General features: G+C 39.4%; 1 protein-coding gene across 2 annotated transcripts; it reads left to right on the top strand.

The window, feature by feature from the left end:
* Positions 1 to 18067: 18067 nt before the first annotated feature.
* On the top strand, positions 18068 to 48847 carry LOC149166930 (uncharacterized). 2 transcript variants are annotated; one of them, XM_089432828.1, is made up of 5 exons: positions 18068 to 18775; positions 46497 to 46804; positions 47302 to 47754; positions 47884 to 48110; positions 48200 to 48388. In XM_089432828.1, the coding sequence occupies exons 1-5, from the start codon at positions 18464 to 18466 to the stop codon at positions 48223 to 48225; spliced, it is 1326 nt and encodes a 441-aa protein (XP_089288954.1). In that variant the 5' UTR covers positions 18068 to 18463; the 3' UTR covers positions 48226 to 48388. The 2 variants fall into 2 exon arrangements, with proteins under 2 accessions (XP_089288954.1, XP_089288953.1); XM_089432827.1 differs by having other exon boundaries at positions 18069 to 18775; positions 47884 to 48847.
* Positions 48848 to 72089: the final 23242 nt, after the last annotated feature.

Here is a 72089-nt window from a genome sequence, read left to right as displayed (position 1 = left end):
CATACTCCTCTTATTGTGAATGGCCATCGCTTGAAGATCTACCAGAAGCAACTCTCAAAAGAGGAATTTGTCAAGTTGTTTAAAGAAGATTCTGCAATCAGGTTGGTGGAGAAGGATTCTTCTCCTCCATCAGCCTAATCTTTGGTTTTTGAAAAAAAAAAAAATAATAATAATAATACAAATGTATAGGCCTGAAAACCAGTCTCTGATTGGCAGTCCTATGCAGAAAATCTGAGGTGAAAATCAAGGTCACCTGACACCTCACATTTTCCAAAAAACAAAAATCTCTCTCTCCTCCCTGTTCCATCTCATTTCGCCCACTTCATTCACCATCTCATTCATCCAATCACTCTCACTCCACCTCATTTCTTTCCATCCATCCATCCATTACATTCTATCTCACCAATAAAGTCATTGCCAGATTTATTTCACACAGCTAAAGTTGTTTTGTGCAGACAGAGGGTATCACTGCAGTTTCCACAGCTGAGGAGCAATTCCGCAGCCAACATCCCAATTCCGCAGCCGATACACTTTCTGCACCTGCATAAAAAAAAAAACACAGTCTATTTTAAGAAGGAATCTGCAGTCCAAAAGTCATCAGCAATAATTGAAAAAAGGTCATGTAGCAACAATAAACAATGAAAGGTTAGTGTCATATGAGCAAAAGGAATCAAAGCGCGGATACATAAGGTATGATCTAATTTCTAAACCTACGGTTATAACATTTTGCATGGTTTCCGGATTGTGTTTTTAGCCATTTAATGTAATGATTACCAATCCTTTCCATTACTCGACCGGAAATCCACGTATCTCTCAGCCTTAACGGTCCCTACTCATTACAGTTTCAAACCCAAACACGGCTGCTCTTTCATTAAAACTCTCGTACCAGAGTGACGTATACAACTGTACTACGGCACTCTGAGTTATAATTCCGCAGCCAGATGTACACTAATGACCGACGTCTATGGGATTTAACCGTTTTCACCCATTAATCGTAACCCTCCTACGCATACATAATTCCATTCCCGCTGTTGATTCACTCCCTCATTTCCATTGTTCTTCACTGCTCTGTCTTATTCACTATTCTGTCCACCGTAAGCACTCTCTGTTTCATTTTCTTCTCATTTCTCCACTAAAACCTTGACCACTGTTGTAAGTGCATCACGGCTATTTTGCTGTAGCCGTAAACCCACTGTCCAAACACTTTTCTCCCGTATAACTCTTTCACCAAGTGTTAAAACAGTGCTGTTAAGGCAGCCAGAGAGCTGATGGGTAAGCTATTGAGGGCAGAGCCTGAGGGCTCTAAATTTTTAGAAGGCTATCCCCAAACTAAAGATGCTTTGCAAAAGGCCAAATGGCTCCAGTTCATTCAAAAATTCAAGGGATACCATAAGGAAGTCACAAAGGCTTTTGCGCGTTCTTTCAAAGACAACAAAGTGGAGATTGGAGATCTGAAATTTACAGTTACAGAAGGCAGTTTAGCACAAGCAACTTCATTACCTCAAACTGGGGAAAGGTGGTTCAAGAATCGATCAGTGAAAGACCAGGAATGGATGCAATTATTGAAAAATCCAGGTATGAACACTAGTATTTTTACAAAGGGAATCCCTGTTAGTCTTGTCAAAGAAGAATGGACAGCTTTGCTTCTGTTAGTACAGAAATTCTTTACATGTGAAGGAAGATTCGGAATTTTGTATGTTTACCATGCTAAAATTATGATGCATTTCATGGGTGAGCATGACATTAATCTTCCTTATTTTCTACTATCTAGCCTTAGAAAAATGTGCTCAACAGTCCAAAGAAACATAAATAATATTGAGCCACATTTATACCATCACGGGCTTGTCAAAATGCTAATTGAAGAACAGTTAAAGGCCAAAAGGGATACATGGGAAAGATTTCTTGTGAGGAACCACTTCCAAGAGGTAGGAGAAGCCTCTGGTAGTTCACCTAAAGTGCCCAGAAAGAGTAGAAGAAGAAGAAGAGAAGAGGTTACCCCAGAAATTGCTGTCTAAGTAGAAATTGTCCCTGAAATTGTTGTCCAAGAAGAAACTGTCCAAGACCTTGTTGAAGAAGAAACTGCTGCCCATAACTCTGAGGAAGAAATTGACCCTGAGCTTGCTGTAGATATTGACCAAACAGCCCAAGAAATCATTACAGAAACCCTGCAAGAAATTGTACAAGAGGCTGCTCAAAAGAAAAAGGAGAGTAGGAAGAGACAAAAGAAGGATAAAGGAAAAGCTATAGCCCAAGAAACCTACCTTACTCCTGAAAATTCCAGTGAAGAGGACACTCAGCCATTGGCACATAGATTGGCCCAATTTCATGAGGCTGCCCTTTCCAAGAAGATGCAAAAACAAAAGCAAAAGCAACAAAAGGAAAAACAGAGCATCACCACCGTGAGGAGGAGTAGCAGGCTACAAGACAAAGTGGGGGACAACAAAGGACAAAGAGTCACTCTTTATTGACTTGAGCACACTTGAATAGGTTGCTACAAGACTTGACTTTGAGGCAAGGCCACCACATGTTGAGGTTACTCCTCCACGAGAGGAAAGCCCTTTTCAACAGGAGCATGAAATCGAATTTGAGCATGAGCCTAGTCCAAAGAGGTCACCAGAGATTGACCCAGATCAACAGAGAGTATATAACTACTTGGAGACATTAGAACAAGCTGCTGCTGGTCCAAGCACTGTTCTACCTCTTGAACAGCAAGTTCACTCACTTAAACAAGAAATTTTTGAGCTTGAAGTTTTAAACCGCCACATCACACAAGAGAATGAAGCATTAAAGGAACAAGGTAAAGTGGACAAAATGGTCCATAATAATACCATGCTTCATCTGGGCCTTTGGCAAAGGAAAAACAGAAAGCTAAAGAAAAAATGCAGGAAGCTACGCAGAGCTTTGGTCAATTTAAAATTCAGATGCTTGGTGAGGAAACCAAGAGTCAATGTGGCTACACAGAGGAAGAGGAGAAGACTAGATGTCCTAGCAGAGGCATCTCAGCAGGTGGATTAAACAATGTTTTCGTTGCATGAGGACATGCAACACCCTCGTAGTGGGGGTATGTAGAGCCTCTAACTTGCACTTAATTATCTATCATTACCTACAGCTTTTCCTCACTTATCCCTCTCTTTTGCCCTATTTTCCTCATAAACCTATCCAGATCATTACATTTGATGTCTTTAAGCATGATTGGTTAACTTTGCTAATGTTTGACTGTTTGTCTAGATTTTTGACATATGCACAAAGATTCCGCAGCTGTTTGGCAATTCCGCAGCTATCTAGTCATTCCGCAGCCTTTTCATTGATCTCTATGTTCCACGTGTCATTTTGAAAAACGAATCACATGGGCACGTGGGAATGAAGGTGTTAAAGGTTCCTATGCTATTGGTTCGGTCAGCAACGCCACGCACACCTCCGGTCAACGTGGATCAAACTTCGGTCAACAAAGCCAGCTCAAACGGTGCTGCGTGAGCTGATAGGTTACGTCACTCCAGATGGCGATTCCTCCACGCTATGCAGGTTATGGGAGACAGGATCCAACCTTGGATTCAACCTCCATGACGACCGTACCCTCCAGATAACACACGGACCTGTTTACGTGTTGTTGTACCATTTAATTAGCATGACTGTCAGTTAATTTCTAGTTTCATGTTTTACGCAGTAGGCAGTTGTTCATACGCCTATAAAATCCAGCGTCTGCGCACGCTTAAGGATTAGTTTTTAGTTGCTTTGTTTATGTAATTGCTACAATTTTAGTGTGTACAGACTCTCTGTTTTGAAGCTGCTGTTTCAGCACTTTTTACTGTAATTTCTGCATATGAGTTAATAGAAGACTGTGTTGTTTTGACTCCTTCAAGTAGCTGATCTTTCCTTGGGTTTTGTGGATGGAGGGCCCCCATTCATAACAGCCTTTGTACAGTAAATTTACCTTTATGTTCTTGCCATTTCCTTCTTTTGAATTCAGCAATTTTCCTTTTCTTTAATACATGTACAGTTTTGATTTACTTTCACTGTCATCTCATTTCCAGCATTTACTTTAACTGATCAGGATTGTTTTCTGCAGGTGTTAGCCCGGGATTGTGTGTCTTTGTTGTATTTGCTTTATCTCTAATGGTATTTTCAGTTGTCATATTCATAGTTGCTGCCTTTATTCTGTTTTTCTAGCTTGATTTCTAGTTTAGTTTCTCAAGTTGTATGCTAACATATTGATGGTCTCCTTATCATAAGTTGTTCATCTTTAAGAGATCAGAATACTAATAAATCACAGCTTGCTTTGAGTAGTTTTTGACTTATATCACTAACTCTTTCTTCACTTGTTACACATTACAATGTATGTTGGAAGCAGAATGTTGGAGAGAGGCAAAGTGGTGTTATAATTTGTCATCTTAGAGCTTGATTACTTTTTAGACTTATTTCTAACTACTTCTTAATCGTGTTTCACATAGTACTATATGTTGGAAGCAGAGTGTTAGGAAGAGATGAACATTATAATTGGTCTTTAAAGTGGTTTTTCTTACCTTTTTATTGCAGCAGCATGAGTAGTGACTAGTGCCATTAGAAAGTGGTTTTTTATGCTTTGCTTTCAGTTTCATTTCAAGTTATTTCTTTCAAGCTCTTTCTTTGCAAGTTTAGAAGGTAGTTAGAAACCACCAGTTACACACACTCACTCATTTAGAAACCACCATACACACACAAATCACTCATTTGTTTATAAAATCATCACTCCATCTTAGGAAGTTAAATTGACCACAACACCCCCAAACGACAAAAAGATCTAAGAGGTTACTTAAGTATATACTGTACACCTTCACTTCATCAGCTTACGAGCCCCGGGTTGACAATTTATGATAGCAATTTAGACAACACTAAATTGACTAAACAATAAGCTCATCCCTCCACCATTCAAGGAGACTCCTTCTCCTATTTAAGCCTCTACCATTGGCATGAGCAGCTAGTTTTTGATATTTTGGATTGTGGGGAGTTTATAGTGCTCAGATTGCTGCTGCTATAGGTAGTTGGTGTGATAAGTGTGGAAGTGCTAGATAGCTTAAGGAAGGCTGTGGAGTGTTGCTTGTGTGAAAGAGAGAGTTTTCTTGTCTTGGGAGATCTCTTTCTAAAGGTGAATGCTTAAGAGACTTGCTGGCTGGACCCTCTTGAGAAGGATTCGACGTCAGAACATTGGTTGTACTCTTCTCTGTTATTGATTAATAATAGATGACTACTATTATGGTTCCATTCTCATTTGTCTCTGTAATGGTTAATGTGAATTACATCCTTTCTGACTGATGTATAATTGCTTTTATTAGATTTCACGCTTGTGTTTGTCTTTCTCTTCGTGTGTGCAGGTATCTATTCGCGGAGATCGCGAAGGATTGTGACCGGCCAGAGCGAAGGAGCGAGAGCGGCATCTCTTCATCAAACTATAGCGTTGGAATCCAAGTAGGTGTCCATTGCCTATCTTTTAATTGCAATTAGGAACTTGCATAGTAGCATTGACTGATTGTTGCTAGACCCGTTCTGGGCTAGTAGGGATCGCCTCTATCCGTAGAGGGGATTTACCTCTCCAACAACGACCTTTTGAGATTGAAACAAATAACAATGGATATGCCATGGGTGTTGTATTGATGCAACAAAGAAAGCATGTATGTTACAATTCAGAGACTTTCTCCTAGGGTGTTTTGAATCATCACACATATGACAAGGAGTTGTACGCCTTGGTCTGGAGTGTACAAAAGTGGAAACACTATCTGATCGGCAAGGAGACCATCATCCATACGGATCAACAACCCTTGCAGTACCTTCAGTCGCAGACCAAGCTTTAGTAAGCCCGTCATTTCAGATGGATGGGATTCCTCCAACAATTTCATCTGGTAATAAATACAAGAAGGGCGCTAGCAACAAAATAGAAAATATGCTTTCTCGCCCTCCTATTTATGCATCTGTAGTTTTGTAGAATGGTTCTTTATTGTTAGGAAGTTATGCTGAACAATATGTTAACGATGATGATTTTAAAGACATCTATGCAAAACTGACTCATGGATCGTAGGTGGACAATTATTATTTGCAGGGAAAACTATTGTACCACCTTGGCAAGCTATGCATACCCATTGGTTAAAGGGTACATGTAATTCGAGAGGCTCATACCTCTCTGGTGTCTGGTCATTTTGGGATTGAAAATTTTTTATGTCATTTACAGAGGTTTTGTTTTTGGCCCCATATGAAAAACATTGTGACTTTCTTTGTAAAGGGTTGTGTGTTGTGTTTTGTTTCAAAGCCCTCTAATAGAAAACTTGGGCTCTACACACCACTCCCTATTCTGAGTCGACCATGGGAAAGTGGGTCCATGGACTTTGTAGGTGGTTTGCCTATGTCTAGAAATGGTCACGACTATTTGTATGTTGCCGTAGATCGTTTTAGTAAAATGTGTATTTTAATGCCTTGTAAAAAGAAGGTCACTGCTGAGAAGACTACTTATCTTTTCTTTCAACATGTTTGGGTCCATTTTGGGTTGCCCACATCTATTGTGTCAAATTGAGACTCTCGCTTTCTTGGAGAGTTTTGGACCAGATTGTGGAGAATGATGGACACTAAGCTGAAAAGAAGTACGACATTTCATCCACAGATCGATGGGTAGATAGAGGTCATCAACCGCACCGTGGTACACTTGTTACGAGGCTATTATGGAAAACATCCCAAGTTGTGGGATGAAAAACTTCCTTATGTGCAACATGCATACAATCGAGCAACACATTCATCTACACAGAGCTCACCATTTGAGACATGTTTTGGCTATCTACCAAGGGATCCCTTAGTCATGGTATTTGGGAAAGATGAGGATGGCAATGAATAAGATGACAAGTACAAAGCACCGAAGTTTATTCAACGGATACAGGTGATTCATCAGGTAGTACAGGAGCATTTGGAGAAGAGTCAGGCTCGATATAAATCTCAACATGATAAGCACCGAGTTTACCATCAGTTTCAAGTTGGGGACAAGGTATGGCTCCACATCTGCAAGGATATAATGAAGGGAGAAGGGAAGAAATTGAGACCCATTCGATAAGGTCCCTTCACCATATTGGGCAAAGATTGGAGACAGTGATTTTCATCTTGACTTGCTCGCTTATATGCAAATGTACTTAGTGGTAAACGTTGAAAAACTAAAGCTTTATGAACTTCCATTGATTATGGATATCGAAGAGGTTGCACATATTCCTACAGTGGACAATTTTGCACCATAGTATCTAGACAAGTTGCCTGAAGATATCATTCTCGACAGGAAAACCAGAACTTCACAACGGAGAGATGTGGAGTACATTCATGTTGGCTTCAAAGGAATGCATCCAAGTAAATCTCAATGGATGGATAAAGAGAAAGTGAGGGAGAAATTTCCTCACTTGCCAATTGACTGAAAAGGATTTTGGCAGTCCAAAATCTCTTAGTGGGGAGGATTGATCCAGATGGATCTTCAGAAAGTACTAGTGGCATGGTAAAAGGCTTAAAACTCAAAGTGGCAGAATCTGGATAAACTTAGCATCAGATCGAAGTGATCGTCATCCTGATTCCAATGGTGTGAATGATTCAAATTTAAATAGGAACATAACAAATTACAGATATAACTATAAATACAAAGATGCATCAGAAATAACACTTCCTTTGATTAATATCAAATAATGAAATATGCTTACAAACAATATGGAAATGAGACTAGCTCGACGATGGTAGCTTATCTCTAAGAAGAGATGTGGTAGCTACTTGTCTATGAACTCTGTTACAATGAGGCTCAAGGGCCTTTTTATTATTGAACAATAAGAGCAAACCCTAAACAACCAAAACCCTAACCCGAGGAGATGTAACATCAAGAGTTTATCGGCCCCGTTGCGCTTAGTTGGACAACCAACTTCTCAAGGTCGTGACTTGGTCATATTATCTCCATTTGACATGCATGATACCCCGTTGGAAAGATCTCTTTGAGGACTATGACGGAAAAGATGATTTTAACAAAAAATTACTAGTGGTAGATTGCCAAAAAAATGTCATTTAGGGCCTCAAAACGGCTACGGAAGTTTATGACCAGAAAAACTGCTAAAAATAGTAAATTGTGCTACAATTAAGGAAACTGAAAAATTGAAAGAAACAATGGTGGTGGTCCAAGTGGAAATGGTGGGTGACCACCAATATCCACTTGGATCAGTGAACAACACTCAAATCCGAGTTCATATAAAGGAGTTAGAGCAAGTCAAAGTTTATGTTTGACTTGTCCAGGTGGCAGGAGGAGATGACGTGGAAAAAGTCTCAGCGAATGGGGAAGCGCCAAGTGGCAGGCTTCCATTGGTCCCACATATCGCATATCGCAGCAAGGAGAAGAAGTAGCTTAAGGAAAATCAGCCCTAGGCAAGTTGCGATGCGATAATCGCATATCGCAAAAAGACAAAGTGTTTAAGAATCGGCCCTGGCAGGATCCTAGTTGCAATTGTGATATCGCATATCACGGATTGGAGGGGAACAAGTGTTAAGAATCGACCCCCGGTAGAGCCAGTTGCGATGCGATAAAATCACAATCACAGATTGCAGTAGGAGCAGTCGAATGGGGTATCACCCGGCCTCCGCCAATTGTGATTTGCGATGGGCTTCAGACCCAATATTTTAAACACTATATTTCATAACCCCAACAGGTCCACTATTATCGCAGTTATATGGAATTTGATATCCGCTAAAGGAAAGTGTCAAATGCAATTTGCGATGGGGTTCCTGGATACGATACTTTATATGTTATATTTCGTAATCCTGATGGGTCCACTGCATCGCAAAACGCCTGTTGTATGGGTTTTGGTTCATCGCCGATTGGAAATGCTAATGGATTATTAGCACTGATAAAGCCGTCAGGGCAAGGTAAATGCTCGGTCAACACAGTTAAAGAGTTTCTCCATGTTTGTAAGTTTGTTGCCGCATACTATTCAGGGGCTCGAGAATCTATGTTGGTAAATGCTCGCCTGCTTAACTTGGTCTATGGTTGGAAATTGCCTGGGTATTGAGGGATTTGCCACCATGCTTATATAAAAGGCCATTTGTGTCGAAAGAAGGCAGAGGGGATCAACAGAATAGTTCAGAAGCATTGCACGTAACAGACCCTGACTTGGCAGTAGGCCGGGAGCTCGCCTTAAGTAGCAGGGAGGTTCCAAGAAGTGCAGAAGGCCCGATGATCCAAATTGGGTGTTTGGATAGGTGTTTTGCACGATTTTTTGTCAGGATTTCAGTGGTATTGTCTGTTTTGAAGCTGGGCTCTCCATTTTTCATTCATCTTCCAGCTTGGAGATAAGGATTGTAAAGAATGTTGCTTGTACTTTTATCTCTTTGTATGTCACTTAATGAATGAAGGCCTCCCCATTATTAAGCAGGGCCCTGAGACGTAGTCCAAATTGGACGAACTTCGTAATCAAATCATTGTGTCATGGTTTTCTTGCTTATCGTGTTATTTCTGCATTGTTTTCTGTGTCTTTAAGTTCCATGGTTAATAAACTCTGTTATATGTAATTCTGATGCATCTATAAGTAAAAGATCTTGGATCACATACCCATATGCAATATTGTTTCATTGGAAACCACAAACCATCATCGAATGCTAACATTATCTAATTGTGATTTGAGGTCAAATATGAAGAATGTACAAAGATGAAAGCATTTATATTAATTCATCATTAAGGCTACATAAACCATTAATATCTGATAGAGCCATCTCCTTTTCCAGTTTCTAGTGGATGGTATTGTGTACCATTAAATTGGACGTGTATGTGTTGGTTGAATTAACATCGATAAGTATCCCTTTTGGATGAGTAGGAAACAATTATTGAACTTGTCCTCAACATTCAATCATGTGTGGTACCTCTCTAGCAATGCTTATTCAGATTAATAGGTACAAATGCATAACCATTATCAACAATTATTGAACTTGTCCTCAACATTCAATTATGTGTGATACCTCTCTAGCAATGCTTACTCACATTAATAGGTACAAATACATAACCATTGATAATAAAAAAGTTTAAATTTATATAACATGGAATTCATATCCTAAAACTTAATCACACTCTTCATAATGATGATGGATGAAACCTTATCTTCAAATTGTTTTTTCCACATGGAATTCATATGCTTTAATGGTGGCATAATTATTGAATTCAATGGTGAAATTTATTACTAGGTTTTGTTGTTCTTAGCTTCTTCCATTCAAGAACTTACTAATGTAGACATTGATCCTTCAACCTTGATTCACTATATTGAGGGTTCTCATTTATCTAGTCTTGTGTTAGTGGGCACCGTTAATACACACACAACCTATTGTGGCACTTGGGACTTCAAACAAAAAAGCATTATAAAGGACATCTAAATGGAATTTTTTGATACCCATAGTTGAAGATTGTATTTGAGTAATTGATGGAAAATGTTCCAGCTCTACATGGAACAAATCTAGGCCAATGCAAACATATAAGTTTACAGTGAACTAATTTTTATTTCCATGGAAAAATCATTAATCACTTCATAGTATAGTATATGATTTAAAAATATGGTCACAACCCTGCACAATCCAGTTCCTATAAATATGAAAGAGTGTTCACCATTTTCTCCTCACTTAAAATAATGTGATGGTCTATGATTTTTTTTTTTCCCTAAGTCATATATGACTTTCATTACTTCACATTCCTTTTATTGTTAAACATACATTGCTTTATGCTTGAGTTGGGAATTAGACATAATAATGCCTAAATATTTTCTCATATCCCTTCATGGTTCATGCTTACATCACTTGAACAATAATAAAAATGAATACTACACTAAACGTGTCAAATTATATCAAAAGATTTTCATTTAATTTAACTACCATTAAAAAATAAACTTAAAACAATTATATATTCAATACATAAATATTTACTTCCATATAAATTATTTCCTATAACATAAAACAAATACCTTAAAAATATTATCAAAATATCTTTTCACATCATTGCAGTCCCCAATAAAATTATAAATTAAAATGCCTTGCCTTTTACTCATCCACATAAAATGAGTAGTTTGCATATTCAATACATAGATATTTACTGCTATGTAAATTATTCATTATTACAAAGAACAAATACATTAAAAATATGACAAACATATCTTTTGACATCATTACAACCCCAATTAAATTTTAAAATAAGGTGGCTTAACCTTTAATACCTCCACACAAGGATTCCATTTGCAATAGCGTGTTCTTTCAATGAGGTGGATTAGCTTCCTACACTTATTTCCCACACATATATGTCTTTTCACCACGCAACGTGACCAACCAAATAGAGCCCACCTTTGAAAATCAAGTTGGGTGAGTGGTTAGTTGGAAATGTTGTTAATATATTGTGTTTTCAGTAATATCGATTTGCAACTTTTAATCACTATTACTAATATAAAAATTGAAATTTCAATGGGTTAGTTATAATGTTAAATGGAAGATGATTTAATTATATATTAAATAGTTGAATTGGAAAATTTGCGATAGGTACTGACAAACAACTTTCAAACCCTCCAATTCCGTCGATTTCTGATTTGTTTATTAAAAAATAAGTATGCTTTATATTTTTCATCCGCCTTCTGGAATCTTTTAGAGAGTTTTAATATTTGGAATAGATTTACAATTAGTTTACCCGTGTTCTCTGTAAACGAAAATTAAAATTTACAAATAAATTTTAAAACATTTTATAAATATAAATTATTCTTATTGTTTTGGATTTTATTGAAAAAACTAAAATTACAATTAAAAAACAATAATATTTTTATTTTAAAAGGGACAATAATATCTCGGAATAAATACTTGTCATTGACACGATATTGTTTTATATAGTAATTGAAAATGATGCGATTAATATTATTTATATAGTAATCGAAAACGATGCGATTAATATTACTTATATAGTAATCGAAAACGATGTGATTAGTATTACTTGATCTGTTTTTAGTCCCGACGATAGATTAGTATTACTTGATCTGTTTCTTAGTCCCGACGATGGCCTTTTCCCGAGGTTGAGAAGCAAAGTCAATTTTTTTGTAGCATGAATAGATTTACCATCTTATTTGATCTCTTCCTGAAATTGAGAAGCAAAAAACATAGTTTATAATCTATTTGTTTGTTCATATTTTCATAGCCTTAAATGCTACTAAACTATAACATGCCTATATATATTATATTCTCATCTCTGATAAGCCGCACACCTTTTGATGACTTTCATGCTTGTATATATTATATTCTCATCTCTGATAAGCCGCACACCTTCTGATGACTTTCTGGCCCAACAAATCTGCACACCTTCTGATGACTCTCTGCCACAACAAATGTCGCTGGCTACACCACATGGCGGTTGCACAACACATCTATGTAGTATTTCGGCCATTTGTGAATGACATATTTCTGCGATCTGTGAGTGCATATTTGTGCCGTGGCTGGCGTGGACAAGCATGTTGCGGTGGAAAGTCGTGGACATGCTCCCATTGCTCTCTCACTATTTTCCACTGTAAACATTACCTCCACTTCCACTGCTTCACAATGCTTCGCCTGCTTCACTATGCACCATATAGTCCTGCGCTTTGCGATTGCATGAAAGCTTTCCACTGCTTCACAATGCTTCGACTGCGTCACTATGCACCATATAGTCCTGTGTTCTACGATTGCATGAAAGCTTTTTAGGGACTATACAATTCTAAATTCTTTGGACAACTTTGCTAAGAAGAATTTGGGGGACTTCCTCTTGCCCAGGAGCCAGCTGCAGTAGCAGAGTTGGGGGACTTCCTCTTGCCCAGGAGCCAGCTGCAGTAGCAGAGTAGCAGAGGTATAGATATGAACAAGAGACCCTATAGTGGCAGTAGCAAAGGCGGAAGTTGCCCAGGAGTGAGCTGCAGTAGCAGAGGTATAGATATAAACAAGAGAACCTCAAAGGTGAAGCTAGTGTTGCAGGTACAATCGTCATGTACTTTTCCATTGTCTTTAGCATCACATAATTCATTTTGGCTTAAAAAAAAAAACACTTATTATAACTAGCTTTTGTTTAAGCTCGGCTCGCTGGCAACTGCTTTTACCGACACTGGATCACAAGTCTTTCGAGCACCATTAAAGAGGCAAGCCATTCCTTCCGGGCACTGGCTATCAACTGCGAGGTACTATGCTCCTTATCAAACCCTGTATACACGTTGGCCCAGCTAAAGGTCCATATCCAGAGCTTGTTAAAGTGACAGTCGACCAAATTCATTGGAAAGCCAGACAAAGCAAGCCATACAAGCCAACAACATTCCTTCCAGTTAGAGAACCATCATCAAGTTTGGCTACAGTGATACAGAGAGAAGCAGTTGCATTGTTCTCCACACTTGCTACATGCATGTCCCCTACTGCAAAATCCAAACACTTGCTTCAAGTAGCACTGATGTGAATACTATGATTGGCTGGAAAACAAAGAGCAGCGGACATAATTCCTGCAACCACAACCATTAAAGGTCCTTGACCTTCCATTATAGACACCACTTCCTCTGTTGATTGATCCCGGCCAGCAGCTAAACGAGCAGATAAGCCTCTCTCTGGGTGCATAACAACGCTATAGTTCGTTGTCTGTTATCAGTCCGTTGTAGCTGTTGCTGTAGTTGCCTTTGCTGCCATTGCTGCCTGCCATTGTTGCCTTTGTTGCTATATTTTTTTAGCTGCTGTTGTTGCTGTTGTATTTGCCGTATCTGTATCTGTATCCGTTGTAGCTGTCGTGTGCCATAGCTGCTGTTGGCGTGACTTCTTCGGATGGATAGGTTCCTCAGGGAACCAAACAAAACCAACTGCAGGTGAAGAGGGTTCATAAAATCCAGTGCTGGCTTGCCCAGCGAAACGCTTCGATAAGGGAAACTGCTTGATACAAGCGACTTGTGGTCCATGCAAACACGTTTAAACTAATTTTCCTGCCACAAGTCTAATAACCAATCATCCTTTATATTATTTATAATGTTTAGCGAGCACATCATTAAATAAATTAGGAGCGAGGGTCGAGGGGTACCCCGCATTGCTGTCTCTCACTATATCACTAGATTTGATTTCCGGATCTACTTAAAACACGAGGCAAGGACTTGTTACCGTGTAACATATCTTGTTAGGCTTATGTTTATTTCAAAGAAATATATGTGCATTAAAGTTATTCACATTCATAATTATAAAAATAAATATTATTAAGTTTAATTTATTTAAATAACGTTGAAATAATATTTATTTGTAATTTTTTAATAATATTTTAAATAAATATAATATAAATGTTTTATAATAAATAAAGTGTTGGCAATAATTAAGTATCCTATTTGTATTTTGACCTATTTGTATTTTGATTAAGTAACATTGAAAATTGATATTTATTAATATTAAAATTATATTTTTAATTTAATGATCTTTATAATATAAATTTATTGTCAAGTTTTTTATTTTTTTAACATTAAAGTTTTTATGTTTTTAAATTTGCTTTAATTGAATTTGGTGCATAAATTTGTGGTTAAATTTTGATTTGTGTTGTTTAAACTGATTTTTTGACTGCATATATGGATTCAACATCCTCAAAAATCCGTGGGGCACTTCAATTGTGAATGAATGAATGAATGATATGTTAATGGACTAAAAATAGTCTATGGGACTACCAACCTCCCTTTTTTTTTCTTTTTGCAATTCAATTATTTTCTTACTCAAATTGATGATGAGTTGACCCAACCTTCTAACAATCCCCTCACTGAAAAGACAATGCCAAGGAATTGAGGCTAACATACTGCCATAACTGTCTGTCTTTGAAAGCATCACATTCCAAAATGAAATGCTTTTCCAATTCCACTGCCCCATAAGTCCAAAAAGTACACACCCATTCTTCCCAAGCTTCTTTAGGTCTCTTCCACAGTCCCGTTTCACATTGAAGTTGATGTGAGTTAGATCTTAATTGAGAAATCATAATCTTTTCTCTCCACTAAACACTGGCTCCAATGTACTATTTTTGTTGGAGATCACAAGTGGGGTTGAATTCCTAAACATAGTACTTCTTTCAACCCAACTCTTTTCCCCATATAGGCCGAACTTCTCCATAACAAATTTCTTTAACTCCTTGCTATTTGTGGGACATGCATTGAGGTAAATATTCCATTTTTGCATCCATGTGTTGTTTTGTCTCATCCATGATTTATTTCTTTTCCCCCATATAGGCAGAACTTGTCCATAACAAAATTCTTGAACTCCTTGTTATTTGTGGGACATGCATTGAGGTAAATATTCCATTTTTGCATCCATTTGTTGTTTTGTCTCATCCATGATGCTTTTCTTTCATTTATGCCTTCATTGAAGATAACTTTTTGCCATCCACCTACTCCCATTTGCTCAATTCTTTTTAGATACTTTATAAGACGCACCATAGCAATTGCTTCGATGGGAGGTGCTCCTGTTTCACTCAACATTATCTCATAAGTTTATTTTGAACTTGCTGGTTTTTGGATTTTCTCAGTTTGTTTCCATTTTGAAACAGGGATGCTGCTCACACCCATATAATATCACTGGACAAACTAGGAGTCCAAAAAGCACTTTAATCATTTTGCAATCCCATAACTCTGCCTATCTACACACCCATATAATATCACTGGACAAACTAGGAGTCCAAAAAGCACTTTAATCATTTTCCAACCCCATAACTCTACCTCTCTACATATGTTTTGATGTGCATATAATGCTTTCCAGCCTCCTAAAATTTTCTTCTTTATGCCGTCCTCCCAATTAAGTTTGTTGTTGAAATCCATCCCGAGGTACTTATATTCATTTACTTTTTCAAAAACGCTGCTTTCAAAGAAGAACGTATGCTGACTTTCTTTCCTTTTATTAGAGAAAATCATTGTGAAAAATTCACCTAAACTTGTGATTTCAATAAATCCGTATTGGATTCTGGACCAATCAAATTAAAAACATTCCAAAAAATCACACTTCAAACTACTCATTTTCAAATTTCCACACTTATTAAATAAATTTTAAATATACCAAAAACAATTTCCATACAACTTTGTAATAAAAAAAAAAATTAGTAAATACCTTAAAATAAAATAAAATTCAAACTTACTTTTGGAAAACTTCTAAATGTGGTCTACCCTGCGCTACTGCTACTATAAAGTATCAAAATTTTAACTTATTATCATATACGTATATTCTAACGATGTCTACCCTGGGCTACTGCAACAATAAAGTTTCCAAATCTTACCTTATATGACGTATATTTTAACATCTGTATATGAAATAGGTGTCTATTAAATTTAAGTATTTATATTTGATAAATGTAACTTACACCTGATGATACATAATTTGTAATTTAAAATTTTAGCAAATTTAGATTATGATAATGATAATGATGGTGGTTAATGTCTGTTGAAACCAAACATTGGTCTATCGGACCTAAAGAAATAAATTATTTATTTTGATTTAATATTTTATTCCTATTCTCAAAAAGCTTGGAGAGAAGCTTCGCGAGGTCACTATAATTTTGACATTGTAAAAGGCTAGGAAGGTCAATATTGTAACAAAGATTGTGAAACTGAGATCTAATGTGGTTATATGTGGGGCATTCTAAGAGGAAGTAGTTTTCAATTATTTAAATTAAATTATTTAATTATATTTAATATATTCAAATTGGAATTCAACACGTCATTATAAGATAAAAGAGAGTTAATAAATATTTTGTTTAGAATAGACGATGAATTTTTATCTAGTTATTCTTAATGTAAAAATAAATTTATATTTTAAAAATATTTAAACTATATAAATTTATTAATTTGAAATTATAATTATATATTTATTAATATAATTATAGTAATTTTTAAAATCTATAAAAAAAAACATTTTTTTGGATAAAATTTATATAAATTACTCATTTTTGGTTTTCAAATTCCATAATCATGGTGTAGTTTTATTTGAATTATAGTTTCACCAGAGTTTCCAGCACTTTTTGAAATTTCAGAATCAATTATTTGGTGTAATTCTTTTGTGTTTTGGTGTATTTATTTTATTTTATTTCGACACTACAATATAAATTTTAAATGAGATTAATGAAGAAATTTTCAACCAATTTGATTATATATATTTACTACACAATTCTGTTATAACAAACAAGTTTTTTAAATTTGGACCACCAGCAGGGTTATGTCAGGTGGCGTGGTTTTCCTATTTAACAGTGATGAGTCATCAGATGGCTGTCCTCACTGTTGGTTTGACCCCTGAGTTGATAGGTTTTACCACCTTCGGAAAAGAAAAAAAAAAAAAAAAAGAATTTCTTAAATTTGGATAAAATTTAACAAGAAATATCTCAAAAACAATACAATTTTTATGAAAACTAAGTCCAACCATTTTGCTAAATTTATTTAAATAGTAAATTTTTAAAATATCTCGAAATCCATAAAAGCAAAGTTGAACAATTGAATTGGCGGTCTACTATATTCCAAAATATTCCATAAATCTCCTGCCCATAGCATTCCAAAATGTTCCATAAATCTGCAATCTAATATCAAATTTTACGAAAGTCCTGTCCTACTCTTCCCGGCGTTTTTTCTCTCTCCCGATCTCAACGAAGCTTCTTCCGGACAGCCCAACTACAGCCTCTCTTTATCCTACGGCCGTAAGCTGCATTGGTCCCACTTCCAACCGTTCTCACTTCTCAGACATGGCGGAATATATTGTGATCTGAGTAAAAGAAGCCGGTCAATCCCTGACTTTTAAGTGCTGGAAAGCCTCCCTTTAATTATTCGGACTCCTTTAGTAGTTATCCGTGGTCATTTTTCAAATCTCCTCTGCATCCTATTTTAATGTACTCATCGCTGATCCAAACCAAGTCGTTGGCTTTTAACCCACCCCGTTTTTAAATATTTCAAATTTCAATAAAAAATCTGTCAGCAACCTTATCTCTTGACATAACATAGATGTAATTTTTATCCATGAAACATAAAACAATTCAAATGGAAAAACATTTTACAATTTGTTTTTCAACCATGGATGGTTTTCTCAGCCTTAAAGGCAACTGGGCAGGTTCTGATTGGTGTAACTCACATGCGCCCCACAAAATAGTAATGTCGGTTGGACCTCAATAGAAATATGTAAGGACGACTCTGATTTCAGTGACGCGCCAGATAATATGATCTTCCTTGACTATTCTGCAGTCGGACGGGATCAGCACTTTTGTCAACATGGAAAAAAAATGTAAAGTCATAGACCACGATCAATAATCTGCAGGTTAAATCCACTCCGCGTGTCTGAGATGCAAAACTTCATTTCAATTCGAATGAATCCATGGCTTCCAGACACTCTGATTCGGATACAAGTGGTAGCGGAAAACCACTTGATCCAGAGGTGATTTATTTCTATAATTGTTGTTGGAAGGGGTAAAGTTAGGTCTGAGATTTGTACAATGGCGAACATGATAGCTAAATGGCTGCAGGACCCAGTAAGAACGTTGGTTTTGATAAACTTCGCAGCGATTATGGAGAAAGCAGACGAGGCACTGTTACCTGGGGTATACCGCGAGGTTGGATTGGCATTACATACTTCGCCCACAGGGTTAGGATCTTTGACTCTGCTGAGATCATTAACACAGGCGGCTTGTTTTCCCGTAGCAGCCTATCTGGCGGTTCATCACAATCGAGCCCATGTGATTGCTCTTGGAGCTTTTCTGTGGGCGTTTGCCACATTTCTTGTCGGGATGTCTACTACTTTTTTACAGGTACCCTCAAAATTTTTATTCTCCGTATATGTTCATAGGCCATATGTTGACATTAATGATTTTCTCTGGATTATAGTTCGGTCCAGATTCTAGTCTTTTTCTTTTCTGCGTTATATTCTCTTTGTGGGGGGTGGGGGGAGCGAGGGGGTGTGGGGGAGGGGGGCGGCGCGCGTAACTGCCCAGATTTGATCAGTAAGGAGGGGCTGTTATTTTACTCTGTCTTTAACTTACTTGCAAATGGATGAATATTTATTTTGGTGGGAACTGCCCAAATTGAGAATTAGTAATTGATTACCCTTATTGGGGTTTTTGATAATTGTTCGGACTGTGAGTTATGGAAAGGATTTTGATTTGTATGTAATTCTATTCACGGTGATTTGGTGAACGATTTCTTTTAACATAGCAAACGGTGACTGTTTTCTTTTGGGTTTATGATTTTGTGGATGTCATGATCAGGTGGATACTACCTCCGTTCTGTTTATCGCCACTTATTTGATTCGATCAATGTGGTCTTTTATTTACGACTCGAGCGGGACATTGTACCTGCTGCCCACCTATCAGCAAGGCATCCCATGGAAACCAGCCTTCAGTATTTTGAAATGCCTGTTTTGAAGTGCTTCCACATGTGTTGGGATCGTAAGCTGGTTGTGTTTGCCTTTGCTAGTTATTTGAACCAATTGTGAGTAGGGATTAATCACGACATTTACTCACAAGGAAAGATTCTACAGGGTTTGTTCTTTATAGTACGGGGAGACTTTTGAGCGCTTTTATACTGTCAGGTGCCTGATTTCTTACGAAATCAAGGGGTTGTATTATTGCCCCAATAAACTGGCTATGTATAAGTAATTTTCCACCCAACCATAGGTATCCAGTGTATAAACCATCTCCAAGTTAGATTATGAGGCCAATGAAGGAACAAGCTACCAGCTTCTCAATGTTAAATACTTTAGATCAAAAAATTGTAAACACACACAAGATATCCAAGATTAAGATAGAAAATCCCCTTTACTTCTCTTTCTGTTTTTATCTTTTAAACATAGAATAAAAGAACCAACAAGTAAGACATAACAATAACTCTGAAACTAAAACAGTGAGTGTGCAGGTAACAAAATCAGAACTTAATATACAGTAATAACTGCCTTTGACAGTATTGGGTGCAAACAGAGAATTTCATAAAAAAGTAGTCATTAATTTAAGCGTTGAGGTGCAAACCTTTTTTCAAGTTTTTGTACTATAAAAAAAGATTTGCACCTCAAGAGATTTGATCCTGCTCAGCGCACTTGATAGATCCAGGGTTAAGATGGATCTAAGTTGGTGTAGTTACACAATCAACTAACTTTTCGATGAGTGTCCATTGTGGACAATACTTGAGGATCAATTGGCCACTGTTGTCCATTAACATCAATTCCCTGAAGTTTCAGATTATAATAAGGTAATAATTGAACAGTAGGAGTACACACCATGCGTGTCTCGTGCCTCTATAATGTGTCCAAATGCCAAGATACCGCCTCCATGGTCTGCTCCTTCCACACAAATGGCGAATACTTCTGGCGCTAATCCCTGAGACAGGATGAACATGCTGCCCAAAACCAAAGAAATCCATCCATAACCCTCTCTGGCTTTGTGAAGTCATCAGATTTGTTGAAGTTGTACCCAAAATAATCTTGGCAGAGCAATTGTTTGTTGCATATTAATCTACAAATTGATCATAGTTTAAGACATCAGACACATGCGATAAAGAACACGATTCCTATCACCAATTCACCACACTCCAGAGTCAAGAGTAAAGGCAATAATGATTAGCAGTGCAACCAGACTCTGAAATTTGATTTTTGCGGAAAAACATTTTAGATTCGTACAAGAGGGTGGTGAGGTTAGTGACCCTTCAGTCACTCAGTGCCAATGAATTTAAGAGCAATCTTCCAAGTGTCAAAATCAATGGTTGTATCCTCAGGTGTAGATTATAACCACTTATTCCTCCAATCATAGGTGAATCCCTCCAAGTGCAGTGTTGCAAAATTGACCATGTTTTCTTCTTTTTTGTGTTCATTGGAAAGTATCTCTAACTTGTGAATCCAGTTCCTTGCATGGACTTTCCCTTAACCATCAAAAGTTGGGATTTTTATTTACTGGTTAACGCCTGTTGAGGACCTTGTGCTGCAAGCCCCTTGGCATTAAACCTTTTATTCTTTTTTGTGTTCATTGGCAATTGTGTCTCTAACTTGTGAATCCAGTTCCTTGCATGGACTTTCCCTTCACCATCAAAAGTTGGGATTTTTATTTACTGGTTAACGCCTGTTGAGGACCTTGTGCTGCAAGCCCCTTGTCATTAAACCTCCTTGAAGATCAATGAATTTCTCGAAGGAGAACTCCCTTGGAAACTCTGTTGGTTTAAGCATGTAGGCTCTACAGGAATCTATCATTGGATCTTTATGACTTCACTTTTTGACTTTAGTTGGACATCTTTATGGTAAATACAAGGGCCCCTGTACTGGCCTCTCCACAAGTTGAGACCTATGTTAGGAGTGCAGAAACCTTCTCCAATACAATGCTTCCGTCTATGCCTAAAATATTCTCCGTTCTCAGTACCTCCAATCTGTCTCAATGACTGAAAACTGGTGCTTTAGTCATGTCCTCAAGGCCTGTCATCATGTCATGCATTGAATTTGTAAGTTTTTGAATTTAAGCCTTATATTTCATCTGGGATGTTGACAACATCTTCAAAACACTCTCCACAGCATTGTCTGCATCGTTTTTCAGATATCAAGCGCCACAGCTTGATTTTATAACACTGTTTTTCTGATTATTTTAAGCAATTGGCAGGTAGCAGACTGCTCTGATACCACTTTAACAAAATTGAAATATAATGGAAAAATATTTTTTCCTTATTTTTGTTTAAACAAAAAATTACATCACCAACAAGTAAGACATAACGCTAAATTTGAAACTAAAACAGTCAGTCTGAAAGTAATAAAACCAAATCTTTATAGTCTGTAATAACTCTGCCCAACAGTACATGAGGTAAAATGAGGTAAAATGAGACTTTCCTGAGAATCAGCATAGATCCATGCCAAGCCTAGATCTATCAAGCCCCAAGAGGGGTTAAAAAGGCTTTTACAAAATGCGATCATCTCAATGCCCCAATCCCCAAGCAGGTCTGTTCATACAGAGGGATCAAAAGGGCTTTTAAAAAATGTGATCATCTCAATGCTCCAATCCCCAAGCAGGTATGTTGATGCTTAATAGATGCAAGGCCTGTCGGTTGCATGCCATGTCTGCATCTGCATTTTTTCACTTGATGGGATGGTGGTGCGCCCTTTTTATTTTAGTTAAATTTAATGTGGTAATTTAAAAAAAATTAATGTGGGTATCACTGATATCATCTTCCGACATCAACATTACCCACGTTATGGGATCGAACTAATACTCGGCTATAGAAACTTCTCTAAGTGCAACAATTTTGGTCTCTAATTCTCAGGTCCAAATTCTCCTAGAGCAGCATGCATACCACACTCGGCCCAAAATAGTTTCTCAAGGCTGAACGTAACAAAATAATCTGGGAACGTGCCCTCCTTTAAGGTATAAGCCTTCAGTGGCTTACAGCTTCAGCCTGATCTATGCATCATCTACAAGCTGTTCTACCAACCAAGCTTTGACAGACTTCCCTACCAACCAAGATCTGATGACTAGCCATCTTATCACAACAAACTGAACACCTTATCCTTTCCCATCAAGAATGCTAAATCCCCTATAAAGAGAAATAGATTGTGGATTGGATTTACAATGTAATTTGTGCCTTTAAAAGAGACCAGTACAACTTTCTTTCTACTAGTAGTGTCAAGTGCCTTGAAGTTGTAGATGTTAGGATCCTACCCAAACCCTTCTAGTTATGGGGATTTGCGAGTTAGTTAATTATTGTATGGCGGCTAATCTCTTTGAATAATTGGATCATCTCCAATATGCCAATCCATTGTGGACCATCAAGGGACTGATCGTGCAACTTGTATCCCAAATCCCGTGAAACACCTCCAAATATGGTGTCAACATTTTTTGGAGTAACCTTGAAAGCTAACATCTCGCCCATGGCCCTCAAAACATCAAGCAATTGAAGCAAAACCTTCAACCAGGTCCACTCTCTCCTTCTAAAGAATGCTCTAGAATTGTCCAAGCAAAGAATCTTGTCAAAGCCATCTCTTTCTTTTTGAGACAATTCAACAACCCTATCCTGATATTCTTCAATACTCCCATCACTTGCAAGCTTGTATCAATAAGTAATTCCACAATAGGTTTTGAACCTGTTTCCATGGCATCCCACCATACATGCTTTGCATATGCTGCCTCAAAAATAGAAGGCTCCTCCAACTTCTTGATGGTATTGACCAACACCATAGGATCAACAAGTAACTTGTAAAGGCCTCCATCTCGCGCACCTCTACCCAAAGTCATGATACTTGCTAGACTACAATCACTGATAGTGCACTTTGTTTTTCAAAAGCAACTCTATATCAAGAATCTGTCATACAGGAAACTAAAAAAATATTTTTCTTCAAATGAGGAAGAAACAAAACATCATTCAACTGAAGAACATCACTTGATGGCATCTAGAAGGAAATGGAGCCCACTCCTTTCATAAGATAAGTAGTGATCTGTAAATTTTTGTGGATATGCCAATGCAATAGTTCATCACAACAGATCCTACAATGTACTAAAAACTTTTATTATGTAGTTTATTACCTTCGATATCATATATATTATTATTAGTATAGTGATCAATTTATTGAAATAAATTGAAATTGAACTAAAAGAACAAGCAAATGAACACAACATCCACATAAATAAACACAATATGTTACTAGAGAAAACCCAGCTAGAAAGTGAGGCCTGCGCTTTTCTCTCTTTTTATTAGTTAAGAAACGCAATTACAAAGAAAGGGGCAGTGGCTATGCAGTTTCCCTAGAGATTATGACCTAAATGGCTGCTACAAAATTGGCTACCTCCTTTGTTATTCTTCAATATTTGGCTCCTAAATGCTCTACTCAAATATCGGACGATAATGATACTAAAAGAATGGAACTCAAATTTTCTCATGCTCAAATTCTTCATGGTTTTGGCCCAAATCCTAATGGGTGCAAAACCCCTACCTTGGGTTCCATGCCAACAAGTGACCCTTGTGGCGCTTTACCCTCCAAACCCCGAACCCTAGGGATTGGAGTACCTCCCAAGCTACACAAATCAACACTCCCTCTTAGCAAGGGAGGTACGTCCAAGAGTAGGAAGTAACTCGTCATCGTCATCATTGCTCGCAACACTTGCCCAACTCCTGCATTGACAATTGCAACAATCCTTGTTTTGTGAACTATGCCCTTCTCAGAAGTGTCGTTGTCACTTGAAGCATCTTGCTTCTTCTTCTTCTCTTGTATCACTTTCCAATCTCTCCATGATTCCTTCTTGGCAGTTGTAGGAGAACCCTTTCTCTCCACTGACCACACGCTCTTCTTGGGCTGCAAAGTCTCCCTCTGAACCTATAAGATCCCTCTCGAACTCGACTCCCTTTGAGTCTCTGGAACCTGGACCTTCTTCTCGGGAAAGTGTACCTTCTTCTCGAGAACCTGTGCTTGCCCTCTGAAGCCTGCACCTGCTCCTGCTCCTGCTTCTCTGGAACCTGCACCTGCTCCACCTACTTCTTTCCATCATCTACAGGCTTGCCCGTCAACCTGTAGAGACCATGCTTTCTAAATCCAAGTACGATACTAGTGGAGCTAGAGCCTCTAGGCTTGAGTCTTACCTTCCCATCCTGGAACAATACCTTAAACCCCTTCTTCTCGATCATCAAGACAGAAATCACGCTATATCTGAGTCCTGGTACGAACAGTACATCCTGGACCCGCATCACACGTCTTATCTCCATCCTGAATGGCACAACACCCGATCCTTGGATCTCCAACTGACTCTTGTCGCCCAACACCATGTGCAACTTCGAGTCCCATTCATCTAGAGTCTCAAAAACCTCCAATGACTCTGTCATATGTTTCGTCGCACCACTATCCACGTATCATCCATCCTCATTGATAGTACCCTGTGAGAAATGAGAGATCATAGCAAAGTCCTCCTCTTCAAATCTCTTGGTAAGATCATCTATCTCAGCATAAGTGGCAACACCGACGACCTGCTTTCCTTTCTTCTTCTCGTCATCTTCCTTCTTCTTCATCGAACATCTTGACGAAAAATGATCCATCTCGCCATAGTTGAAACACTTGACCTTACTCAAGTCCTTCTGCTTACCCTTCATTCGTGTTGCAAGTGCCACGTCATCATCGAAGGTCTTCTTCTTTGGATGAAGATCCTCGTCTTTCAACTCTTCCTGAATGAAGTCGTTCCATAGCATATTCTAGTCTGGCAACGTCTCTCTGGCAACAATTCCTTTGATGAAGGGCTTCCATTCCTCGATGAACCCTTTCAAGGCAATCCTCACCATATCTCCATCTGCAATAGTCACACTGACAAAGGCAAGCTCATCTTTGACCTGAGATAATCTCGTCAGATACGAAGTCATGCTTTCGCCCTTTATCATCTTCGTGGACTTCAGCTTATCTTCCAATACCAATACCAGGTTCTTGTTCTTATTTTGGAACAAATTCTGAATAGCCATCCACATCTCATGTGCGGTGTTCTTCCTGGACAAATGAGGTATTAGGGCATCCTTCACACCATCAAGGATGATCAATATCGCCCTCGTATCCAAATCCTCGTACACTTCCAGGTCCTTCGAGTTCGGTGGCTTCTTTATGGCTTTCTCGGCGAACTCCCAGATCCTGTTGACTTGCAAGATCAACTTGATCCTTTCCTTCCATGCATTATAGTTGGATAACCCCTCCAACCTGTCCTCATACCGGATACCAATCTGCAACTTCGACATTGTCACCTACAATGTGACCAACTCCCTCTTAAGCTGTACTTCGCTATCCACAACTCTGATTCACTGACTTCCAAAGTAGCTTAGACACACTCTGAAACCTTGTTGAATTTCCATGATCTTAGGTCTAGGTTAGAGTCTTAAACTGACTAGCACTACCAAACCAAGAATCTCAACAAGAACTACTTTGCACCATGGAAAATATAAAGCAGTAAATCACATGTACACAAGTATACACAATTTTTAACAAATATTGTACAATAATGTACAACCCAATCTTCGTTATATTAAGCCAATTCTGAATGATACAACAGTCTATGGTATACAAGATACAATGACAAACTTCGTTGCGCAGACTTGATGTCGTATCTTGTCCTGCCGAACCTTTACTTATGTACTGTTCACTAGTTGCCCCTTAGTCATTCAAAGGACAACACATCGAGACTCCAGGAGGGCTGCAACCGAACACTGCTGCAAGTCACTTCTATATCATGTACACGGGTTGATCCAATCTGCTCTTTCGGTAGGCCTAATCCCGTGCTCCGTATTGCCAGGCTAGCAGTCACCTTTGTCCATCAAGGTGTTGCACTTCGACACTAATCTTCACCCAACCTTCAACTCCTCTTTGTCACTTCAAGATACCTTGTCTAGGGCTACTTTGGGCTATCAACACGCTGCCCTCCACTAGACAATGATGCCCAATCCTTCACTGCAAAATCTGCACCGATGAAGGTTCACGATCACCCAATCACGCCTCCAAATTGGCTCCCACAGGCTGCAATACTTTGATCCAAACTGGTCAACAAAACTGTGACCTAACATAAAACACAAATGCTGCTCCAACTCATTGTTTAAGGGTCTTCTTGACTGCTGCAACTCTGGGTTTGGTTAGGGCACTAAACGCAGTCCTAATAGCCCTCATAAAAATATTGTAACAATCCTCCTTTGGTGCAGATTCCCTTCTCCAGCAAGCCCTTAGCTCCACGCTGCCTAATTTTTGCTACAACACCCTTGAATAGGCCTTACGACCCTTCTGTCTTGCCTAGAACAGGCCTGCGTGGCTCTAGGGCCTGCGGCCTCCCTAAACAGGGATCTCCACCCTCAAAACATCCCTTAAAACAGTCCCTAAGGCTGCGGCTTCTCTAGCAAGGGTACTCGACCCTTCTCTAGCTCTCGGTCACCCTAAAACAGGCTTCAAACAACCTCCTTCTCCCACGCTGGTTCTGCCTCTCCCTTGCTGCGGCTAACCCAGAAAATACCTTGCCTTCACCGAGTTATTCACTTGTGTTTTTGTTGCACAAAGGATGAGGAATAAGTCCTCCACTCCACCTCTATATATACACATAAAGAGGGCTCCACGAATTCATTTGAAGAGACATGTCTTTTGGACCAAGCCCACATGACTCGACTGTCCATAATTAATTGTCAACTTCAAAAATTCATAACTTCATTTCTAGAGCTTCAATTTGAGTGATCTTTGGAGCGTTGGAATTGGTATGCCAAGCTATCACCTCAAATTTTCTCATGCTCAAATTCTTCATGGTTTTGGCCCAAATCTTGATGGGTGCAAAACCCCTACCTTGGGTTCCATGTCCACAAGTGACCCTTGTGGCGCTTTGCCCTCCAAACCCTAAACCCTAAGGCTTGGAGTAACCTCCCAAGCTACACAAATCAACACGGGTTCATTGTTGCACGACTGTGTGGTAGTGCAACTTTGCATTTGCTCACAAAGGCTCAGATGCAAACCACCGTAGAGTGTTTGCAACCTACCATATTCAACTGGAGCGAGGTTGTAGTTGCCAATCTGAAGGGGCAACTAACCAGGGTCAGAACAGGCAAACTCAAAAACTTTGGGTATGGTGCCTTTGTTATTTCATTTGCTTTGGAGCGGATTCCTCTTCTGGCTCCACAAGTAGTTATAGAGAGAGGAGGACCTCGTGACCCTTGCATGCTGAAATGGGTTACACTTATGGCACACCATGGAGGTGGTGAAGGACCAATGATCAGATATACTCTTGACTTCTTCGAGTGGTTGGAAAATCAAATCATCATGATTGAAGATTTTCCGTATGCAGGGATGGACTACACTGATATTGGGTTCACTGTTGCACGACTGTGTGGTAGTGCAGCTTTGCATTTGCTCACAAAGGCTCAGATGCAAACTGCTGTAGAGTGTTTGCAACCTACCATATTCAAGTGGAGTGAGGTTGTAGTTGCCAATCTGAAGGGGCAACTAACCACAGTCAGAACAGGGAAACTCAAAAGCTTTGGGTATGGTGCCTTTGTTATTTCATTTGCATTGGAGTGGATTCCTCTTTTGGCTCCACAGGTAGTTATAGAGAGAGGAGGACCTCGTGACCCTTGCATGCTGAAATGGGTTACACTTATGGCACGCCATGGAGGTGGCAAAAGACCAATGATCCGATATACTTCTGACTTCTTCGAGTGATTGGAAAATCAAATCATCATGATTGAAGATTTTTCGTATGTAGGGATGGACTACACAGGAGATCCGAACATGCCACTGCTTCTTGGGATGTAGTGGGGTGACATAGGTAAAACTTCACACTTTGGTTGATTTTTGAAAATTTTCATTTTTTGTTATTTTCCAGCATCCAAAATGATCATGCAGATGTGGCCTCAATGAGACATGCTAGATTACGTAGATATGATAGGCGTGGTGAGCAGCCAGTAGCTCCCACAGTGTCGAACCTGGATACGACAGAGACACTGATAGAGATAAAGCACAACCTTTAGAGGTTGACCTTGGACATCCTGGATGCTGCGATAGATGATTTGCCTCTCCGCTACGAGAGGCATGTTGCAAGTGTTCCTGGACCTCTTAGCCGTTTGCTATGATGAGTAGCACATGCTACCATGATCATCATCATGTGTAGTCACTAGTCTGATGGCTAGATTTTTTATTTTTGATGATGTATCAGCATGTTCGAAAATAAAGGCCACGAGGTCTCATGTATTTGGATGACATTTTTGCAAGAACCACACTTTCTACAGACACTTATCTCTCATGTCTTTGGATGACATTTTAGTAAAAACCACACTTTCTACAGACACTTATCTATTGAAAGTTACTACTGTTTCAGTCTATCTTGTACAATATATGGATGAATATTGCATTTAATTTCTTTACAAATGTTTTATGAATGCCAATTTGACACATAATTAGGCAATGCGTCAATTAATGTGTTTAAATTTCTTGGAATATGTTGATACTCAATATAATCAAATTCTCTTTCCAAGAGACGAACCCGAAAAATGAATTCCTCAACATCGAAGCACTTCTAACCGAATAAACACCATTCAAATGTAATACTATGAGTTGCGAATCTAACCTAACGATCAATCGACGAATGCCAAATGAAATGGCATCAAATAATAGCTCAATCACTGCGCTATATTCTGCAATATTATTCGTTGTTTGACCAAGGCATATCCCATGAATAGAAACTAACTCATCTGTGGGCGAATAAATGACCCAGGTTGTGGAAGACAAATTCCGAGTACTACGACTAGTGCCATCAGCGAAGCCAATGTAAGCTTTTGAGGGAACACCAACATATGCAAATCAAGTGTAACACAAGATAAGCAGGAGAAGTAGTGAAAAATCGTAAAAATTTGCTAAAACTTGCCACACGTAAACTATGGTACAGTAATATACAAATTTTTCACTGAACAATCTAAGCATAATATCTCTTTAGGTAAAGACCATTTATGGGCTTTCCCAAAGGGATTCCATCATAATCAACCAGTTCATAGGCCCCTTTTGCCAGTGCATGTTTTACAACATAAGGGCCATGCCACATGGGCTCAAACTTACCAACGCCTAACTTATCGTGCTCTTGATCATAGACCAAGACTAAATCACCTTCTACATACGAACGAGGTTTGACATTTTGATCATACTGTGCTTTAACTCGTTTCTTTTGGGCCTCGCTAGCTAATGCAGCATCACGACGAGTCTCATTGAGACGTGCTAAGTACAGGAAACATTCTTCTTCAGCAGAAGTGGCTAGTAATAATTCAATTGCCAGTTTCAAAGATGGTATCTCGCATTCAATTGGTAGAACTACTTCCATGCCATAAACGAGCTGGAAAGGAGTAAAACCTATCGAAGTTTTTGTTGTGGTATGGTATGCCCACAAGGCTGGATAAAGCATTAAATGCCAATCTCGTTTATGAGTCTCGATAATTCGTTTAATCATGGTGGTTAAGACCTTGTTAATGAATTCTACTTGGCCATTTGCCTATGGGTAATATGGAATAGAACTGTCATGACGCAGGCCTAACTTTGTGGTAAGATCAGTCATCATATAGTTTCAAAAATGACTACCATGGTCTGTGACGATGGCTTGTGGAACTCTGAATCGAGCAATCACTTGATTGAACATGAAAATCAATGTTGTTTCACCATCATCCTTATATGTGGGCATCGCCTCGGCCCATTTCGTAAAATAATCTACCGCAAGGATAATGTACCCATGCCCCCCAGCTGAGTGAGGGTTACATGTAAGGAAATTGATGCCCATTTAGCGAAAGGATTGACAACAATGATTGGGTGAAGAGGAGCTAGGTGTGCACACATTTTTCAATCATAGATTTGACAATTATGGCATTTCCAGACTGCAGTGATACAATCTTTAAACATAGAAGGCCAAAAATAGCCCGCGCGCAGGATCTTTTAAGCAGTGGCAAACCCTGACATATGACCGCCACAAGCTCTAGAATGGCAGTCATTTAATGCCTTTTTGACTTCCTCGTGAGTTAAACATCGTCTGAAGATGGAATCGACACCACGACGATAAAGTGTATCGCCAACAATATTGTATTGCTGGGATTGATACTGAATACGACGATGATCAGTTTGACTCAATTTTGGCCGAAATGTCTGGGTCTGAAGATAAATGATGATATCTCCATACCAGGGATCTAAAGTACTAATTAGAAAGAGAGATTCATCTGGAAGAGAATCCTCTGCCATGTTTTCCGTTTCAGTACGGGGAAAGTCACATAATAATTCAGCAAATACTAATGATTTCTTAGATTTGGATTTAATGAATTCCAAATCAAATTCCTGTAGGATGACTATCCATTTGGAATACTTGCCCCCCAACAATTGTTTGGTAAGAATGTAAACCATGGGGTTGCAATCGGAAATCACAATAGTTTTGCGCAATAGAATGTAGTGATGGAAATGTTGGACAACTTGAACAACTACCAAGGCCAATTTCTCCACATGTGCATATTTTGCTTTAGTTTTGGTCAAATTACGACTTAAGTAATATATCACATGCTCTTCGTTTGATTCGTCTTCCTGAACTAGAACCATGCCAATGGTGGCATTGGACGCGGCTAAGTATAAAAAGTAGTCTTAGTGATAATCGGGAGGATGCAACAATGGTGTATGGGTCAACACATATTTAAGTGCATCAAAGGCCTTTTGAGCCACTTCATCCCAGATAAATGAGATGCCCTTTTTCAAAAGTCGAGTAAAACCTTTAGTCAACTCGACGTAGTTCTGGATAAATCGACGTAGAAAGTTTGCCTTCCCTTGCAAACTTTGGAGTTGGCAGATTCAAAATAGCCTCAACCTTCAACGGATCGATACGCCTTCCTTTGAAACGACAAATCCTAGCAATCAACTAGATTGCACACAAAAAACACACTTGTGTGGATTCAAGCGAATATTGTAATGACGACATCTGATAAAGATTGCTCTCAAATGCTTTGGATGGTCTTCTCGTCTCAGTGAATGAGCTGGCAAGTCGTCGAGATAAGGTTGCACAATATGCTTGATATCGTGAAATGCATAAGACATAGCCCATAGGAATCGTCGACCAATAAGGATAATAATAAATAGGATTGTTCGTTAACCATGATAAATCAGGTAAATCTAGGATTGCAATAAACGATAATTGTCGGTTAGGGTCTGCGGTAAATTTTGATAACCTTGCGGGCTGGGACTAACCCCTGGAGGAGGATATCCTGGAATAGTCTGTGCAGTTGGAATTGGAATTCCACCATGGTAACTAGGTGAACCATACCAGGTTGAGGTTGAATAGAGACTTGATAAGTATGACTGGGGTATGGTTGACTTTGAAAACGCTGAGCTTGACCCATTTGACCTAAGTAATATTGCCCCTGTATAGGTTGAACTTGCAAAGGTTGACCTTGAATAAATTGACTTTGAATAAAGTGACCTTGAAAAGTTGGGTTTTGGAAAGTTTGACCTTGGAAAGACGGACTTTGAAAAACTTGCCCTTGAAAAGTTGGAACCTGATAAGCTTGACCTTGAAAAGGTGGAACCTGATAAGCTTGACCTTGAAAAGGTGTTTGCACTGTTCCAACAATGGGTTACTCGATGGGAATCTGAGGTATACACTGACTTGTAGGGTCGGTTTGATAAGTAGAAACCTGAGGGATTGCTTGAATAGTTTGAGGAATAGATATTTGAGGGGTAACTAGAATAGTCATTTGTGATACTCCTGGGATAGGTGTCTAAGGAGAACTTGGAATCGGCTGCGAAACAAGTGTTTGAATAGGTGTCTGTGGTGAACTTTGAACAGGTTGTTGAATTGGTTGTTGAACAGGTGTTTGAGGAATTCCTTGGACAGGTTGTTGAACAACTGTTTGAGGAATCCCTTGAATAGGTTGCTGGACAGGTACGACAATACTTGGAACAGGTATTTGAGGAATAGGTTGTCCAGTAGGCTGAACAGGTTGATAAAGTGGCACTTGTGGAGCAATTGGACCATACTGTTGAGTAAAAGCAGGATTCCAAATAGTGTTCGTCCTAGGGTAAGGAGTACCAAGCAAAGGTTGATTTACAACAGGTTGACCTAGATTGGGCTAAGGTATCTAACCATAAGTTCCGGTAAAAGGTTGACCCCCAACAATAGGTTGTCCTCCAGGTGGAGGATAAGGTGGTTGCCCCCCAGGTGGGTAATAAACACCAGTTGGGGTTACTTGAGGGTTACTAGAGTTACTGAATACCATATGAATTTGTTGGTCTGATGCTGTAAGCACTTCAGGCATGGAAGTCATGCTCTGAACAATAGATGTAGATAAACCAGATGACCAAGTAGAAGGTTGGGGAGAAGAAGCAACTCTTGAAAAAGTCTCAGTAAGTGATTGGTATCCAGGAGGAACTGATGGACCACCATACAATAGTGATTCCAGGGAGCTGGTAAACATAGATGAATCAATGGGTTGGCTCCCAATAGGAATTTCTGACATAGTTCTTTCTGGTGAATAAAAAGGAATGTGTGGCGGTGACAAATTCTGACCTAAAAAACTCAAAGTGGTAGAATACCAAGGGTCAGGTCAGAAAGGAGAGAAAGGAACTCTTGGGTCAAAAGATTCACTACCAGTAAATGGAGAATGAGGTGTTTCTCTCTTCGTTTCCAGTAATATCTTCAATGCTAATTAACCCAAGAGGTAATCCAGTTGTAATTATCAGCTTCCTTCGACATGAAGGTGGCCCAGGAGTAGGAGCTAAAGCAGCCGAAGGTGATTGAGGTTGAGAAACTTTAGACTCAGGTTCTTCTTAGTTCTGGTTCAGTTATTTCAGTGTCCGAAACTCCACTGGTATCAGATTCAGTTTGAACTACTTCGGTAATCTCTGGACCAGAGTGAACTAAGCTTGATTCTATTTCTTGCATTGGATTCACTTCGATTTCTACTGTCTCAGATTGTAAAACTATTGATGTTTCAGGTTCTTCTGAGGTTTTAGATCCTGTTGACTTTGACCTTTCAGTTTTTATCTTTTCTAATTGACTAGGTGTGTATTTAGGAGGTTTACCTTGCATTCTACGTGATTGCCTTGGTGATTAAGCCAAGATGAAAATTTATCACAAAATCAAATAATATTCACAATCCAATCCTAAGGTCTCTAAAAAGTAAAAACAAACAATTTAACACACGCTAAAAAATCTAAGGGTTCAAACCATGCAAACAAGCTTTTCACAGCAAGCTCACTAGTTGGTGATGAAATCCAACGTCGTAGAGATCAAAGTGAAAAGTGGCTATAGATAGAGTGGGTGGAACCAGTTATGCTGACAACCTGCTTAATGTACACGATTTGGTGCAAGTAAACTTCATTTATGCCATCTCAAATGAAGAGTACCCTCTAGAAATTTCCAAGTGAGTCTAACCAACATTTGTTCCAGGTACAACGAAGACGTCCCCTCCAACGTCACCTTGGGCATAAACCCTAAAAATATGGTCACTAAGGTTACCACTTAAAACAATTCTACTTGGGGGGACAGTGGCAGATCAGACATACACGCAAAGGCAGAGTAACAAAGCTCAATCCCCTTGAAAGTTCCTCAACATGGTTAAACTGAGGTTTACTTCCAAGTGACTCCCAAGTACCTTTCAACGTCGTTTTTAGTACGTGTAAATCGCGCTACCGTAGCCAATGATGGGGTCGATCACTTCACTAGGTCCGATATGATCTCATGCTTGACTCCTTTATAAATGGAGCTTCCTAGAGCAAAATTGTAGTAAATGGATTTTCCTCCCTATCACAAGATTCTATTGTTTGTTTGTAGCTTTGGAAAGTTCACTCACTTCCCTATTCCAAAGCCCTACAACCTAATCTACTGTAGGTGGAAAAGAGCCCTAAAAATAAAAAATTTCTAGGTTGATTTTATTAGCGTTGATTTTAGGAGTTGTTATTTACTCAGAGTTGATGATGTGAAACTGATGAAATTATGACTTGACGCAAATCCTAATGCAATCGAAAATGAAAATGTAATCTTTTCGTTTCAATGAAAAATCTATCTGAAGTAAGGAGAGAGTCTTTCACTTTTTCAACTGAAATATAAACAAAAACTCTAACCCCCACTATATTCCTTTTCCTAAAATGCAGCTATCCAATTTCGAATTACCCAAATATTGAAAAATAACTTCAAATTTTCATTTTTCCCATTAACACAAAAAATCAAGAAACTTCTCTTTTCATACAATCACTCAGAAATTCAAAAAATGCAACAAGAAACCAATAATCACTAAAAATGAATTTTCCCTAATTGAATGCTATAAATTCACTTGCGATAAAAAATACAGTTCATGAACACTTCAACAAATAGAAAGAAAAATGATTTTTCATTTCAGAACAAGCATAAGAAGTATTTTCATAAACAATACCTAATCTTGTAAATCATTCACTTTGATACTCAAAATAAACTTTTGCAAAAGAGAAAACTGGACTCAAAGCCTGATCTAATCGACAAAAGAAAGATAGACAGTCAACACAACAGGACCAACAAATCTCTCTTTTGATAGGTCGACCATTCATCAGACGAGACTCTACCCTAATTTGCAAAAACAAGACCAATCACAAGCAAAACCCAAAATAACATTCAGTCAGACTGACAAACACTCACAGGAGGTTCAAACAAGTGTAAAACAACAGGAAAAAACAAAAAGTTTGGATTTAAAGAGGAAATAACTAAGTTTAAAAAAAAATTCCAGGTATGTGTGCAGGTTTTGGAGTAAACTAGTGAGCATAAGCTGTGTTGCTGAAAGGTAAAGGCGCAGAAGTGCGCACTGTGCCTAAAGTCTAAGTGCGCACAATGGGGAAATTAAGAAAAAATAAAAAATAAATCAAATCCAGCCCAAAATCCAAATTTATAAAATTTCTAGACACTCAAGGAAGGCTTGTGCAGCAGGTTGAAAAGATGAAACAAGGAAAACTAATGGGGATTGAGACGGTTCCCCAGCAGAGTCGCCAATTTGTTATGTGGACTTAATCTTCTTGTGGACAAGAGCGATCTCCCTAGACTTCAAAGAAACCTAGTAACAAACAAACAAGAACAACTACCTTTCTCTAGAATTTGATTGACTGAAAGAAAATACAATGATAGAGGCCTCTTACTGATTTAACAAAATGATTGATGAAGTCCCCTTCAAAGCTTTTGACCATTCACTTCTCGATGCTTTAGAGTTCCTCTCGTCGCTCCCCACAACTTCTCCATAATGTCCTGAAAGAGATCTGCATAGACAGAGACAAACAAGAGATCAAAGCATCCAACATATAATCAAAGAGATAAATGGACTAATTAACCAATTATATATCATAAACTGATCAATATGCAATCAAAATCTATGTAGGTGATCAAGGAATCCTACAAATTATATCAACAAAGATGTAATTGAGAAAGAACAATTTCTTTTATTCTAATAAACTGGAGAAAAGTCTTACAACCACATAGCTTTGATGTTGCAAGTCCCTTCTACAATCTCCAACCCTTTCCCTTGCAAGAATAACCTTCCAACCTAATCTCAACAACATAAACCTACTTCCAACAGTCCTCTCCCAATCCTCAGACCTGTAGTAGCTTTATAGGCCAAGAATAGGAAGTTATGGATCCATTCTTCAAGGGATGAGATCCACTAATAGTGGGATAGGAGCTCCACAAAGGAAGGGGTGTTGCTCCATGATGGGAGGGATCAAGACTGAATAGTCTCCCAGTCGAAGCTTGTTGGTTGGGATAGATGCTACAAAGAATGCTTCTAGACTTTACTTTTTATTTTTACATTCGTTGAGTCATGTTCGCAGGTCACAGTGTAAGACAATGCATACTTATACACAACTTTTAATGGTCTTCTCTATGTATGTGTAGAATTTAACTAGGGAATTGTGCAGGTAGCCAAGATAGGGTTTTTGTATCATGGGATCCAGGAATTCCACTTTCTTTGGGATGATTTAGATTCTAACTTTGCAGGGGAATGTCTTGGGACACATTTGTGGATAGCGAAAGATCCAAACCGATGGTCATTTGCCTAATGTGACAAAATGACTTGTAACAGTGGAGGACCTCATTTTCAACGTGATTTCCCAAAGGCTTCGTCAAATGTGATACATAGGGAAGGAAAAGAACCATCATTAAATACCAAAAGCAATCATAGAATCCATGCAATAGTCAACAACAACTAGTCAGAACACTAGTCCATTGTAGTGGAGTTCTCAGGTACTATTAACATCATAAAACTCAAAACTTTATTTGATATTGGAGCTACTGATAGTTTCAATTCATCATATGCATTAGATAAATGTGGGTTGGCAGCACTCAAGCAAAAAGTTTTCAGACGGGTAGAAATGGCTTCGAGGGAACTCTACTCCGTAGAATCAAGTGTTGAAGAATGCAAAGTTGATATAGGGGTCTGTTAGACTAAGTTAAAAGTATATGTCACAACCCTAAGAATTTATGACCTCGTCATAGGGATGGATTGGTTAGAAGCTCATTAAGCTTCGGTGGATTGTTATGGGAAAAGAATTCTCTGCATAAATGAGGAAGGTGAATCAATCCAAATCAAGGGTATTAAGAGGAAGGTATCTTTATGCTTCATCTCAGTAATGCAAATGAAGCGTTGCCTAAGAAAAGGTTGACAAATATATGTAATAAAGGAAATAAGCAAGGAAAAATGATCATACCTAGAGAAATATCCCGTGTTATCCGAATTTCTAGATGTTTTTCCAAAGGAACTACCAAGATTACCTCATGAAAGAGAGCGTGACCTCACAATAGAATTAAAATCTAGGAGAAAACCAATTTCTAAAAGACCCTACAAAATGACGATTCCATAACTTCAAGAGTTACAAATTCAACTCAAGGAACTATTGGACATAGGACACCTTTGACCCAGTATTTCACCTTGGGGTGTTCTTGTAATTTTTTTCAAGAAGAAGGATGTTTCCATGCAACTATGCATAGACTATCGAGACTTAAATCGAGCTACAATAGAAAATAGGTATCCAATCCCTCAAATTGATGACCTCTTCAACCAAATGAAAGGGGCTTCGTTATTTTAAAAAATTGATCTACGACCAGGTTATCATCAATTAAGAATTAAAGACAATGATATTTCTAAGACTGCTTTTCGAACATGCTTCGGGCATTACGAGTTCACGGTGGTACCATTTGGATTGCCTAATGCACCAACAATATTTATGAATCTTATGAATAGCATTTTCCGCAAATATCTCAACCATTTTGTACAAGTCTACTTAGATGATATTCTCACCTACTCCAAAAATGAGCGTGAAGAACATTTGTGGATAGTATTATCTTGCCTCATGGAGCACAAGTTATATGGAAAACTATCCAAGTGTTCATTCTTTCAAAAAAAGCTTCATTACTTGGGTCATATTATATCTGGTGAAGGGATCTCAATAGATCTTGAGAAGGTAAAAGCAATCATGGATTGGCCGATACCGAAAAATGCGCATGAAGTGCGTAGTTTTATAGGTTTAGCTGGACTATCGAAGGTTTGTAGAAGGGTTCTAAAAAATTGCAAAGCTTATCACAACTCTCCAACATAAAGGAGTTAGGTACAAGTGGACCGATGAATGTCACATTACATTCTTTGAGCTTAAAAGATTGTTGACTAGTGCACCGATCTTGCGAGTACCTGACATGGACAAAGACTTTACTCTGTGTAATGATGCATTCAAGCAAGGATTAGGTGCAGTATTAATGCAAGATAGAGGAGTAATAGCATATGCCTCCAGGAAGTTAAAACCTCATGAAGAACTCTACGCCACACATGATTTAGAGTTGGCCGCTGTAGTACTAGCATTGAAGATATGGAGACACTACCTTGTAGGGAGAAGCTTTGTGCTCAAAAGTGACCACCAAAGTTTGCAATACTTGTTTACCCAAAGGGACTTGAATGCTAGGCAAAGACGATGGAGTGAATTCTTAAGTGAGTATGACTTTGGAATTTCATACATTAAAGGGAAGGAGAATGTAGTGGCAAATGCTCTAAGTAGAAGACCAAGGATCTTTTCCCTTATACCCATCAAGGTAGACTTGAGGGAGCGAGTGCTAGAACATCTCTTAGAAGATAACTGGTATTTAAAAGTAAGATCTGGGCTTGATAGTAAAGATCCAAAAGAACCTAAGTTTGAGGGATATGAACTAGAGGATGATGGATTGTTACGATTCCATGACAAAATGTATATCCTTGATAACAGAGATATCTTAAACACCATCCTTAAGGAAGTTCACAAAACACTGTATTGTGTGCAACCCGGTGTAAAGAAAATGTATGCTGACACAAGGAAACTCTTCTTTTGGGCATGTATGAAGCATGATATTGTCCAATTCGTTGCAAAATGTCTTGAATCCTAGCAAGTGGAGGCTGGCCATCGTCACCCAGTGGGTCTCCTGCAACCTCACAACATTCCTATGACTAAATGGGAGGTGATTTCTATGGAATTTATCGTCGGGATACCTCTCAACCCACAAAGGCACAATGCCATTCTCGTTGTGGTGGATAAACTAACGAAAAACTCCCACTTTATTCCCGTAAAAGGCACTTATGAAGTTTTTGACATAGCTCGGGTATTTATAAATGAAATCATCAATTTTCATAGAGTTCCTAAGAAGATCATATTAGATAGGGATACACTATTCACTTCAAGGTTCTGGACTTGTATGCAGTCAGCCTTAGGAACTCAACTAAATTTAAGTATAGCGTATTACCCTGAGATTGATGGACAAACATAAAAATTGAACTAAGTAATAGAAGATATGTTGAGAATGTATGTTATGGACGAACAAACACACTAGGAAAAGTACTTTCCCTTGGTTGAATTTGCATATAATAACAGTTACCACAGTTCAATCAGAATGCCTCCATTTGAAGCATTATATGACAGATCTTGCAGAACACTATTAAGTTGGGATAGGTTAGAGGACCAGTTAATAGTGGGACCATAATTAATTCAAGAGATGGAAGAACAAGTAAAACAAATTAGGCTACGGTTAAAGGAAGCACAAGATAGACAAAATATCTCTGCCGATGCTTATAGGACAGATAAGAATTATGAAATAGGGGATCAACTTTTTATACGCATTAGACCAAACAAAAACACCATCCAGTTTGGAAAAGGAACAAAGTTGTCGCCCCGGTTTATTGGGCCATTCAAAGTTCTGGAAAAATGTGTACCTGTCGTCTATCGTTTTGCACTGCCACCCCACTTGCATAAAATTCATAATGTTTTTCATGTATTTGTACTAAGACATTACATACCTGACAAATCTCATAACCTTTAATGGAAGGAACTGCAAGTATTGGATGAAGGAACCATTTCGGTCGAACCATTGCATATATTAGAACGTATGGTTCGACAACTCAGGAACTGCCTGGCAGACCAAGTTAAGGTCCAATGGGACAAATATAGTCCTAGATTTGCTACTTGGGAAGACTCAGAGACCATATGCTAGAATCATCCCAACCTGTTTTGATTTTAACGTACTTAAAACTTTATTTGGTATATGCTTACTGTATTTAGCCAAATACATAAGTCTATCATTGTGAACTGATCTATAACTATGAAGAGTTACATGTGAGAATATTATTTCAAATATGTTTTGTCATGAATGCTTAATTAAATATGTACACGTTGTTGGTATATGGATACTAATGTGAATTATGCTATGAATGAAATATCTACATGTTATGTCTTATGTATCAACATGTGTGATTATATATTTCTTATGATGGATGAGATGGAAATAAAATGGATGACTACACTTGACTACTTAAATCAGTAAATGTGAACACTGAAAGCTAACTTGTAGGTATATTGGCTAGACATAGCCAAATATGTTATATGAATTTAAAAATCAATATCATAGATGGCAGTATAATAGGAGTGTAAGGAAATTGTTACCTGAATACAATTGGTTTTGAATATATTGATGCTTATGTTATAATGTGTGGACAAGTGTTTACATTGCAGATAATATCGTTACCAAACCAACCACGTAATGACAAAACTCCAAGAATAGTTAAGGCTCAAATGAGATTCCATGATAGGGTGTTGACCCTGGTCCTACTGGGAGGGGTGGCGGTGTTTCCCACCATTTATCTTCCAAAACTTGGAGTCATGGGAGGACTGTACGAGACACGCTCCCCTAGATGTGTGATGATGGCTGCTAGATGCCTACTGGGGAAGTTAGTTCGATTTAGTTGACACTTTCGTCCTTGTTGTTTTATGGATGGTTAGGTCAGTATAGTTGACGCCATAGCATATTCCAGTAGATGATGGATAGGATGGGAGCAAAAGAGATTAGGAAGGATAGGATGATTCTAGAATAGCTTGGGAGCCCGTCTGGAGAAGGGCATGACTATTTAAGTTGTAAACCAATAAATGTTTGAACCCAAAATTTTAAAGTGTCCTCACATTATAAACAAGAATTCAATAACAAAACACAATTCTAACATGATTATACTAATCAATATAGTAATTACTAATGTACCCAATAAACCTAACTTTGGGACAAGTTTTCTGAAGGAGGGGTGTATGTAATGACTCATCTCAAATTACAGGGAGCATAGGAATATTAGCATGCATATGATAGCTACATATACATGCGAACTGAATATGAAAAATATCCAAGTATAGGGTAAATTGATTCATTATTGAAATATTAAGTAAATACCCAACTCACAAAAAAAGAATATATTGAATGAGGTACTTAATGTTTGTATCACCGTCATAATATATATAACTATATTATATAAAATAAAAGGTAAATGCAATGTATTATACAAAATACAAAGGAATTATATAATATATATATATATATACACACACTAACAAAAAGGAACTATCTCATATAAAATAAATGGGAATTTAACATATATTGTACAAAAGGGGAATTATAATATATATTAATTTGTTATTCAAACTAAAATAAATTATAATATATTATATTAACTACAGCTAAACCATATTATAGATATTATACAATAAAAGGTAATGTATTACAAACAATTAAATGTTAAGTATAACTCAGGGAATAATAACTTAAGTCTCAGTGTCAAAAGAAGGCGGTGACCTCAAATAAATTAACCCACCTTGTTCGAGGGCAGTGACTGTCTGTAAATTCCCAGGAATATTTAATTGAGGGCAGTGAAGAGATTGTGGGGCAATGAAGGAACCTCGACAATTTAAGGAGAGAAGGAGGAATTTAGAAGAGGAAGGCTGAACCTTAAACCAAGGAGCACGAAAGGAGGAAAAATTAACTGAGAAATCGAGACTTGGGGCGTTGTTCTTGGGGTTTTGGGCACGAGGGCCAAGAGACCTCAATTTCGAAGACTTTTGGATCTGGGAACCAAATAGGTTGATCCCAGATAGGTTGGGAGAAAATAGTTGGTTTGGTAGCAGGAGTGGGAGCAACGACAGTCTGGGATCGACTTCAAACATGATATCCAAGTATGTATCTGCAATTAAATTGGTAAGTTTATGTTAAATTGATTGTCTGGTTAATTGTAAGAGCTAGGTATTACACACTTCCATTTCGTAGAAGACTTCAGCTGCTAGCCAGATTTGGAATTGTTCTAGGAATTTCTTCGAGGCAAGTTCTAGAGTTGGTGGTTAGCCTTAAACCACCATTGGTAGAATACTTTGGCTTTTGCTACCTCTTTTGGTTTATGGTCTTCCTCAAACCACCATATTGAGAGAGCACATCCAACCATTCGTTGTTATCCACCTTTGTATTTTAGCTCTCTTCTTGGAATCATATGCATCCCTTCATATAAGGTGGGGAATGTTGGACACCTAATCCATTAGGATTAGTGTGGAGGAATGTGAACTACCATGGTGAGTACAAGAGACCTTGGAAGTTGAATCCAATGGGCACAAAAAATGTATTTATGTATCACACAATTTATCTAAATTGGTCTATTGTTTTTATGTGTGTTTAACACTAATATCATGCTTAGTTTCTTTGTAGGCTAATTCAGAAGACATGTGGTGGTGAAAAATGGCTTCAATACCAATTGGAGCGAACCTAGTTTATATATATATATATATATATATAAACTATTTTTAATTCACAAGTATTATATTGATGTAATTCTTGCATTATATACAAATATCATGTAAGAGTCATAACTCTTTAGAGGGCGATGATATACATTGGACTATAATAACCTATTAATTATTCACCTACATCTATTTTATGTATACTACAATGTTGGACTTCAATAAACCTTGCATTTTAGAATGTGATGCTTCAGGAAAAGATATTGAGGTATTGTTGATGCAAGAAGGGTGCTCATTATCATTCAGTAGTAAGCAATTATGTGATAGAAAGTTGGGCTCAATCTACGTATGAAAAGGAAATCATGGCCATCCTTCATGTGGTCGAGACCTAGCGACCTTACTTGACTGAGTGGTGCTTTCATATCAGGGCTAACCATTGCAGCTTAAACTACTTCTCGATCAAGGTTGTCCTCTATACAGTAGCCAAGATGGGTCACAAAGATGTTGGGCAATGACCATGTGATTGTCTATAATAACGGTAAAAGAGAATGTGGTCACAATGGCCTTACCTAGCGAATACGAGGAGGAGAAGACCCTCTTCATTTTGTCCTTACAAGTGCCAAATTTGATCATGGAAGTACGACAAGAATGGCTTGTTGACGTTGAGGTGAGTTAGTGTTTTCTAATGTTACAAGCATATTCGACTTCAACTACCAGCCACCCATGGTAGAATGACTTTGTAGTATAAAGTACGTATCAGTTTGGTGTAGGTTTTGCCAAAGCATGGGGGGTTAACTTGTGACAGTCCTCTCTCATTGTTGATCACTCTAGTTTTCAGAAGACCTATGAAAAGGATAAGTGTTATTCCTTTTGGGAAGGCATAATGAATGATATGTATTTTCATGGTATAATGTGATACATGTCAATGACGTAGGGATGAAACAATGAATATACTAGGTTCCTTGTAGCCTCTATTGATTCTTGAACATGTTTTGGCTGACATAGCCATGGATTTCATTACTAGCTTACCTATGCTTGGACACAAATTGGTCATCATTTTAGTTGTCTTTTCGATAGTTGTAGGTTTTAGTTTTCTTTGTTTTTAGTTTTATTTTTAGCTTTTAAGAGGAAGAAGGAGCATTGCTACAAAATTGGTCAAACTAGTTGGTCCTCATTGGTTTTGTCTTGAACCCACGAGTTTTGACTAGTTCAGATTAAACTGTTTAGTTCTGATTTGGGAGGCTGGTTCTAATCTGAAACTTCCCAAAGCTGTTCCAATTAGTTGGTTTTGCTGGTTCTAGTTTAGTTTCAATAACATTGATTATGAGTGATCGCAACCCTACCTTCAATAACAATTTTTGGTAGGAATTGTTCATACTCCAAGGAACTCAACTAGAATTGAGCATGTGTTATCATCTTGAAACATATGGTTAGACAATGGGTCAACAAATGGCTTTCCCTCATAGAATGGTGGTACAATACAATTTATCATCAGGTTACCCACATGGCATCCTATTGGGCATTATATGGACAAAACTTCAAGTTGCTACATCTTACTTTTCTGACAACTCCAAGTTGTTGGCATTTGATGCACTTTTGCATGCATAGTTGGACATCTTCAATATGCTAAAAGAAAATCTAGACATGGCTCAAAAATTATTTAAACAACAAGCCAATTAGAGCTGGTTAGAACACAACTTTGAGGTGAGGGACCTAGTGTTCCTTGGTCTCCAACCATACAAAGAAATCTCTCTCACGCAGAAGAGAACCTAGAAGTTCCACACTAGTTCTATGGGCCCTACGGGACTTGGTGTTCCTTGGTCTCCAACCATACAAACAAAACTTTCTCAAGTAGAACACCTAGAAGCTCACACACTAGTTCTATGGGCTCTATTAGGTACTCAAAAGGATTGGCTAAGTTGCCTACAAATTGTTTCTGCCCACCCACTCCAAGATCCACTCCATTTTCCATGTCTTCCCTGAAGCCAATGGTTTGGCAAAATAGTTAACTATAGAGGGTTCTATTAGAATTTGTAGAAAATCCACAAAATTCTGATCTGCTAATATGAGTAATCTGAAATAATTTTTTTCTCACATAAACACAAAATTTCTCTACTAGATGCAGCGGAATAGGAACAAAAATAAAGGCAGGCACACAATTCAAAAACACAGAATTATCTAGGGAACCCAACTGGGAAAATCCTTTGCTTGTTTGAGAATTTTGTTAGTAGAGAAACTGAGCAATTGATTTCTTACAAATACCACTGTTTCAATCTGAAAGACACACTTGTCTTTCCTGCTTGATCTAAGCTTGAAACCTTTGCAAGACTGCTGATCTCTGCTGCCCTCTACCAACTTGTGCACAAACTTCTCTTGCACACTCTTCCTCTCACAAGCTCCATGCACAAACTCGTGCTTCCTATTGCTTGGTCTCACCAACTCGTGCTCACCAAAACAATGATTAAACTTGTGCCTTTGTTCCTCCTTTTAAAGGAAATTCAAATGGTTAAAATTAGTGAGTTTTCTAATTAAGGAATGATTTTGTGATTGATTGAGTTAGCATGAGTTAACTGCTCATGCAACTTGTCCTATTTCAAGTCAACCAATTGAAACTCAATCACTCGTGTTTTTCCTCAATCAATTCACACTAGAAAATCAAGAACTCGAATTTCAATTTCAACACATCAGTTAACTGCATCCTAATTCGTCCTAATTTTTAGGGACTGATTCCCAAATTATATTAACTCGAGCCATGCACAAGAAGGAACTAGTTCTGGCTAAATCAAGGAACCCTTTTCTCACTAATATTTTCGACAAAATTGAGTGAAGAGGATTCCATTTGGTTGTAGCTAGAGGTTGTACTAGATAAACGCAAGTGTAACCTGCACCAACATGTTATATAGGAAGTGTTGATATAATGAAAGAATATGTAGCCAAAAGATGGCATGTAGGAACCATTTGAGATATTATAGCACTTTCCCCATGTTGATATAATGAAAGAATATGTAGCCAAAAGATGGCATGTAGGAACCATTTGAGATATTATAGCACTTTCCCCATCTCTAGCATTGAGGAAAATGTTGTTTTGTAAAGGGGAGGGCATGTTAGGGTTCCAACCTACCTCTTGTAGTTATTGGTACTTAGGTTGTTAATTAGTGTAAGGTGGCTATCCTCATTAAATAAGGCCTTTTAGCCTTGAGGGTTAGCTCAATTGGTTGGCGGTGTTGTTATTTCTAGGTAATTGCTGGCAATCCAGTGCATTGTGCAAGTCATAAAAAACCTCATGAAATAAGGCATAGTAGGAAGTTGGCATTCCATAATGGAATATGGTCCCAACTATTGATGTAAGGGCCACTAGTGGTCATTTGTAGCGTTTACTAGAAGCTATTTATAGGGGTAAAGAGCTATGTAAGACCTGTGAAGTATTTTACATTCTATTGGAGTTCCAGCTTTTAGAGGTTAACCCCTTGAATTGACACTGTGAATATTGCTATAATTTCCAATAGCAATATCAGGTTTTCCATTTTGCATGTTTAATTACCCTTACTCATTTCTTGTTAGCTATTGCAGATGTTATTTCTTTGATATTATTCATTTCACATAATAAACTTGCATTACATGATCTCTTTTTGTTTGGCTGATACTTTAGGATTACAGGGATATTATATGGAATTATATCCTTCTTGTGCTTCCAATGTATGTACATCAGACCAAGATCTCATAAATCTTTGAAATTCAGCGTCTTTTGAAGTCAGTGTGGCTAGTGCATAATGGTCAAATTTGTCTGGACTATGTTTAATACATGTGCCATGCCAGTTCAGCAGTACTAGATTTCAGTCATTTATCTTCTTTGAGACCCTGGTCATGGTAATCTATTAAAAAATGCTTTCAGAAGCATTATTAGTGGTGGTTTTTAAGTAAGCAATTTAGAAAATAGAATTAATCGTTTTGCTTATGTTCGTTGATGATAAAAGTATTAAAATCTAATTGCTTGGACTTTACAGATTGCAGTATCAAGAGCATTGAATGGGATTGGACTTGCAATAGTAGTGCCTGCCATCCTGTCTCTTGTTGCTGATTCAACGGATGACGGGAACCGTGGGTTGGCATTTGGTTGGCTACAACTTACAGGGAACATTGGGTCGATATTAGGTGGTATTTTTTCTGTATTGCTTGCTGCCACAACAGTAATGGGGATTCCAGGCTGGAGAGTTTCTTTTCACTTAGTTGCAGCAATCAGTGTCATGGTTGGAGTTTTGGTTCGTGTTTTTGCAACAGACCCACGGTTTTCAAATGGTTCAATGCCAACTTTGTAAGTATTTGTACCTTAATCTTTATAACAGAAAATCTGACAAGAAGCCTGGAATGTATATTTCAGTATATGATATGACCTTGCTTTTGGTGTCTTGCATGTTATATTTGCTTCGAGAAAATTTTCTTCATCTTCTTGTAGAGTATGTGGGTGTGAAAAGATATGTTTGTTGCTAATTTGAGCGTTAACCTGTTCTTCTCTGTTTTGGGATAATCGGATTTGTGTTTTTATTTGGTTGAATGGAAGATTTCACTAAATACTTTTATGCCCAAGGAAAAAGGAATGAAAGCAGGCCAACGAATGGGGGTGGATGGGTTGGCAAAATAAGTGAGAAAATAGGTTGTAGGAGTTAGCATGTGTTGTCCTCCTTTTGAAGCTACCCAATGACGCATCAATTCAAAATAGTTCTTTGCTTGTTTGTAGTCTTTTGTTAGTGTTAAACATTCTTTGCATATTACAAAACTTTCTAACCTGGTACGGTTTATTAAACTATTCAGAGAAAAAAGGGAGCTGAAAGGCATCTCACCACTATGGTCAGATCTGAAGGCTCTTATTCTGGAAGCAAAGGGAGTAATGCGAATTCAGACATTTCAGATTATTGTAGCTCAGGGGGTTGTAGGATCATTTCCTTGGTCAGCGCTGTCTTTTGTGCCATTGTGGTTGGAACTCATTGGGTTTTCTCATGAACAGACAGCATTCCTTATGGGCCTTTTTGTCGTTGCTGGTTCCTTGGGTGGATTATTTGGCGGGTTGATGGGTGACACTCTGGCTAGGCACTTACCAAACGCTGGCAGGATCATGCTTTCCCAAATAAGTTCCGGTTTGGGGATCCCTTTGGCAGCAGTTTTGTTGTTAGTTTTGCCTGATGATCCATCTACTGGGCTTGTACATGGACTAATGTTTTTCATCATTGGATTTTCAATATCATGGAATGGCCCTGCCACCAATAAGTAAGTAGTGTGCGATATCAAGTTGAAAACTTGTTCTGAGATGGTCTTTTTAACATATTTATATCTTGATATATTTTAGTTGAAAACTGGTTTTCAGTTACGCCTTTTGTTTGTTCTTTCTTTTTGCAGCCCTATATTTGCTGAAATTGTTCCTGAGAGGCAAAGAACAAGCATCTATGCTTTAGACCGTTCCTTTGAATCAGTACTGGCATCATTTGCTCCACCAGTTGTTGGCATTCTTGCTCAACATGTTTATGGATACAAACCTATTCCTGAGGGTTCTAGTAGAGATGTTGAAATAGAAACAGATTGGGAAAATGCCGCTTCATTGGCAAAGGCACTGTATACATCCATTGGTATTCCATTGACTCTTTGCTGTCTCATTTATACATTTCTTTATTGCACCTATCCCAGAGATCGTGATAGAGCCCGTCTTGAATCTCAGTTGGAATTGGAGATGCAGCAGATTAGAATGGACACTCTTGATTCACCCGATTATTTAAGCATACAAACTCGTGATCAAAATGATGACGATGATGATGAAAAGAGATTGCTGGGTCGAGAGATAGGGGACACAGAACACGTGCTTTTAAATGAAGTACAACTAATTAATGGAAGAAACTCCGAATTGTGACATCCTGTGTGCAGTTCCTTACAAAGTTGTACATTAATTGTGAGTATAGAGTCATGCCCATTTGTGGAATCCAAATTCTGATACAACATTATCTCATTATTTGTGTCCGTAATGAGTGCTGTTGCTGCAATCAGATACAACTCAGGCTGGCCGTTGTGTAAATTGGATAGTATCCCATGTGTATTTCAAGGGATGATATTGACTTACACTATGATTATTTCCAAGGTAATCGGATCAAGCACCGATGTATCCTCATCCTTTTGCAACTGCAGGGGACAGGATGGCTTGGCCTCTTTGGATTGGTTAACTATTAACAATAGCTATTTTGAAATGTATCACGCATCATAAAGCTTTAAATTAATGGTACTACTAATTTTAAATTTGAGGAACAGACGCGTATCTCTGATCCGCTATATGAAGAGGATTACGGGTCTCAATATAAACAATTGTTTTTACCTAGCTATCTTGGTATATTTTACATTTTCGTTTCATTATTGCAACGGCCTATTATTGACTTGTAATTCGACATGCCAATCAATTTGGCATTCTTTGAAGCTTTTGTTGATCAGTTTTGTTTAAAATTTGGAAGATTTTTTTTTTTTTGGGAATTGTACGTTTGAGCTTTTTAGTTTACCTAATCGGAGTATCCCAAGAGTTTTTTTAAAGTGCCTAATATAAGTAGAATTTAAAACACAATTTAAAACACAATTTAAACCATTACAAAAAATTGTATTATCAGATTCTAACTAAAAAACCAAAAGATAGAATGGTTGAATTGCACCAATTTAAATATCTATCAACTAGAAAATATTTATCTATCAACTAAAAAATATTACATTACACCATTTCACTTATCTATCGACTAAAAAATATTACACATTTAGTACGAGGACTCTTCTGTAAATTTATAATTTCTTTTATCATAACATCAAGGTATCAATGCAAGACTACACTATATAGATTGAAACTAAATAAATAATAAAACATCATTTCCATTTTTTTCATGATGAAGTAAAAATTCCTTAAAATTCAAAGTCAAGCAAGGTGATGAAATACATATGCTAGGCTCTTAACTTTAAAATTAAACAATGTTATTGTAACCCGCCTCCTTTCACATTTACCCACATGTACCGTTTATCTGGGGTAAACATGAGCTGAGGGTCACTATGGTAAGACTCAACCTCTTATATGACTTTAAGAAATTGGAGTCGACAACTTAAGACCTCACGGACTTCCCTTAGGTGCTATAGGGTCTCCAGGAGAAACACAGCACCTCCAGGTGTCCAACTTATGAGATAACTCTCTTTTTCACCGACTTAGAGCCTCAACCGCTCCCTTACCAAGGCATGCAAGCGACTGTAGCCCTCCAGTCGCACTGATAAGCCTGCTTCCATGCGATTGTGGACTTTTCCAGTGACTTCTATGCCAATGACACTGAATTCTGAGCCACTTTTTCAAGGTCAGGACTTAAGCCTATGCCTAGAACTTAGTGAAAACTTTCAGAAATGATAAGTGACATAGAAACAAAACTTATAAACCAAAACTTGAACCTGGACTTGACCTGACCCCTCCCAACTGGGATTGACATTTCGTCAAACACATGGTAAACATGCAACATATAGGGCATGAATGCATATTTGAACATAAGGATTTGAAAACTTATTTGAGATTTAACAAGAAGGGTTTATGCCTTCTCACAATAGTTGTCATAACATCAGTTAGGTCATACATTCATTAACCGTACATTTATTGAATGAAATGTTATAAGAGCCATACTTAGATCTATCAATTAACCATGGCTATAACCAGCGTATAACCAGATAAATAACAATGATAGAACAACCATTTAAACCACATAATAAAAAGTGCATTTACTCATTAAAACAAGAAGGACTTAGCTCTTATTAATCATATGCAAAAGCCAACCAAGTCAGGGACTTCCACGTACCACTCGACCATAGATTAGACTTAACCAAATCCTTCTTTCAGCGAATCACCCCCGTGCCATATTCAAGGCTTGAATGTGGGATCTCATAGAATAAACCAATCCATAAATAACCAAGGGGATCCAGAAGTTAAACCACCTCCACCCTCACCATATCGTGATCTCACGTAAATCGGTCTGGAGATCACAAAACCAAATCGAGCTTGGATGCCTCAGAATACCTTGACCATCTGTTGAGGAATTTTCTAGTCTCCACCCACCTATTGAGGGCTTCCTGGAGAAAACCATCTCCACCCCTAACCCTCAGGATTTTTCTGAGACCACCTCACCCGAATCCAAAACCTTCCGACAATCCATAGCTCAATCGAGAAAGAATCCCATCACACCATGGCTATCTAGAAATGGCAAGGCAAGGCTAAAACCACTGTTAAAACCCGACAATATCCATGCCATTGACAAGTTACAAAGAAACCAAAATAGACACATGCATATGCCATGCATGCCAAAACTAGCTAGGAGACCATACATGCAATTTGTTACCTACAAGTATTCTTGCCGACGCTGTCTGATCCAACCTTTCCTTGTTCTTCCTTTGCTTGCTTGCTTTCCTTCTCCTCTTGGTGCTTTTCTCCTCTCTGAAACCAATTTTGAAAATCCACTGACGAAAAGCTACTAACTGATGCTTTCATGTCTTTTTTATTCTTGATGCTTTTAATTTCTTCATTTTCCCCTTATTTTCTTTCATTTTCCTCGTCACATGCAACCTGTGACCTTTTACCTCCCTTCTCTCCTAATTTCATTTATTTTCATAAATAATATGCCAATACTATGGTGCCAACTTGGCACATGAACCAATCCTCAAGGAGATCTTTTTGGGTTTGATGCGCAATTACGCATGCTCCCCAACATGAAACTCCTTAAATGCCCTGTGCTGGTTTGCATAACTCTTCTACTGGTCCTGTGCTGCCTTTAAATTCTTCTTTATAATCTGCATTTCTTGTTCCATTTCTGCCAACATATCCGGTCCAATAAGTACCTTGTTGACTAGATCACTCCAACTGATGGGACTATTACAACTCTGCCCATACAACGCCTCAAACAGACTCATCCTTAGTGACTCTTGATACCCATTGTTGTAAGCAAACTCAACCAATGGAAGGTACCCCTCCCATCTCCTCTGCTGAGGCATCACATACATTCTCAACATATCCTCTAGAATCCTGTTGACCCTCTTTGTCTGTCCATCTGTCTACGGATGATAGGTTGTATTGAAGGCCAACTCTGTCCCCAACCCTACAAACAACTCCTTCCAAAACTTGGAAGTGAACTTAACATCCTTGTTTGACACAATCTTCTTTGGAACACCATGCAATCTCACGATCTCCCTGATGAAGACCTATGCCACTGCACTAGCTGAATAATTAGTCTTCATTGGAATGAAGTGAGCTACCTTTCTCAACCTGTTGACTACAACCATGATATAATCATTTTGCCTCGATGTCCTTAGAAGACTTGTAATGAAGTCCATGGAAATGATCTTCCATTTCCATTTTGAATTCGGAATAGGCTGAAGCAATCCACCTAGACGCTTACACTCTGCTTTCACTTGCTGACATTCTTAACATCTAGCTACGAACTCTGCCACTTCCTTCTTTAGATTCAACCAATAGTAGAACTTCTTCACTGTTGTCAATGTCTTCTGGTATCTTGAGTGTCTTGAACAGGGCTTAACATGAAACTCCCTCAAGATAAGCTTCTTGACCCCACTATCATACGACACATAGATCCTGTCTCTGAATCTCATCAAGCCATCTACTGTGAGATGATAACCCACATCATGATCACTTGTACCTTGCTATTGTAACCTGTGCCTAAGCTCCCTATACCTGTCATCTTGTTGTCCTTCCTGTAAGATCTGATCCTGTAAATTTGTCCCATATGAGCTCACAACTGCAATGTGGTTCATATGCACTCTCCTGCTGAGATCATCTGCAACCCTGTTCTCTTTACCCTTGCTGTATCTGATCTCAAAGTCAAACTCACTGAGGGTGGTAATCCATCTAGCTTTCCTGACATTTAGATTTAGGTGGTTAAATAGGTACCTCAATCCACTGTGGTCGCTTATCAATACAAACCTCTTGCCAAGAAGATAGTGTATCCACATCTTCAATGCATGGATAATAGCTTCCAACTCAATATCACGAGTCACATAGTTTTTCTCATGCTCATTCAGTTTCCTAGACTCATAGCATACCACCTATCCCTCTTGCATCAAGATTCCACCAAGTCCTCTCTTGCAGGCATATGTAACAACCACAAAATCTTTATCTGGATTTGCAATCTTAAGAACTGGAGCATTTGTCAACAACTCTTTAACTGCTCAAAACTTGCTGCACATTCCTCTGTCCATTCAAATTTCTTCCCTTTTCTTTGCAAATATGTAATGGGATATGCAATGCGTGAGAAGTTCTTGATGAACCTCTTATAATAACCTACTAACCCCATGAATGATTTGACTTCATCCACATTCTTAAGAGTTTCCCACTCCATGATAACCCTTATCTTTTTTGGATCTATTGCTATGCCTTCCTTGGAAACAACATGTCCCAAGTAATGCACCTCTGTTTGAAAGAAATTGCACTTGCTAAGTTTGGCATACAATTGATGCTCTCTTAGCAATCTCAACATTGCTGCTAAATGCTCGACATGCTCTTCCTCATTCTTAGAATATATCAATATGTCATCAATGAATATGATAACAAACTTGTCCAGATAAGGACACAACACACTATTCATCAAGCACATAAAAGTAGCTAGAGCATTAGTCAAACCGAATGGAACTACAATAAACTCATAATGCCCATACCTGGTCCTGAAAGCAGTCTTGTAGATGTCCTCTTCTTTGATGCATACTTGATGGTATCTCGATCTTAGATCAATCTTTGAGAACACTACTGCTCCCTTCAACTGGTCAAATAAGTCATAAATCCTTAGCAATGGGTACCTATTCTTGGTCATCACCTTATTTAGCTTCTTGTAATCAATGCACAACCTGTGAGTACCATCCTTCTTCTTCACGAACAATATTGGTGCACCCCAAGGCGATACACTTGCCCTAATGTATCCCTTATCAAGCATTTCCTTCAACTGCAACTTCAAATCTAATAACTCTAGTGTGCTCATCCTATAAGGTGCCTTTGATGTTGGTGCTACCCCTGATACCAACTCAATTGAAAAGTCCACTTCCTAGTGGAGAGAAAAATCTGGAATCTCTGCTGGAAACACATCCTGAAACTGCTGTAATACATGGTACTTCTTGAATATTTCTGCATCTTCAACATCCTTACCCTTATCACTAGAGACATGGATTGCAAACATCACACATCCTTCCTTACAACTGCGCTTAGCCTGCATAGCAGTAACCATCCTCACTGATGTAGGCTTCTTCTTTCCTTAAAAAATTCTCTTTTCCCCATTATCATCTAGGCACTTAATAGTCTTGTCATAACAGTCTACTTTGGTCCTGTGAAGATACAACCAATCCATTCCCAAAAGTATACTATATGATCCCAATGGCAGTACATTTAGATGTGCTGTTGTAGGCATACCGTTAAGCTCAAATGCACAAGCTCTTACCCAGTGATGAATTCTTTTCATAGTACCTGTAGCCAATTGCACCAACCAAGACTTTGCATGAACTTATTTTCTCAAGCCACATGTTGTCACTCCTAGAGATAGTCTCTGGGTTGATAAGAGACCAGTGCCTAGGACATTCGAATTAGTGTTGTCAAATTTTCCTTAAGGACTTGTAGCACCATAGTTTTTTGCATGTTATTCAAATAACATTGATTCAGAAACATTCATAAATATACAATGTATGAACCGTCACATACACAAGAATACACAGGAATATAATCATCAATCGATGGTGGCCAATCCAGATTGAGAGCTTGCAGCAAATCAATTGTTAAGAAAAAGATAATTGTAGAAAAAAGTAGAGGAGAAATCCATCATACAGAGCTTAAACCTTAATAATTCCATATATATGGATTTAGAGAGAAACAAGAGAAAGGAAATGTTCATGGAATGCTACGATACATGGAGTGCTTTTAAAGGCTTGATTTCTATATTCATACAGGCATTATCCATCAATAACTTGATCTAAATAAATCTGCATCTTATGAGAAATATATCTAGAAGCTAGTGACTTGAAATCTGAGAAGGATATTCAACATATATGAAAAACACAAAGAGAGGTGAACATACTGCGATCCAATAAGTTGGAATCACCAAAAATCTTGCATTAATTTTCTAAGAAACATACATACATGAGATACATACCATTGTCTTCATGAAACCAGAAAATAGTCCTTTCCAAAAATTCTGAACCCTTCTTTCTTATTTCAAAATGGTTCATATAGGCCTTCTGTGAAAGAGAGAGAGGTAGTTACAAAATATTCTTTCTTGATTTAGTTCATGATGAATAAGCACCTCAAAACTTTAACGTGTCTGACTACACAACTGTAATTAACCGAAATGTAGCCATTTAACAGAACAAAATAAAACATAAAATGCGAATAACATAAAAGATGTAAATAAAATGTCAAGATTGACATGATTAAAGAGATTCTTCAAGGATGGTGGGACGAAGCAGCACGTTGTGGAGTGCGTTGTGTCTGAGGATCAACGACTCGGATAATTGGTGGATTAAAAAATTGTTCACATCACTGCCATAACGGTAGAGGTGGGTGAGGAGTGGAGTTGAACTGTTGATAATTGACCTTTAAATCAATTATACCAGAATAATCCAACCTATGATGAAAGAGACTTCTAACCATCCCAAGTAATTGGAATTCCTTCTTCAGGAAGTTCACTACTATTTTACCTTTGAGAGTGGCGGTCTTCTCGTGGGACAAACCTGACTTAGTTTTAGCTTCTACCAACTTCTGATTGTATTTTTAATGCGAGAGAAACTCTCCATGAAGTCCCCGACAGTTAGGCAACCCAGCGTGCAATACTTTGTCGAATTTAGCATTAAAGGAGGTTACTTCCTTTTGCACTATCCCGAGGCACTATTAAGCTCTAACCCTGGCATCCTCTTTCAAAATAACTTTTGATGTCTTCATTACAACAATGACCATGTCTGCCACAATGATGGGTCTTAACTCCTTAGTTGGCCTCTTGTTCACAAAGCGAATGAATCTCTTGGAAATTTGGGAATTCTTTTCGCCTTCCTCTTTAGAATTCATGATGGACTGCTCGTAATCCCTTCTTGCAACTTTTTGCTGATGTATTAATGTCACATGTTCCCAACTGAGATTCATTCCCTTGATGATCTCGTCCCATACCAGTTGTCTAGCTTCTAGAAGAGACATATACCCCTTCAACTTTGTCTTAAGCTCGGTAATCTCTTGTGTTGCAGATTGCAGGTTCTTGTTGGCAAGTTCAACATTTGTTACCGCGATCTGCAACTGTTTTTCTTGTTGATCCAGTCTTGCATTTGCAAAATCTAAATCCCTTTGTACCTTCTTCAACTCACTTTCCGAGAGTTGCACTTTAGTCAAGTCTTTGGTGAGATGCTTAGTCGGGTTCTGTGGATCCCCAGACAATAACACCACACACACATGAGAGTTAATATTTGCTTGCAGTTTTTCCACTGCCTGTTTAATAGCTAGTACCTCATCACTTCTGTCCACCAACTCTTTCATAAGTTTTTCCTTTTCCATCTCGACCTGAGCCAACTCTTTAGACTGAACATGTTCACTGCCCGACATATTTAACCTGTGTTTTAATCCTTGGATCTCTTTCTAATATTGTTGAAGAATAGGTTCTACTATTGTCTTGTCTTCTGGGTTCACCCCCAACTTAATTATCAACTCCTTGTAGTTTACCTTCTGAAGATACAAGGCTTTGGAATTGGCCTTCTCCATTTTAACCTTATTTGAGACATTTTCTAATAACGTCTCAACATTTCTAATGGTCATGACATTTTTGCCAAGATCGTTGTACAACATCTCCCCCACCTGCTTATGAAGGTTTATTTTATCTGGTAAAGGGACACTTGCTAAGTTTAGAGAGACATCCAAGGTTTAAAATGAGGCCCTGAAGGTAATGACTGTGCTGATGGGTGTTGTAATGAAATCCTCATCTGATCACATTCCCGGTCCATAACAGTCAGTAACCGTGTTTGGTGAGAGGCTAATTTGGAAGCCATCATTTGTTGCATTCCTTCCTTGACCTTTTTATTGTTCTCTTCAATGGCCTTTCCAATAGGCTAGCTAGATTCGGTGGTAGTAGCACTATCCCCAGGGTTTGGGATGGTCACTTCTACAGTGGATGGAGCTATAACTAGAGGTGGACCCTCTAAAGAAATAAAAAAAACCTGTTGATATGGTTCTGTTTCCGCTAGCTGCATCACAACCACTTCTTCCAAGCCTTAACTCCTAGCCTTCTTATTTATATGAGATTCTTCCATCTCGATATCCCCAGCTTGGTTAACAGTCCTCTTTGACGCTCTGCTTGTGATTTCTGGGGATTCGGTCTCGAATTCTGTATTAAGAGGCCATGAATCAAAATTATATTTCCATTCAATTTTGGGCCTGGGCTTATGTACGTAAGTGTTGAAATGTGGCAACAAGAATATTCCAATTTTAATTTGTCCTTGAAGTAAAATTGAGAATTAAAATTCGAATTTAGTCTCACCAGCGGTTTGAATAATAATTAATTAATTCACCTTGGATTAATTAGTTGGAGAAATTCAAGCTAGAAGTCTTTGTGAAGTCATGCAACAGATATTCCTTAAATTAAGGAAGTTATCCCTTGATTAAGGAGATAAGGATGAGTTATAATTGAGTTGTAATTAGTTAGCTCAGTTGACTGAGTTATGTTCAGTTAAATTAGTTCCAAATAGTTTGAGGAACTAATTGTGAGTTCAGTCAGTTAATGCATGCATGCATGCAACTAGTGTACTCCATATAATTGAAGATTCTCTCATAAATAACTCATGCATGTCTATTCAGATAAAGATCCAGTTGAGATTAAAGACAGGGACAATGTACTATTAGTTGCTAGAGTTTTCCTATAAGGAAAACTCTTGCATGCAGAAGGAATTCATTCCTTGATATTTGTGCAGTTTTACAATGTGTTGGAGCAGTGTGTGAGATCAATGTCACACAAGGTTACAACTGGGGCACCCAGGGAAAACTGCGCAAGGAAATAGGAGTTTGGAGGGCAAAGAGAAGGCTTTATGAGCAGTTTATTTTGTCTATGAGTGACAGTGAGGGATCGTACTGAGAGCTGGATAGCTGTGAGAGCTAACGATGTGTGTAATCATGAGATATTTCCACTTGTATGATAATACAGATAGTGGGGTTTTTAGCTGAGGCTTTCCCCTAAGTATTCTTCTATGTTTCATGTGCACTGATTCTGCTTCTGGTTATAAGTGTTCTGTTTGATCTTGCTCAAATCTATTAAGCTTTCGCAAGTTTGATTGTAGAAGTAGATTGAAGTATTTTGCTTTAGTTATATTGCATTATCAGGTTAATCTACAGTGAGAATTTCTATAATAAGTTGATGATTTTATCTTTTCTTTCCTTTGGGATGCCTTGGGGATCATAGTGCCAAGTGTCTTCTTTTTCAAAATCCATGGATTCAAGTAAAGCATCAACTATTCTAAAATCATGTCTTGTGTTCACCACAAAAGGACCCACAAGTTGTCCCATTTTAAAAATGTAACCTTTCTTTGCAGGCACGAAGTGAAGTAGGTCTACACTGAGGATCTGTCGAATAAATTCAAGGGAAAAGATGCTCATAGGCATGAACAATGGCAAACGATAGAGACAAAGCTCGTACTAGTAAACTATAAGCTCTGTTTAATCCTCATAGAGTTACCAATCTCCTACCATAGCCTCTTTGCTAAGATGGAGGAGCTCTTTTTACTGAGGGAAAATTCTGGGTGGTGAGGCTCCATGGATAATCCTATATGCAATGTCCATGAAGGTTGAAATGAATGGAGAGTACCCGCCAAGGCCAGGTCTTATTCTCACAGATATATTCCAGTCGAAGACAAATTCCGCTGTTTATTAGGAGACATTACATTAAGGCCCAGACATTGGAACTCTTTGATGTGGGTATACATATATAGGTAGAACATAAGGGAGTAGTAGCCAATGTAAGAAGAGGTGGGGAATAAATGAAGCTAGAAGCATATGACCGTAGACAAATAGAGCGGAATTTCGAGTAGACAACTAGGTTGCTTCATTTTATGTAGACATCCCAAGATGGACTTATTGATCCTGTGGGAGATGTCTTCCCCAAATAAACATGCTATTGCAGACATAATAGGTCAAATAGACTCTTTGAAGAGGGAAATTGGAAAAGACTCATCTGGGGGTAGGGATTTGACTCCTTGGGCAGGGGTTTGGTATAAGGACTGTTGCTCATGAAGAGGAAGAGTAGAGAAGTGTTGAGTTAGGGTAGCATCAGTAAAAGAATGAATTTCAGGAGAGGAAGAGAAAATTAGGGCCTTATTAATCAAATCGGGGGTTACCTCTAGTATTTTGGTTCCTGAAGGGGAGACAAAATAATTCTTTTCATCTAGGTATTTCGCAATGAGCCATGATATAAATTCTAGGAAGTGATGAACTGAGGGCATGATTTGGAAATATAAGCTGGAGTCAACAACTCGAAAGGTATCTTCTCCCCTCACATGGCCAGAAAATAGGTCAAACCGAAGGTCGAAAAGCTGGTAAGAGCAAGCTGGGTTTGCAATTTGGCTCTCGGAATCCATTAGGGGCTCGAGGTTAGAAGAAGAATTAACCTCACGGGTTTTAGGGGTTTTATGCACCATTTGTTTCATTTTACTAAGAAAACAAAATACACAACATAGGTGGTTGGGTGACGGGTTACCTGGAGCCCATAAGTGCAACTAAAAGTGACATTGGGAGGAGGTCCTTAGGTGGTCTAGGTACTTTGAGAGGGAGGTATTGCACAGGTGACCAAATTGAGATATTCTTACTGGGAAAATGTAGAGTAGATTTCAGGAAAAGGGATTTTGGGGACAAGCTACTTTATATTAAGGATGGGACATGCGATGAAGTGATGACGTCAATGGTAAGAGGATGGGGATGTGGCGATTGAGGATTGGAATGGAAAGGAGAACCATAGAGCGGAAGCGAAGGGATTATAAAACACCTTTACCTTTAGTGATGCGAAAATTGGTCATTAGGGGCCAATGGGTGTAGTCCATCAGGCAGGTGGGCCCCATTGTACTTCGGTTGTCAGGCTCGTAGGTGGACAAGCTCTTCTCTTCATCCCCGGAATTAATCCGAGTTGTCGGATTGGCAACTGGCTTTTCAACGCTAGCAGAACCATGTATATTAACCTTCGTGCAAGTTGCGTCTGCGGAGCTGGTTCTTGGGCATCGTTGGTCTGCAAGGAACGACAATCATTGTGGAAGAAGAAGGGTCTTTACCTGTATGGTCTCTTGATTGCTTGGTTGCTTTGGATGCAATTTTGAGATTGAACCCCGACAACATAACCCACCTTTTTGTAAATTCTTTTAATCATGCATTGGTCCCGAAAATTTTCTTGTGGGTGTTGTTCCTCCTTTGAACTCAATTTACATAGCCTTATTACCAACTTTTGAAAAATATTAAGGCTAGGGATAACATTAGCTCCAACTGGATACGAGGTATTGCCAACAATGCATCAAGAACCTGCAACTTGACATCTTGCTCCTTGGGCATGGAGTCTTATTATCAAAAACTTTGTATAACAACAAGAAGAAATAATAAAAACTTGAAACAACATAGATTATTTACATATATCACACCGATATTTACAATGGATGAGGGTGATACCTTTAATGCTGGAAATAAAGTTTGAGGAACTTCTCATTTACTGGCAGTTCTAGTGCTTCACCTTCCAAGTTTTCTAGTAAGAAAGTATTATTTCCTTTTGCTTCAGAGATTTTGAAAGGCCGAACCATAATGGGTCGAAATTTCCGTGTTTACCTTTGTCTTCCCTTCTAACGTCCCACCTCAAAACTAGATCTCCTAGCTGGAGAGGTCTGTATTTTGCCTTTTTATCAAACAAGGACTTCATTTTCTGCTGATAGTTAATTAACTTTTGGTTTACCTGCTCTCTGTTCTCTTGGAGCTCCACTAGTTGATTTATCCTTCGAGTCAAGGAGTTTGGTTCTTCTTCAACATCTTGTAATATTTTGGCAACTGGCATGACGAGATGTATAGGAAATATTGCTACTTTCCCATAAACCAATTCGAAAGGAGATTTACCAGTGGATATTTTGGGAGTGACCCTGTTAGCCCACAGGGAAAAATTTAGTTGGAAGTCCCAATTTCTCTGGCTTTCTGCAATTGTTTTCTTTAGGATCCTTATGACTGTTTTGTTGGAGGACTCAACTAGTCTATTTCCCTGTGGATAATAGGTAGTAGAGTGGCCAACTGTAATGTTGAATTTCTGACAAAAGATGATAAATTTCGCACACTTAAAAACTTGAGTGTTATTAGTCACAATTTTCATAGGACAACCAAACCTGGCGAGGATATTTTCCTCCAAAAATTTTATGACCACAACGTCAGTTGCATTTTGGGCTGGGATTGCTTCCACAAATTTGTAAAATAGTCTGTGGTTGTGAGTATCCACTTGTGTTGGACGCTGTAAGGAAAGTGTATCTCTCTGATAAAGTCTAGTCCCATTGCCTGAAAGGCTCTTCGATAAAAACAAGGATTAATGGGAGTGGGGCTAGTTTCTACTTCTCGGTGAACATTTGACACTTCTGGCAGGCCCGAACATAAGAGTGAACTTCTCTGAGTAACTTAGGCCAATAAAATCCTGCTTTCAGTATCTTATGTGTTGTAGTCTTCTAGCTGTAGTGTCCCCCACAAACGCCACTATGGAAATCATCAATTACCCTTTGAGTTTTTGTTTCTATCAAACACAATAGTAAAATCCCAATAGGGTCCTTCCAATACAGTTGACCATTTGATATAATAAACTTCTGGGATTGTAATCTTAATGCTCTATACTTAGATTTTTCCATCTTCACCGGGAACCTTAAAAATAGCAAATAATGAATGACATCTTTATACCAGGCAGATGTTTTGTATTTGATATGAATCTTTTGGATCGATGTCTTGATCATCGGCTGTTGGGTCCCTTCTTCATCTTCCTATTCTAATAAGTTAATCCCCAAGGCCTGACAATTAGACTCTGATAAGATTTTGGCCAATCCCTGTCCTTTGATGAGTTTAGTGGGCTTAATATCCATGTTGTACTCTTGGATTTTTGCAATCCACTTACCTCTTTTTCCATCACTATCCCCTTGCACCAGGATGTCTTTAACGACTGCTATTAGAACATAAGCTACAATGTTAGAGTGTAGGACATAAACTATGAAGGCCTTTAAAGCTTTGACTAGGGCATAAGCCTATTTTTCCAAGATATTATATTTCAATTTAGCCTCCCATAGCACTTGGCTGAAGAAGGCTATAGGCTGCTCATGACCTTCACTATTCTTCTGCAATAACACAACAACTATAGTATGAGGGGAGGTGAAAGAAAAGATGTAAAATGGTGTTGAATAATCCGGGCTGACTAAGACAGGAGCCTCTGCAAAAGCTCTCTTGATTCTAGAGAAGGATTCCCTAGAATCTGGGTTCCACTTCACTTCATTCTCCTTCTTTAACATCTCTATGATATCTTTCACTATCTCTGCATAGTTGGGTATAAATATTCTCAAGAAGTTAATCCTTCCTAAGAACACTTGTACCTATTTTTTATTTCTAGGTAGGCAAATGTGGTTGATGGCTTCCACATGCTTGGGATCAATCTTCACCCCCTCCCATGTTACTATATGCCGCAACAACCTACCTTCCCTTAGAGCAAACTAATATTTCTTTGGATTCAAAGACAACCCATATTTCCTGCATTTCTCAAAAGTGAGTTTCAAATGCACAATATGCTCCTCATCTATTTTAGAAAAAAATGTGATATCATCCAAGTAGACCATTACAAATTTGTCGTGTTCTCCCACGAATTCTATATGCATGGCCCTCTGGAAAGTTTCTTCTGCATTTATAAGGCCAAATGGCATTCTTGCATACATGAAGGTTCCATAGGGAATAGTGAATGTAGATGAACCACTACCTGATTATACCCTGACAATCCATCCATCATGGACATATAAGCTGAGACCACTACCTTCTATAATAAATAATCCATTTTTAGTAATGGGTAGTTGTCTTTTAATGAATCTTTGTTGAGGTTTATAAAATCTACACACAACCTTATCTATCCATTCTTTTTCTTGACAGGAACCAGGTTTTCCGTCCACTCAGAGTACCTGCTGGTTTGAGGGGGCGTGACCCAGGTTCAACATTAATTAGCCAAACAAATCCCTACACTACTGGCCCTTTCGGTATTAGCCTGCGGAGCGCAGACCAAAGTCTCACCCGAAGCAGTATGGGGGGGTGATGGAACCAAGTTTCCGCACCCTGAGATGGTTGTGATGTCGTTTGATTCTTTCTATCCCTGCCTTCGCGCAGGTCGCTTCGCTCTAGGGCTTGCAAGACTAGCCCTCTATTTCGTCCTTCCGTACCATGGCGGAAGGCTATGATCGACCTTTGCTTAGCCCTAACCAGTTTCTCGGGTACTTTCGCGCTGCTATGGCAGCTTGCCGTGTAGTTTCCCCAATTGGTCTAAGTGATTCGCTTATCTAATCAAATACTTAAAGTTAACACCGTGTAAGCAAATATTCATAATTGCATCCAATTAATTAATGTAATTGCGGTTTTTCACGCATCATATAAGCACAATAAAGGAAATTCATACATAAAATATCCAAACACATCAACAGAACAAAGACACAGAAATTGCAGAATATCTCCTTTTATTAATATCTTCCAAGTGTTACAACTTCTATCCACCCTGCACAGACAGATGCAAGGGTCCACACACTCAGCTACAGACTTCTACCCTAGGCCTCTGCACACTCAGCTGCAGAGCCTCTACCTATGCTACAACCCAAGACTTATACTCCTTCTTCAAAGCTATCACTCTATTACATGATCTGCCATTCTCCCTATAAACTACTTAAAGCTTAGCTATTTTTATACAATCCCATGGTCCACGGACCATGGGTAGGTCTCTTACAGATGTCTTTACTTTACAAAACTAAGGGTGGACTACCCTTTTTGACACATAATACTTTCGCGCTCCGTGACCACAAAATGTGGAGTCTTTACAATTATATTACAAAAATTGACTTAAATGTGGGCTTTTATCCCCAAAACTTCCCTTGGGGGACCCTGCTCCCAACAGGCCCCTAGCACAAACATCATGATTCACCCTCTAGTCACTTGGTAGGTACGAAGATCTTTGCATGAAGCCCGTCCAGCTCGACCCAGATGACCGCAACTTCGGTCGTGCACTGAGTTGCTGCCTGCTTCACATCTTCAACTATCTTCTCAATTATTGCTCCTGCGCTGTCAACTTGAAGCTTTTGTTGTGTCGCTTGCAGAGTCACAAGCTTTCCTTCAATGTTTCCTATGACTGCGTAAGCTTCCTCTAGCCAGGGATTTAGTTGCGTCTTCAGCATTGCTTCCTTATGCAATGCTGTGTCCACTTATTCCTTTAGCCGCTTGGCTTCTTGCAGCTTGGCTAACCTCTGTGTCAGCACGACGGTTCACACTGTGCCCTTAAATTCATCATAGCATTGTTGGAGTTTGCGTGCTTCCGTCTCTAGCCTCTGGATGTTTGGGTCCTTCTGCAAGCTAGTCAGGACCTCAAATGATTGCTCGAACAACTGTGTGCAGTCTGCTACTTCACTCTCTACCACTGCGACTGCTTCTGTGACAGTGGCCGTCCGCTGTTCCTTTACCTCTGGCAATGTTGAAGGCTGGGCCCTCAACTAGAGTTTTGTAATCTGTAGGTTCAGCTCCAACTGAACCTGTGTCATATCTGTCTAAGTGTCGCGCACCCCTGTGGCCAATTTGCGGATGCGGACCTCAACTGGCTCCTCCTCCGAAATGGCCAACTCTGGGACCATTCTACATGCCTCCTCCATGACCTGCATGATCTTCTTGCCCTGGTTGGTCGCCTTGGCCTCAGTGACAATGGAAGCATTTATCTGTAGGGCCATTTGTTCGTTATTTATCCTCTATTCGCTGATCACCTGGAGGGCGCGATGCTCATGGGCCCTCAACTCTACAATTAGTCCATCCTAAAAGAGGTGGAGTGCTTCGTGTGGAAGCGCTGCCTGGTTCAGTCCAATTCCCTTCAAGGCGTTGACAGTGGGCTTGTCAACCTCATTTTCTGTGGTCAGTGCTCCATCTAGCAGCACTATCGCATTGGAAGCCTTCGTGCGCAGCATATCGGCAGTCTCTGACGTGCTGATAGCCAAGCTCGTAGACACCGTACCAGCTTGTGATGCGCGAGTCTGCAACTCTTGAAACCTGGTCTGGATAGCCCCTAGTATGATCTGCTACTGCTTTTCAAATTGTTGCAAGGCCTCCGCAGTGACATCTCAGACTATGTCACCGATGTCATATAATTTTCCCTCTATCAATGTGATAGGGTCCAACGAGGTCTTGGTCACCTTGGATTTCTTTCTGGACCCTCCCTTCTCTAGCTCTCTCAGGCGCTTAATGTGGGTAGACATCTCCTAAGGGTCCACGTCATGCTTCTCTGTGTCCTCTTCGGTCTCAAGTGACCGCGCACCTTTGTCAGAGCCCCACTCTGTGCCACTTGTCTATTTTCCTGCCTCCTTTCCTGTCTGTTCCGCCTCGGCCTTCTAAGTGGCCTCATTTTTACTCTTTTCGACCAGCTGCGCCATCTTCAGCTTGACCTCCTCCTTCTTATTCTGTGCCGCAAACTTGCTTCCACCCACCGCCAAGTCCGTGGTAGAGTGCCACTCCGCCGACCATTTATCAAGCACCACATCGATGGCGTCATCTGTGGACAAGTATGACAAGTCGTACCACTTCTGTGCAGGGTCCTTCCTTGCCTTGATATATACGTGATGGAAATTAGCTTTAAACTCAGCATAGCTCTTCAAGTTAGCGTATACTGTGGGTGACATTCACGGCTTGCGATTGATGGCCATCCTAATATCAAGATCCAGAAGACCTTGCTATCCCGAACTTGCTCCGTGTCCTTGGTGGCCCACAACGAAGCGTACTTTGCTGCTTTAGGAAGGCTTAGCGCGACTGAAGGGAACTAGCTCTCCTCTGGTAGCTCCCATGCTACCAACATAAACAACAGTAAGAGCCACGCATAGTGGAAGGTCTTGCTTTTCTCTTGCACTTCATGGCAGTTCACCAGGAACTCTCCGTGAAGGTAGTCCGACCAGTTAAACTGGACTCCTTCTGCGCATTGCTGTGCGAGCGCAACGACAGAAGCTGGCACCTTGTCTGTGCGACACTTCCACATCACCTTCCTTGTAAGGATCTGCGTTGCTACCTTCACAGCGGGGTCACAGATGCTAGAGATACCGTACCCACGCGACTTCTTTACCAACTTGAATTTCTCCTTCATTGATTCTGCGAGTGCCTACTCACCACCCTTGCCGCCAAAGATCATAGCTGGATTTTTGCCTGTATAAGGCAGACACGTTATTCGGTGGATTAACATATCTATGATGGGTATCGTCTCCTCTAGCCATAGACACCCATCATGCACCAAGTACAATACTTGCTTGATGACAAAAACTGTCACCGGGTTGTGGCCATAGTGCGACACTCAGAGCAGGTTCAACAATCCTACCTTCTCTACCCCCTTGAGCCACCTCCGTGGCTCCAATGTGGTCATTCCCGTATTTGTGTCTATGATTCGGCGCATCATCTATTTGGTCACCAAGTGCAGGAACTTCTCGTGGTCCGCCAAGTCCCAGTCTTCAAGCTTTAGTATTAGCACTCAAGCCAAGCACGGATCGTCGAAAGTAACTGCATCCGGTCGCAGAGGGGTTTGCAGGGGAGTCTTACTCTCATCAATGTCCTTTGAGACCTTGGACTTAGGCTTGCGTGGAGGGACATACTCCGACAACCGTGTAATAGGGTCCGCACCTTGGGTTTCAACCTCCTCTACTTCCACTCCCACATCCTCATCATCCATCAAGATGTCTTTGATATCCTCCTCCTTTGCTTCAAGGTTTATAGCCTTGCCTTTCTCCTGGGTAGTGGGCTTTGGTGGGTTTCTCCTTGGTGACGTGCACACTAGTATGGCAGGTTGCTTGCCCTTCTTGTCCTTCGTGGTTTCCTTGGTTGGGGTTGGCTTCGGTCTCGGTGTTCTCAGCGATTTAGGGACCTCCGCCAATACTTCAGCCACTTCCGTAGCATCTACTTCTACCTCTCTCTCCATTTCATGTGTCAGTTCCTCTACTACTTGCTGTGTATTGATAACTTCTAGGGGTGTTGACATGATCTTCCGCAAGAATTCCTATGTGTACGTCGGCAAAGTTGCAAATACCCTAGAAACTATCAGAAGCTCATATTTCTCACGATTCATAGGGACTTGAGAGCTCAACAGCTGAATACTCAAAATGCCAAGTGTTTTTTGCTGGACAACCACTTGTAATTTATAGGGAATTTTGAATTCAAATCTGACCGTTCCCCCCAAAATTGGTTCATTAATACCAGATTGGCGGCAGATTTTCAAGGATATAAGCCATAAATTTCATCTTAAATGTTGGCCGCCTGCTCCATTTGGCCTTACTTCTACCATCTTTTCATGAACAGTGACTTTAACAGTCACTTTTCAGCCGACCTGTGTGATTTCTCCCTAGGTAGCGCAGCTCCCTCCATGCTGCCGCGGACCCAGTGACACATCCTTACTTCGCACCATATTCCAATCGCGCAGTTCCCTAACCCGGGCAGTGTAGTTTATAGTCCAGTGCCTCCTTTCAACTGCTTGGAGTGCTAAGACTATGATACCTTCATTTAGTCACATGGCCAGACCGTCGATGTATGGATTCAAGCGACTGCCATTCACCTTTCCTGGGAAGGGTTTGGCATTCAATTTGACCAGCTGTACTTCTCCTCCATCGGCAATCTCCTTAATAACATAGGGCCCTAACCAGTGCATCCTGAATTTCCATAGAAATTTATCAAACTTACTATCATATAGCAAAACCAGGTCATTTACCTTAAATGTGCGCAGCTTGATGTGTCGATCATGCCATGTCTTTTCGCGTTGCTTTTGGACCTACTGGTGAAATCCAGCCAAAAATATTTCTTCCTCCCATTCATCTAGCTGGGAAAGCCTATCCTCTAGGGCTCCACGATTCGTCATACCTGTGAGCACTGCTATGCGCAGACTTGGCATGATGTAATCCATAGGCATTACCGCTTCAACACCATAGACAAGTCGAAAATGGGTTTGTCTAGTCAACTTTTTGCATGTTGTTCGATAAGCCCATAGTACTGCAGGTATGTGTAGGTCCCAATCACTTCACTGAGCATTACAAACCTTGGTTAGCACGCTTTCGACCACTTTGTTGAATGCTTCCACCGTCCCATTAGCCTGTGGGTGATAAGGCGTATGCTTCTGGTGGTATACTTGAAATTCCTCCATCAGCGCACTGATCGTCTCATTCAAGAAGTGCATACCGCGATCACTCATCAAGATCTTTGGACAACCAAATCACGTTAGTACATGCTCAAAGAGGAACTTTGCAGTGGTTGCGCCTATGCAATCCTTCACAGGCTGTGCCTCTGCCCAATGAGTCAAATACTCCGTCACGGTGATAATATACGTTGCTCCCATCTTTCCTTGTGGCTGAATAAGTCCCACAAAATCTATCGCCCACTTGTGAAACGGTTGCAACATCATTTGTGGATTCAAAGGCATCTCATCCCTTCGTGATGGCCTACCAGTCCTTTGACACACATTGCATGCCTTGCAATATGCTTTTGAGTCCTGATGAAGGGTTGGCCACCACAACCCGACGCATAGAATCTTCTACGTAGTTGCTCTCCCTGCATAATGGCCTCCTGCGGCGCCCCCATGAGCATCCGCGAGGATGTTGCTTCTTTCGAACTCAGGTACATACCATTGCAATATCTCATCAGTCCCCATCTTGTACAAATGCCCAGTAATGACAGAGAAATCTACCGCGTGCACCACTAATTCCTTCTTTTGCTGGATAGTGTATCCTTCCAGTGTAGTTCCTGTTGTTAGGAAGTGTATTATATCCTCAAAATGACCATCCATGACGCGCACTGCAAATAGCTGCATGTCAGGGAATCCTTCTTCCAAGTTAGTGGGTTCCTCCCTTGTTTCGATGCGCGACAGATGGTCTAGTCCTATGTTCAAGCGTCCACGCTTCACAACCACTTCAAAATCATACTCCTGGAACAATAAGAGCCACCTGCAGATTCTCCCCCCAACACATGCTTATTGACCACGTACTTTAGCGTGGAGTGATCCATATACATCTTAAAATGGCCTCCCAACAAGTAGTGCTTATACTTCTGGAGCACATACACCATAGCTAGTCCTTCGCGCTCAGTGGTGGAATAATTCTTCTCTTCTTTGGCCAAATGCATGCGGGGATCATCCTGCCCATCATACTTGTTTGTCATTCACATCTTAGGCTTCTCGAAGTGAGTTCTCATCATCCTCCTACATTCGCGCCAATCATCAAAGCTTCCTTTATGTGTACCCCACCCTCTTGCGGGCACAACACGTAGGGCTCAGTCCAATGCCTGGAAGCGCTGCTTTTCTGGTACCTACCTTTCAAATGCATCCAAAAAGATATCTACCTCATTCAGACCATCATAAGTAGGCAGATTTCTTACCTCTGACGACACACAGTGCAACGATCGGGTCATCATGTTGCAATTCAACGTAGTTACTTCATGTAACTGATTCTGCCAGTGTTCTATTTCTTCATCAGAGTTCGAAGTGCAGGAACTCTCACGATCCCATGTAATCCGTCCATCCGTGGTGGGATTCACCCAATCTTGGTCTTGTGCTATTATCTTACAGATATAGTCCAGGTCATCATCACTCTCATAATCGTGGATTGGTTTAGTATAGTGCGATCCTTCAGCGTGATCAAGGGGTAATATTACGTGCAGCGATTTCTTCTCAAAGATCATCTTTCGCTTATTTTGATTGATTACCCCATTCATATCAGTAACCCAGTCAATTCCCAGGAGTGCAGGATAGGGATTGCTATAATCTACTATCTCTATTACTTCAAAATTAGCCAGCGTGCTCACTCCCTCAATATCCACGGTCACCCCTGTAGCCGCCCATGGGGATGATCTTTTGTTGATTTTCCATCCTTAGCTGAATCGGAGACCATTGCAGCGTAGGTCTCCCCATTCGATCCCAAGTCTACTTCGGTAGGACGTTCGTATCTGACCCCAGGTCCAAAATAACCTGATCCATTTCATACTCTCCTATCTGCGCGGTTAGTCTCATCTCCCGTCCTGTCCTTGTTTTAAGCTTGCCAATATTTCGTACTGTGTGTGGCTCACCCGATGCGGTTCCAGTGCATCTATTGATGAGCTCGTGTAACCCTTTCATAGCCTTACTATTGCGCAGTAACTTCATACAAGCCTCCAGGAAAGTTGTGAGCATAGAGGGGTCCATTTCCTGCTCAGGCTTATCCTTGCTTCCTGAGGTGGAGGCCTCATTGAAGCTCTTCTTAGCTTCCATAAAGGTTTCTTGTGCACACTCCAAATCAAACTCAACCTCCTTCGCTGGAGCTTTGCGAACCCATGTACTGTCTTTTGGATATTTCCCCTTGTCATCTCTTGTCACGATTCCACTTCTAAGCACTATATTTACGTTTGGATCTTCCTCGCACGGCTTAGACCTCATCATCTACAAGTTCTGAGTCGGCGGAGGTGGTAGCACCCCTTTGTCATGTATCCTAGCTATTAGCGTAGGACAGTGTTCCATTTCATGATCAAACAACGTGCAATACTTGCATGACGGATGCGTTGGATTAGTGCAATTGCAGGCATAATGTCCTGGTCCTCTACAATTGTAGCAAATCAACTGTCCTCGACCTCTGCCAGGTCCTCCTCTGCCTCAGCCATGTCCGCGCCATCCCTGCGCTCTAGTTAAGGGGTTGTGTTTCGGCCTGAACCCTATAGGTGGGAGTTCTATCCATCATCAATTAATATCTCCTGCAAGTACGCTCATCATGTCCTACCAACCTACAAAATTTGCAAAGCAACTTTTGCGGTGTTTGTACAAACTTCTATAGCAAGTGACAGTTATTCATGGCATGTTTTCTGGCTACCTGACAGATAGGCACCATAATGCAGGCTCCATGCTAGGTCCTGCTTGAGCTTCTGTCCTTAAAGGCATCGGTCCTCCTCCTACAATGTAGTTTTCAAAGACCGGGAAATGGTCTTTGTCATGACCCTGATTCTTGCGTTTCAAGCACCATACCTCCTCGCGCACCTCTGGTCAAACCGTCCTATCCTGCTTCAGACTTTGCATCTTAAGGCACAAATTCTTCAGGTACGCATGGATCTATTGAACTCCTAGATTTGGATCTTGCATCGGGGTTTCATTTAGCCTCATGGCAATCTCCAAGGCCTCTGCCTGAGTTGTTATCTTCTATTGCGACAGGGCACTCCTTAATTGTGGTAGTAGCGAAGCTACAAACCACTTGCGATTATTTCCATCTGTCAAATTCATGTTGGCTTCATGGATTGTACACTTCTACCTCTGATCTAGTTCCCAAGGCATCTCACCTGGTTGCATCACGATTTCTTTGAATCCCACAATTGACTGTGCCTCAAATTTAGGCCTACTAAATTCTCTATTCAGTGCTGCCTAAATGTCTGCCACTCCAACATTCGGGTTATCGTTAGAGTACTTAATATACCAGGTTAGCGCGTGATCTTGCAGAGCACTAACTGGTGTTGCCTTCTTTATATGATAATTTGTAATACCTTGTGCTTCCCATACAACCCTCACAACGAACCATAATTGGTCTAGGTCTTCATTTCCCAAGCCTTTGAACAAAGGCAACTTCACTGTATTTTCCATACTAAACTACGGTGAAGGTGGAGGTGGTACGGGTGAAGTTGGAGGTGAGGGTGGTGAAGTTGGAGGTGGTATTCGAGGGAATCCTTATCTTATTAATTGAATATCACTTCACAGAGAAACCTTCACTATCCCTTCTTCATCACCTCGCGGAGGTGAAATCAAGGGACTATACTCTAGACCCTTTTCTCCATCATTCCCATAAGTTTTTTCACTTCGTGTAGTCCCGAACATCAAGGTAGCTGCATAACCCATTTTTCACACAATAGCATTTTAATCCAGGTATTCAAAGATTTTACATACTTAGCTTGCGGTCCTTTGAAAAAGTGCTGCTCTGCCTCATTATAGCTGACTGAAGTGTTGACCGCAAATTCAGTCACAAATCCTCCTATGATGCGATCAAGCCAATGATCAACAACGCAGGTGATCTTATCGTTTGACACTTCCAACCTTCGTACTAGCTCCGGGGTCCACACAATAGGACCATCAAGTTTCCACCTTCCTTGGCTATCTGCTAGCTTCATGATCCACTCGTATAGCTCAATAGGGAAAGAACAGAAAAATATCTCATGGATCTCTGTATACAGGTATCTGTCCAACCACTATTCCTTTGTCAGTCGCAATTTCCTATTCCCCTATGCCGTGAATTCGAGGATCTTCCTATCTAACTAGTCTCCAATCTCCTTTTTAGTTGGTTTCTAGTGATACGACATCACACATCTCTTA

Source organism: Pinus tabuliformis, chromosome 5_1, assembly GCF_031772625.1.
Source record: "Pinus tabuliformis cultivar Carrire ecotype Pingquan chromosome 5_1, CPIR1, whole genome shotgun sequence".
NCBI classification, from domain to species: Eukaryota; Viridiplantae; Streptophyta; class Pinopsida; order Pinales; family Pinaceae; genus Pinus; species Pinus tabuliformis.
The sequence above is the reverse complement of the archived record's forward strand: the minus strand, read 5'-3'. Positions and strand labels throughout refer to the sequence as shown.

Excerpts from the sequence above, each read along its gene's own strand:
- LOC149166930 (XM_089432827.1), top strand. The coding sequence starts at position 18,464 with ATGGCGAACATGATAGCTAAATGGCTGCAGGACCCAGTAAGAACGTTG. Across the intron at positions 18,776-46,496 it reads TGTCTACTACTTTTTTACAG|ATTGCAGTATCAAGAGCATT; the intron begins GTACCCTCAAAA and ends TGGACTTTACAG. Across the intron at positions 46,805-47,301 it reads AATGGTTCAATGCCAACTTT|AGAAAAAAGGGAGCTGAAAG; the intron begins GTAAGTATTTGT and ends TAAACTATTCAG.